Raw genomic sequence first — 71,111 nt, 5'->3', positions numbered from 1 at the left:
GGGTATAGGATGTACCCACATCAAAGTCTGCAACAGTCTCCATCCATCTCTGCTGACGGAGGTTCAGATCTGGCTGAGTAAACAGATACTTCAGACTTTGATGGTCAGTGAAGATCTCACAACGATTACCGAGAAGGTAATGTCGCCACTGCTTCAGTGCATGAATGACAGCAGCCAGCTCGAGGTCGTGAACTGGGTAGTTTTCTTCGTGAGGGCGCAGTTGACGAGAGGCATAAGCAATCACTCTGCGCTCCTGCATTAGGACACAGCCTAATCCTTGACGGGAAGCGTCACAGTAAATGACAAAGTCCTTCTTAGTATCAGGTGGTGCAAGCACGGGGGCAGAAGTCAACTTGTCTTTGAGCACCTGGAAACTTTCCTGACACTTGTCTGTCCAGTCAAACTTGACACCCTTATGCAACAGATTAGTCAGGGGCCTGGCAATCTTGGAGAAGTTCTCGACGAATCGACGACAATAGCTGGCGAGACCGAGGAAACTTCGGACTTGCTTCACATTCTTCGGAGGAGTCCAATCAAGAATAGCCTGAACTCGTTCAGGGTTGACGGCAATACCATCTTTGGAGATGACATGCCCAAGATAGGTTACTTCGGGGAGCCAAAATTCACACTTGGAATACTTAGCATACAGCTGATGCTCCCGAAGCTTTTCCAGCACAAGACGAAGATGTTCAGCATGTTCCTCCTTGTTCTTGGAAAATACAAGGATATCATCCAAATAAACCATGACGAACTTGTTGAGGTAATCCATGAATATATAATTCATCAGACGAGAGAAGGTGGCTGGAGCATTCGTTAAGCCGAATGACATGACGGTGTACTCGTATGATCCATACCGAGTCACGAAGGCGGTTTTTGGGATGTCCTCTTCACGAACACGGATCTGGTGGTAACCCAACCTCAAGTCGAGTTTGGAGAACACTGATGAGCCAGCCAGTTGATCATAAAGATCATTGATCCGAGGAAGAGGGTATTTATTCTGAATGGTAGCTTGGTTTATAGGACGGTAGTCTTGGACCAATCGGTTTGTCCCATCCTTCTTCCTAACAAAGAGAGAAGGTGCTCCCCAAGGAGAGCAATTTGGGCGAATGAAACCTTTGACAAGAGATTTGTCGATTTCCTCCTTAAGCTCAATGAGCTCATGCGGCGGCATCTTGTAGGGTCGTTTAGCTATAGGGGTGGTGCCGGGTTTCAAGTCGATGATGAATTCGACAGCTCTAGCAGGGGGAATCCCTGGAAGCTCTTCTGGGAAGACATCTTGGAATTCACAAATGACGGGAATGTTTTCAATGCCCTCGAGTGGTGCAACGTTCAACGCATTCAAGGCATAAAGCCGTGCCTCGGCGTTTTGCACCAGATGAGCTTGGTAAGTAACTATTTCGTCTGAAGGGTGTAGCAGATGGACGGTCTTAGTGGCGCAAACTATAGAAGCAGTATGCGCTTTTAACCAATTCATTTCCAGAATGAGATCAATGCTACAGGACTTCAGTACGATGGGAGAGACAAGGAATTCCAGTCCTTCGATTTCTATAGGGACGTCGTTGCAAATCATGGAGGTTCGACATTGGCCCGCAGGGGTGTGTACTAATAGTGAAGCATTCATGTCCTCACATTTAATGTCGTGCAAGCATGCAAAACCTTCTGACATGAATGAATGCGATGCACCTGTATCAAATAAAACGGATGCTGGTACTGAATTTACGAGGAGGGTACCCATCACAGTAGCAGGCTGGTCTTGAGCTTCGCTCAGATCAACGTGGTTGGCATGAACACGACCATAAGACTTGGCATTGTTGCTGCGGGGCTGGTTATTTCCACGGCCAGTTGCTGGAAGGGCCAGTTGATTCTGGTTCTGGTTGCATTCCCTAGAACGATGCCCTGGTTGTCCACACCTGAAGCACAACCCATTATTGGGAGTGGGAACAGGAGCTTGTGGTGGTGGAGCTCGGAGTCTTGGCTGCCTAGTCGGAGGAGCAGGCAGACGAGGTGCAGCATAGGTCTGCCTTGGAGTAGGTGCATCCGGCTGGTACAAGCTATTGGGAATCCATATCTTGCGCTTCTGCGAGGACGGGCCCGAAGATGAGCCCGTGTCATGGTTGCGCCTATGAGAGCTCTGGTATTCCTGCAGACCAGTTTCGACATTGATGGCTTTGTTCACCCGAGTGGCGAAATCAGCAAAGTCATGCACTAGAAGTGCGAGCTTGATGTTAGCTTGAAGGCCATCATGGAACTTCTCCTGTCTGCGTGTATCAGTTGCAATGTCTTCTTCAGCATAGCGGGACAAATCAAGAAACTCCCGCTGGTAAGCTTCCACAGTTTTGTTGCCTTGGGTGAGGTTGCGGAACTCACGCTTCTTCCGGTCCATGACTCCCTGAGGAATGAAGCGAGCACGGAAGGCAGCTTGGAAGTCTGGCCAGGTGATGATTGTTCCAGCTGGCAGAGTACGCCTGTGGCTTTCCCACCATCGAGTTGCGGGTCCCTTCAGGAAGAAGGAAGCAAAGGTGACATAGCTGGCATGGGCTACATCAGCAGACTCCATCTCATAGGTGATGTCACGGAGCCAGTCATCAGCATCCAGAGGCTGAGTTGAGCTGCGGTACACAGTTGGGTTCAGGCGCATGAAATCCTGCAGAGTTACTGGGGTTGGCTGCTGGTTCATATCGGGGCGAGGAAACTGAGCCATCATATTCTCCATGAACTGGCGATTCATCTCAAGCTGTTGGATCATACCAGCCATGTACTCAGGCGGTGGTGGGGCGTTGCCACCACGACCACGACCACCTGGTCTAACCATCCTGCTAATATTTAACAGGGGTAGTTCAGCATTGAGAAATTTGCAAAAAAAAAAACAAAAAACAAGAGTCATTCATGATGGAACATGCACAACGAAAGCAGCACGATAGATACTACATAGTAGTCGGCATATCTTACAAAAGAGATCATGCATAGAGTTCATTACACAGTGTTCAGTACATAGTCTAAGACATCATAGGCGGCACACAGGCTCGCGGCGAATGCATCTAACCCTAATAAGCAAGTCTACGTCAGTCCCATACGGTACTGCGGAGGTAGGTGTAGCCCGACAGCTGGTAGTGACGCGAAGGGAAGACCTCCACGCGAGTAGCCTGGGGTCCGCGGATACTCTGGTGCGGAACCCGATGCACAGGTGGTAGGAGAGGACCCAATGCAGGAGAGTAGCCTCCCACATCTGGCCAGCCGACGCCCTGGGGCATCACGGTCCGGGCAGGGTAGATCGCAGAACGCGACAGATCACCAGAGCGGACAGAGGGGTGCAACAGCGTCAGAGCATGATACAGGTGCTGATGGGTGGTGTACAACTCGTGGCGAAGAGCTCGGTTAGCTCTATCCAGCCCATCAGCATGCAGAACCAGGTTCTGATGGTAGAAGGGCTCTCAGGTGACAGTGGAGTAGGCAGCAGTGTAGTATCCCTCCGCACCAACATCGGATGCGATAGCAATGTGCCTGAAGGGGGAGGTATCCAACTCCTGACACTCTCCACGGAGACGTGTCAGAGCAGCATAAGCAGCATCGTGGACCGCCATATCGATAGTCACTCCAACACCATGAGCAGTGTGCAGCACGGTAGTGGAGTCATACTCCCGAGAGTAGAGGTGGACGATGGCACGGTACTGCTCCTGGTTGAAGTCCTGATACTCCTCATAGACGGTGTACTCAGGGTGCCAGCGATAACCCAGATAGGTCATCATCTCAACCAACACAGCAGGTGATCCTGAGGCACCAATGGCCGTCGTGTGGCGCACGACCTGCCTCGTGGGTTCCATCTGAAAACAAAGATGTTTTCACAGGAGTCAAATGACCATGTGGATAATGTTCAAGTACTACTCTAAAGAATAACTAGGGCTTATCCAACTTTGGGGTGAACGTGGTCACGGGATCCTAGTGTTAGAGTTAGTAAAATCGTTTAACCCGAGTAGGAGAGAGTTCAGAGTCCCAGAGTAAGGATCGAGGAGTAAAAGATCCTAATACCACCCAGATGGCGATGTGGGCCCATAAGGCACACAATCATGTTAGTAAAAGTTTTTATAATGTCTAGACTCAACTTCGGCCAAGGAGTGTGGAAGGGGGATTCCTACAGGCAGTCGGCTCTAATACCAACTTGTGACGCCCCCGATTTGACCGTACACTAATCATACACGCAAATGTGTACGACCAAGATCAAGGACTCACGGGAAGATATCACAACACAACTCTAGACACAAATTAAAATAATACAAGCTTTATATTACAAGCCAGGGGCCTTGAAGGCTCGAATACAATGCTCGAAGGCACAAGAGTCAGCGAAAGCAACAATATCTGAGTACAGACATAAGTTAAACAAGTTTGCCTTAAGAAGGCTAGCACAAACTGGGATACAGATCGAAAGAGGCGCAGGCCTCCTGCCTGGGATCCTCCTAACTACTCCTGGTCGTCGTCAGCGGGCATCACGTAGTAGTAGGCACCTCCGGTGTAGTAGCAGTCGTCGTCGAAGGTGGCGTCTGGCTCCTGGGCTCTAACATCTGGTTGCGACAACCAGAAAGAAAGGAAAGGGGGAAAAAGGGGGAGAAAGCAACCGTGTGTACTCATCCATGTTGGGGAACGTAGCAGAAAACAAAATTTTTCCTACGGTTTCACCAAGATCCATCTTAGGAGTTCATCTAGCAACGAGTGATTAGATGCATCTACGTACCATGTAGATCGCGAGCGGAAGCGTTCAAAGAACGGGGATGAGGTAGTCGAACACGACGTGATCCAAATCACCGGAGATCCTAGCACCGAACGGAAGACACCTCCGCGTTCAACACACGTACGGTCAGCGTAACGTCTCCTTCTTCTTGATCCAGCAAGAGGGAAGGAGAGGTTGAGGAAGATGGCTCCTGCAGCAGCACGACGGCGTGGTGATGGTGAAGCTGCAATACTCCGTCAGGGCTTCGCCAAGCACTATGGAGGAGGAGGAGGTGTTGGAGAGGGAGAAGGAGGCAACCAAAGGCATGGATGAAGAGCCCTCCTTCCCCCACTATATATAGGAGGGCCAAGGGGGGGGCACCGGCCCTAGGAGATCCAATCTTCTAGGGGGGTGCGGCCAAGGGGGAGGAATCCTTCCTCCCCAAGGCACCTAGGAGGTGCCTTCCCCTCCTAGGACTCTTCCTCCTTGAAACCCTAGGCGCATGGGCCTCTTGGGGCTGGTGCCCTTGGCCCATGTAGGCCAAGGCGCACCCCCTACAGCCCATGTGGCCCCCCGGGACAGGTGGCCCCACCCGGTGGACCCCCGGGACCCTTCCGGTGGTCCCGGTACAATACCGATGACCCCGAAACTTGTCCCGATAGCCGAAACAGGACTTCCCATATATAAATCTTTACCTCCGGACCATTCCGGAACTCCTCGTGACGTCCGGGATGTCATCCGAGACTCCGAACAACATTCGGGTTACTGCATATACATATCCCTACAACCCTAGCGTCACCGAACCTTAAGTGTGTAGACCCTACGGGTTCGGGAGACATGTAGACCTGACCGAGATCGCTCTCCGGTCAATAACCAACAGCGGGATCTGGATACCCATGTTGGCTCCCACATGCTCCTCGATGATCTCATCGGATGAACCACGATGTCGAGGATTCAAGCAACCCCGTATACAATTCCCTTTGTCAATCGATATGTTACTTGCCCGAGATTCGATCGTCGGTATCCCAATACCTCGTTCAATCTCGTTACCGGCAAGTCACTTTACTCGTACCGTAATGCATGATCCTGTGACCAGACACTTGGTCACTTTGAGCTCATTATGATGATGCATTACCGAGTGGGCCCAGTGATACCTCTCCGTCATACGGAGTGACAAATCCCAGTCTTGATCCATGTCAACCCAACAGACACTTTCGGAGATACCCGTAGTATACCTTTATAGTCACCCAGTTACGTTGTGACGTTTGGCACACCCAAAGCACTCCTACGGTATCCGGGAGTTACACGATCTCATGGTCTAAGGAAAAGATACTTTGACATTGGAAAACTCTAGCAAACGAACTATACGATCTTGTGCTATGTTTAGGATTGGGTCTTGTCCATCACATCATTCTCCTAATGATGTGATCTCGTTATCAATGACATCCAATGTCCATAGTCAGGAAATCATGACTATCTGTTGATCAACGAGCTAGTCAACTAGAGGCTTACTAGGGACATGTTGGTGTCTATTATTCACACATGTATTACGATTTCCGGATAACACAATTATAGCATGAATAAAGACAATTATCATGAACAAGGAAATATAATAATAATGCTTTTATTATTGCCTCTAGGGCATATTTCCAACAGTCTCCCACTTGCACTAGAGTCAATAATCTAGTTACACTGTGATGAATCGAACACCCATGGAATTCTGGTGTTGATCATGTTTTGCTATAGGGAGAGGTTTAGTCAACGGATCCGCTACATTCAGGTCCGTATGTACTTTACAAATCTCTATGTCTCCATCTTGAACATTTTCACGAATGGAGTTGAAGCGACGCTTGATGTGCCTTGTCTTCTTGTGAAACCTGGGCTCCTTGGCAAGTGCAATAGCTCCAGTGTTGTCACAGAAGAGTTTGATTGGCCCCGACGCATTGGGTATGACTCCTAGGTCGGTGATGAACTCCTTCACCCATATTGCTTCATGTGCTGCCTCCGAGGCTGCCATGTACTCCGCTTCACATGTAGATCCCGCCACGACGCTCTGCTTGCAACTGCACCAGCTTACTGCCCCACCATTCAATATATACATGTATCCGGTTTGTGACTTAGAGTCATCCAGATCTGTGTCGAAGCTAGCGTCGACGTAACCCTTTACGACGAGCTCTTCGTCACCTCCATAAACGAGAAACATTTCCTTAGTCCTTTTCAGGTACTTCAGGATATTCTTGACCGCTGTCCAGTGTTCCTTGCCGGGATTACTTTGGTACCTTCCTACCAAACTTACGGCAAGGTTTACATCAGGTCTGGTACACAGCATGGCATACATAATAGAACCTATGGCTGAGGCATAGGGGATGACACTCATCTCTTCTATATCTTCTGCCGTGGTCGGACATTGAGCTGAGCTCAATTTCACACCTTGTAACACAGGCAAGAACCCCTTCTTAGATTGATCCATATTGAACTTCTTCAATATCTTATCAAGGTATGTGCTTTGTGAAAGACCTATGAGGCGTCTTGATCTATCTCTATAGATCTTGATGCCTAATATATAAGCAGCTTCTCCAAGGTCCTTCATTGAAAAACTCTTATTCAAATAGGCCTTGATGTTGTCCAAGAGTTCTATATCATTTCCCATCAAAAGTATGTCATCTACATATAGTATGAGAAATGCTACAGAGCTCCCACTCACTTTCTTGTAAACGCAGGCTTCTCCATAAGTCTGCATAAACCCAAACGCTTTGATCATCTCATCAAAGCGAATGTTCCAACTCCGAGATGCTTGCACCAGCCCATAAATCGAGCGTTGGAGCTTGCACACCTTGTCAGCATTCTTAGGATCGACAAAACCTTCCGGCTGCATCATATACAATTCTTCCTCAAGGAAACCATTAAGGAATGCCGTTTTGACGTCCATTTGCCATATTTCATAATCGTAGAATGCGGCAATTGCTAACATGATTCGGACGGACTTCAGCTTCGCTACCGGTGAGAAAGTCTCATCGTAGTCAACCCCTTGAACTTGTCGATAACCCTTAGCGACAAGCCGAGCTTTATAGATGGTCACATTACCATCCGCGTCTGTCTTCCTCTTAAAGATCCATTTATTTTCTATGGCTCGCCGCTCAATGGGCAAGTCAGTCAAAGTCCATACTTCGTTTTCATACATGGATCCTATCTCGGATTTCATGGCTTCTAGCCATTTGTCGGAATCCGGGCCCGTCATCGCTTCTTCATAGTTCGAAGGTTCACCGTTGTCTAACAACATGATTTCCAAGACAGGGTTGCCATACCACTCTGGTGCGGAACGTGTCCTTGTGGACCTTCGAATTTCAGTAGGAGCTTGATCAGAAGTATCTTGATCATCATCAATAACTTCCTCTCTAGTAGGTGCAGGCACCTCAGGAACATTTTCTTGAGTTGTGCCATTTTCCGGTTCAAGAGGTAACACTTCATCAAGTTCTACTTTCCTCCCACTTACTTCTTTTGAGAGAAACTCTTTCTCTAGAAAGAATCCATTCTTGGCAACAAAGATCTTGCCTTCGGATCTGAGGTAGAAGGTATACCCAACAGTTTCTTTAGGGTATCCTATGAAGACGCATTTTTCCGACTTGGGTTCGAGCTTTTCAGGTTGAAGTTTCTTGACATAAGCATCGCATCCCCAAACTTTCAGAAACGACAGCTTAGGTTTCTTCCCAAACCATAATTCAAACGGTGTCATCTCAACGGATTTCGACGGAGCCCTATTTAAAGTGAATGTGGCAGTCTCTAAAGCATAGCCCCAAAAAGATAGCGGTAAATCGGTAAGAGACATCATAGATCGCACCATATCTAATAGAGTGCGATTACGACGTTCGGACACACCATTACGCTGAGGTGTTCCAGGCGGCGTGAGTTGTGAAACTATTCCACATTTTCTTAAGTGTGTGCCAAATTCGTGACTCAAGTATTCTCCTTCACGATCTGATCGTAGAAACTTGATTTTCCTGTCACGTTGATTCTCAACCTCACTCTGAAATTCCTTGAACTTTTCAAAGGTTTCAGACTTGTGTTTCATTAGGTAGATATACCCATATCTACTCAAATCATCAGTGAGGGTGAGAACATAACGATAGCCACCGCGAGCCTCAACACTCATTGGACCGCACACATCAGTATGTATGATTTCCAATAAGTTGGTTTCTCGCTCCATTGTTCCTGAGAACGGAGTCTTGGTCATCTTACCCATGAGGCATGGTTCGCACGTGTCAAATGATTCATAATCAAGAGACTCTAAAATTCCATCTGCATGGAGCTTCTTCATGCGTTTGACACCTATGTGACCAAGGCGGCAGTGCCACAAGTATGTGGGACTATCATTATCAACTTTACATCTTTTGGTACTCACACTATGAATATGTGTAGCATTACGCTCGAGATTCATTAAGAATAAACCATTCACCATAGGAGCATGACCATAAAACATATCTCTCATATAAATAGAACAACCATTATTCTCGGACTTAAATGAGTAGCCATCTCAAATTAAACGAGATCCCGATACAATGTTCATGCTGAAAGCTGGCATTAAATAACAATTATTAAGGTTTAAAACTAATCCCGAAGGTAAATATAGAGGTAGCGTGCCGACGGCGATCACATTGACCTTGGAACCATTCCCGATGCGCATCGTCACCTCGTCCTTTGCCAGCCTCCGCTTATTCCGCAGCCCCTGCTTTGAGTTACAAATGTGAGCAACTGCACCGGTATCAAATACCCAGGAGCTACTACGGGTACTAGTAAGGTACACATCAATTACATGTATATCATATATACCTTTTGTTTTGCCGGCCTTCTTGTCCGCTAAGTATTTGGGGCAGTTCCGCTTCCACTGACCACTTCCCTTGCAATAAAAACACTCGGTCTCGGGCTTGGGTCCATTCTTTGGCTTCTTCCCGGCAGCTTGCTTGCCGGGCGCGGCAACTCCCTTGCCGTCCTTCTTGAAGTTCTTTTTACCCTTGCCCTTCTTGAACTTAGTGGTTTTATTGACCATCAACACTTGATGTTCCTTCTTGACTTCTACCTCTGCTGATTTCAGCATTGCAAATACCTCAGGAATGGTCTTTTCCATCCCCTGCATATTGAAGTTCATCACAAAGCTCTTGTAGCTCGGTGGAAGCGACTGGAGGATTCTGTCAATGACCGCATCATCCGGGAGATTAACTCCCAGCTGAGTCAAGCGGTTATGTAACCCAGACATAGTGAGTATGTGCTCACTGACAGAACTATTTTCCTCCATCTTACAGCTGAAGAATTTTCGGAGACTTCATATCTCTCGACCCGGGCATGAGCTTGGAAAACCATTTTCAGCTCTTCGAACATCTCATATGCTCCATGTCTCTCAAAACTCTTTTGGAGCCCCGGCTCTAGGCTGTAAAGCATGCCGCACTGAACGAGGGAGTAGTCATCGGTACGTGCCTGCCTAGCGTTCATAACGTCTTGTTCTGCAGGGAGAACAGGTGCGTCACCCAGGGTGCTTGTAGGACATAATCTTTCTTGGCAGCTATGAGGATGATCCTCAGGTTCCGGACCCAGTCCGTATAGTTGCTGCCATCGTCTTTCAGCTTGGTTTTCTCTAGGAACGCGTTAAAGTTGAGGACTACGTTGGCCATTTGATCTACAAGACATATTGTAAAGATTTTAGACTAAGTTCATGATAATTAAGTTCATCTAATCAAATTATTTAATGAACTCCCACTTAGATAGACATCCCTCTTCTAGTCATCTAAGTATAACATGATCCGAGTCAACTAGGCCGTGTCCGATCATCACGTGAGACGGACTAGTCAACGTCGGTGAACATCTTCATGTTGATCGTATCTTCTATACGACTCATGCTCGACCTTTCGTTCTTCTGTGTTCCGAGGCCATGTCTATACACATGCTAGGCTCATCAAGTCAACCTAAGTGTTTGCATGTGTAAATCTGTCTTACACCCGTTGTATGTGAACGTTTTGAATCAAACACCCGATCATCACGTGGTGCATTGAAACAAGGAACTGTCGCAACGGTGCACAGTTAGGGGGAACACTTTCTTGAAATTATTATGAGGGATCATCTTATTTACTACCGTCATTCTAAGTAAACAAGATGCAAAACATGATAAACATCAAATGCAATCAAATAATAATAGTGACATGATATGGCCAATATCACATAGCTCCTTTGATCTCCATCTTGGGGCTCCATGATCATCTTGTCACCGGCTTGACACCATGATCTCCATCATCATGATCCCCATCATCGTGTCTCCATGAAGTTGCTCGCCAACTATTACTTCTACTACTATGGCTAACGCGTTTAGCAATAAAGTAAAGTAATTTACATGGCGTTTCTCAATGACACGCAGGTCATACAAAAAATAAAGACAACTCCTATGGCTCCTGCCGGTTGTCATACTCATCGACATGCAAGTCGTGATTCCTATTACAATAGCATGAACATCTCATACATCACATATAGATCATTCATCATTCATCACAACTTTGGCCATATCATATCACAAAGCACTTGCTGCAAAAACAAGTTAGACGTCCTCTAATTGTTGTTGCATGTTTTACGTGGCTGAAGTAGGGTTCTAGCAAGAACGTTTTCTTACCTACGTGAAACCACAACGTGATTTTTCAACTTCTATTTACCCTTCATAAGGACCCTTTTCATCGAATCCGCTCCAACTAAAGTAGGAGAGACAGACACCCGCCAGCCACCTTATGCAACTAGTGCATGTTAGTCGGTGGAACCGGTCTCACGTAAGCGTACGTGTAAGGTTGGTCCGGGCCGTTTCATCCCACAATACCGTTGAAGCAAGATAAGACTAGTAGCGACAAGAAAGTTGACAACATCTACGCCCACAACAAATTGTGTTCTACTCGCGCAAGAAGAACTACACATAGACCTAGCTCATGATGCCACTGTTGGGGAACGTAGCAGAAAACAAAAACTTTTCCTACGGTTTCACCAAGATCCATCTTAGGAGTTCATCTAGCAACGAGTGATTAGATGCATCTACGTACCATGTAGATCGCGAGCGGAAGCGTTCAAAGAACGGGGATGAGGTAGTCGAACACGACGTGATCCAAATCACCGGAGATCCTAGCACCGAACGGACGGCACCTCCGCGTTCAACACACGTACGGTCAGCGTAATGTCTCCGTCTTCTTGATCCAGCAAGAGGGAAGGAGAGGTTGAGGAAGATGGCTCCTGCAGCAGCACGACGGCGTGGTGATGGTGAAGCTGCAGTACTCCGTCAGGGCTTCGCCAAGCACTATGGAGGAGGAGGAGGTGTTGGAGAGGGAGAAGGAGGCAACCAAAGGCATGGATGAAGAGCCCTCCTTCCCCCACTATATATAGGCCAAGGGGGGGCGCCAGCCCTAGGAGATCCAATCTCCTAGGGGGGTGCGGCCAAGGGGGAGGAATCCTTGCTCCCCAAGGCACCTAGGAGGTGCCTTCCCCTCCTAGGACTCTTCCTCCTTGAAACCCTAGGCGCATGGGCCTCTTGGGGCTGGTGCCCTTGGCCCATGTAGGCCAAGGCGCACCCCCTACAGCCCATGTGGCCCCCCCCGGGACAGGTGGCCCCACCCGGTGGACCCCCGGGACCCTTCCGGTGGTCCCGGTACAATTCCGATGACCCCGAAACTTGTCCCGATAGCCGAAACAGGACTTCCCATATATAAATCTTTACCTCCGGACCATTCCGAAACTCCTCGTGACGTCTGGGATGTCATCCGGGACTCCTAACAACATTCGGGTTACTGCATATACATATCCCTACAACCCTAGCGTCACCGAACCTTAAGTGTGTAGACCCTACGGGTTCGGGAGACATGTAGACATGACCGAGATCGCTCTCCGGTCAATAACCAACAGCGGGATCTGGATACCCATGTTGGCTCCCACATGCTCCTCGATGATCTCATCGGATGAACCACGATGTCGAGGATTCAAGCAACCCCGTATACAATTCCCTTTGTCAATCGATATGTTACTTGCCCGAGATTCGATCGTCGGTATCCCAATACCTCGTTCAATCTCGTTACCGGCAAGTCACTTTACTCGTACCGTAATGCATGATCCCGTGGCCAGACACTTGGTCACTTTGAGCTCAGTATGATGATGCATTACCGAGTGGGCCCAGTGATACCTCTCCGTCATACGGAGTGACAAATCCCAGTCTTGATCCATGTCAACCCAACAGCACTTTCGGAGATACCCGTAGTATACCTTTATAGTCACCCAGTTACGTTGTGACGTTTGGCACACCCAAAGCACTCCTACGGTATCCGGGAGTTACACGATCTCATGGTCTAAGGAAAAGATACTTTGACATTGGAAAACTGTAGCAAACGAACTATACGATCTTGTGCTATGTTTAGGATTGGGTCTTGTCCATCACATCATTCTCCTAATGATGTGATCTCGTTATCAATGACATCCAATGTCCATAGTCAGGAAATCATGACTATCTGTTGATCAACGAGCTAGTCAACTAGAGGCTTACTAGGGACATGTTGGTGTCTATTATTCACACATGTATTACGATTTCCGGATAACACAATTATAGCATGAATAAAGACAATTATCATGAACAAGGAAATATAATAATAATGATTTTATTATTGCCTCTAGGGCATATTTCCAACAATCCAAAGTACTCGCAAGCAAGGAACTACACTACATATGCATGGGTATCAAATGGAATAAGGGTATCATATGTGGACTGAACTGCAGAATGCCAGAATAAGAGGGGGGTAGCTAGTCCTTTCGAAGACTACGCTTCTGGCAACCTCCATCTTGCAGCATGTAGAAGAGAGTAGACGGAAGTCCTCCAAGTAGCATCGTATAGCATAAACCTAACCGATGATCCTCCCCTCGTCGCCCTATGAGAGAGTGATCACCGGTTGTATCTGGCACTTGGAAGGGTGTGTTTTATTAAGTATCCGGTTCTAGTTGTCATAAGGTCAAGGTACAACTCCAAGTCGTCCTGTTACCGAAGATCACGGCTATTCGAATAGATTAACTTCCCTGCAGGGGTGCACCACATAACCCAACACGCTCGATCCCATTTGGCCGGACACACTTTTCTGGGTCATGCCCGGCCTCGGAAGATCAACACGTCGCAGCCCCACCTAGACCAACAGAGAGGTCAGCACGCCGGTCTAAACCTAAGCGCCCAGGGGTCTGGACCCATCGCCCTTAGCACACCTGCACGTTGCGTGGGCGGCCGGAAGCAGACCTAGCCTAGTAGGCGTTCCAGTCCAATCCAGCGCGCGCCGCTCCGTTGCTGACGTCACGAAGGCTTCGGCTGATACCACAACGTCGAGTGCCCATAACTGTCCCCGCGTAGATGGTTAGTGCGTATAGGCCAGTAGCCAGACTCAGATCAAATACCAAGATCTCGTTAAACGTGTTAAGTATCTGCGAACGCCGACCAGGGCCAGGCCCACCTCTCTCCTAGGTGGTCTCAACCTGCCATGTCGCTCCGCCTCAAGTAACAGTCGGGGGCCGTCGGGAACCCAGGCCCACCTCTACCGGGATGGAGCCACCTGCCCCTTCAGCCCCCATCTCCGAACAGTACCACAGGTAATGAAACTGTGTAAAGTATATAGCATATGCCCGTGATCACCTCCCGAAGTGATCACGGCCCAGTAGTATAGCATGGCAGACGAACAAGAGTGTAGGGCCACTGATGGAACACTAGCATCCTATACTAAGCAGTAGGATAGCAGGTAATGGTAACAACAGTAGTAGCAAGGACAGGCTATGCATCAGGATAGGAATAACGAAAGCAGTAACATGCTACACTACTCTAATGCAAGCAGTATAGAGGAGAGTAGGCGATATCTGGTGATCAAGGGGGGGGGGCTTGCCTGGTTGCTCTGGCAAGAGAGAGGGGTCGTCAACTCCGTAGTCGTACTGGGTAGCAGCGGCGTCGGTCTCAGTGTCTATCGAGAGAAGAGGGGGGAGAAACAATAAATATATAAGCAAGCATATGCATAGTGATGCATGACATGACAAGTAAAGACGTTAGAGGTGCCCTAACGCGGTAGTAGGTGATACCGGTGAAGGGGGGTAACATCCGGGAAAGTATCCTCGGTGTTTCGTGTTTTCGGGCAGAGGAGCCGGAGGGGGAAAGTTGCGAGTTTGACATGTTAGGGGTGCGTGGCGGATGAACGGGCTGCGTATCCGGGTTCGTCTCATCATTCTGAGCAACTTTCATGTAGAAAGTATTTTCATCCGAGTTACGGATTAAAAGATATGATTTTCTAAAGATTTAAATCATTTTCTGATATTTAATTTAATTCAAAAATGGATATATGACATCAGCATGATGTCATGCTGACGTCAGCAGTCAACAGGGGTTGACTGGTCAACCTGACGTGTGGGGTCAGTGGGGCGACGGGGTGGTTAGGGTTTCGGGGATGAGTGGATAAGGGGGAGTGGGGGGAGGCCGGTTGGGCCTGCGGCCGAATGGGCCGGCCTGCTGGGCCGAAGCCCAGTGGGGGGCCTTCTCTTCCTTTTCTTTTTTTGTTTGTTTTTCCCCTTTGTATTTTCTTTTACTATTTCTTTTCTGTTTTAATTCATTTAAAAGCAGTTAGGCATTTTATAAAAATGTGTTTACTTCACCATAATTACCGATGCAATAATAGACATAGCCCGAATATTTTATTTTTAATATTTGAAAATTTTCATTGTCAACTTTAAATTTAAGCTTGAATTTGACACGGCTTCGAATTATCCCGAGATTAGTAACAGTAATCGCAGATGTCATGGCATCATTAGGAGGGTTTTACTGTACCCAAATTATCCGGGCATTACAGGTTGCAAGTCAACCATCGGCTCACAACTGGGTTTGACCCTTTTCTTATACCAGTTCCAAGTCAACCATCGACATGCAAGCGTGACCTTTGATTCTTTTGTCGTAGTTGCAAGTCAACCATCGACTCACAACTAGGCCAGACCATTTTTTAACCAGTTGCAAGTTCCCCATTGACACGCAACACACCCTAGATTATGTTTCTTCCCGAGTTGCAATTCCATCCTTGACTCGCAACAGACCAAGATTTTTATGACACAATTGCAAGTCCATCATCGACTAACTACTGAGCTTGACATTCTTTTACCCGAGTTGCAAATCCACAACCGACTCACAACTGGGTCGAAACTTTTTTGTCCTAGTTGCAAGTTCACCATTAACATGCAATTTTATTTATTTAATTATTTTTTCTTTTCTGTTATCAGAAAGTCAAATTTTGAAAAATGTCAATGTATTTTTTAAAAATTGTTCGTTTAGAAATTCAGATTTCAATAATTGTTCACGTTTTCTAAATAATGTTCAGAATTAAAACTTTCAAAAAGATTAAAAATAATAATAAATGATCTCGTTTTTTTAAATGGAATCAAAATTGTGTTCAAGATTCAAAATATGTTCGCAAAATGTCCACAACTTCCAAAAAATATTCGTATTTTAAATTTGCTCCCTTTTACAGAAAAATATTCAAAGTTCCCTGCCGTTCGCTCGTATGTGCAAAGCTAGCTCAAACCAAGCACACAAGCAAGCACTTTGATTGATCTACAGTAGCGTGCATGTGTAGCGGCCACGGCCGAACTTTTTTGAGCGCGTGTAGCTATACGTGAATCGTGATAGCTTTCTTGTGTATATATTGTTAAAAAATATGAAAAAAAAACAAGTGAAAGGGGCCACAAAACAGATGATGAAATCAACTTAGATGTGAGATAATATCTCACATCTAGATGTAACATAGTTGGACCCAAAAAAAATATGCGGTTGGATCTGTTATGTATGGAATTTTTGGAGGAGAGACTTGATTCGGATGAACTACGTTTCAGAATCGGACGGTGGATATCGAATCAAATCCATCGCGGCAACGTGAAGAAAAAAGAGAGGGGCTTTGGCCCCGACTCCAACTCCTCCCTCTTCATCAGAAGAATCCTCCTCTCCGCAAGCAGAAGCAAAGCATCCGAAGCTCCGAACTTCCGAGCCGAGGCAGATTGGTCCGCGGGACGGCGGTGGAGGAGGCATCGCCGGCGGCGATCTCGGCTGAGTCTACCGCGCGCGCGCGGGACCGGTCCGTCGTCCTCCGCCGGCGCGAGCAATGTCGGCGCCGCCGCGGGACGCGTGGTCGGAGGAGGCGGCGGGGTGGCACTGGATTGGCGCCGTGCCGCTCCAGGTCCACCTCCACGACGCCGACGTCGCCGCGCTCCCACCGCCCCCGCCCTTCCATGTAAGAAGCCACTCCCCATCCACTGTGCTCGCCATCCGAAATCCCAAATCTCGGCGCCGCGCGATTCGAGTTCTGGATGCTAGGATCACGGTTGCTGATAGGTTTTAGTCCAGCCTGCCCGTGAGCTCCAAAAGCCTAAAATTTTTAAAGGCAAACCCTCTGACAAATTTTGTTACTCCCTCCAATCTATATTAATTGTCGCTGTTTTAGTACAACTTTGTGGGACTAGTATATTCTTGCATATGAGCATGGAGGTGATTCTGCTTGTGGTTCTTCACAAGCAATGAAGTTATCAGTTAGCTTGCATGATCTTTTCAAGTATGTTTTGTATCCTGTTTATGTAAGAGGCTAAGTTTGCTGCTGGCATGCTCTGCATATGTTTGATATGCTGAAGATAAATATACATTTTGTTGAGTAAATAGGCAATTTCTTGATTAAATTAATCCGCGAGTAAATCACTAGCACGATATTGACAAAAATAAACACATACTGATATTCAGTTAAGCCAGCACTACGCTAATTGCAGAAAGATCTACGTATAACGCTAGCATGGCTAAAACAGAAAACAGTAGGAGCGGGATAAACGAGTTATACCCTCCAGTAGGTCATGCAGAGGCCGCGGCTTTGGTGGTGGCAGCGGCGTCCTCGGCGGCCTTCTTGTCGGCTTCAGCTTTCTCGGCGGCGGCACGTTCGGTGTCGGTGGACATGGTGATGATGAAGGCGACACGGACATAGAGGAAGTAGACGATCGGAAACGAGCAGTCGCGTAATCGCTGCCCAAAAACCTATTCGCCCCTCACCCCGTACAGGAACCAGAAGGGCGTGGTTTCGGAGACCTGCTCTCCCGTCGACCGTGTACGCGGCGGACGGGATGGAGTCACCGGCGGCAGCAGCAGCAAAGGAACGACGGTGGACATGCGCGTGGAGCAGATGTGATCTGTTCGTGGCGGCTAGGGTTAGGAGACACCGCACACTTATATAGACGCAGCCGCGTGGAGAGACGTGGGCTCGACCCACGTCCGAGTCCGTGACAGCCCACGATCCGACGTCTCAGATCGTGGCCCAGCTGTCGGACGGGATGGAGTCACCGGCGGCAGCAGCAGCAAAGGAACGACGGTGGACATGCGCGTGGAGCAGATGTGATCTGTTCGTGGCGGCTAGGGTTAGGAGACACCACACACTTATATAGACGCAGCCGCGTGGAGAGACGTGGGCTCGACCCACGTCCGAGTCCGTGACAGCCCACGATCCGACGTCTCAGATCGTGGCCCAGCTGTCAGAGAACTCTCCGTTAGTGACTGGCAAAAATAAGCGCGTAGGTGTGAGCTCGGCTCGGCTCAATCCCGCGGCGCGGCGCGTCGTGCCGAGGCGGGCGGCGGAGGAGTGCGCGAGGGCCTCTTCTCTTCTCAAGCTCCAATAGCATGTAGAAGAGAAACCCTTATAAACCACTCCAACTCTCCTTCCACTAGCGGGGTGGGACTAAACTTCCCACTACACCTAGTGCCATATAACCCACATGGGCCCTTAGAGATTTTTCAGAAATTGCTATATGGGCCTAGAGCCCATCTCAAATTTCAGCACATTTGCTGTATCCACAAAATATACTCCTGTATTCCTCTTTCACATTGCAATCTATTTTAGCTTAAAGCCTGAGCTGATAGTGGTATGCTAGATAATTGCTGCTCGCCTTTTATTGGCATCTGTTGTTGCATAGAGTTTCCACATGATTGCCACTGTTTATTTTCTTCTTATCCGCAAGCGTAACAAAATAAGATGATACCCCTGTGTGTGGCATGTACGCTACACTACTTCTATTTTCACTCCTGCCAAAGCATTCATCTTCCTTCCCATAGGAGTGTTTGTTTCATTCATTGATCTTTATTTTGTCTACAACAGCTTTTTGGGCCAAGAATTGGGTATTTCCCACTCTTGGTCTCGATCATAAAGGCTCATTTCAGCAGTTCACTCCCACCAGGCGTCGATACTGTTTGGTTTGAGTATAAAGGGCTGCCACTAAAATGGTAACATATGTTATCTCCTACTAATATTAACGATGGTCTATCGCCTTATTAAATCTTCAGAACCCATGTTATTGCTGTCGCTTTTATTTGCTGACAGCACTTTATATCTTCGCATTGTTAGGTATATGCCCATTGGTGTTCTTTTCGACCTTCTTTGTGCTGAACCAGAAAGGCCATGGAATCTAACGGTAAGACTATGAGTCCTCTAGGACTTTTGTTTATACATATTTTCTTTTATGTTTTGTTTAATTTGCAAGGTGTTTTTCTTGGTGTTGAAGGTTCATTTATGCCATAATGTGATACTGGATTAGGAGAAACCTTTTGATAAAAAAATGTTTACTCTCTCTTAATGTTTAAGTTTGCTGGAAATACTGTTAGAGATTTATGCCATAATGCCTCAGGATCTAGTTAGTTACTTACTTAGCAATTAAGTCCAATAAATTACCAATTAGAGTGTAAAAATATTTATATGCATGCCACACATTTTGTAATCCTTGCTTATTTGCAATCAGCCATCCATCAGTGTACGAATATTAGAAACCAAGTTTATAACCATCTATCCCTATAGGGTACATTTTCTTATTGAGATGTTAGTCTTTCTGAAAACACAAGTCATTTGCATGAATCTGCTATTCCGTTTCTATGTGGTATCCCCTGTTACTTGCTCCAGTTGTTCGCCATATGCACACAACTTACGCATCAAATTTATAGGTTCATTTTAGGGGGTATCCTGCAGATATATTATCACCATGCGAAGGTGAAGATAGTGTAAAGTGGAACTACAACAATTCCCTGAAAGAGGTTCGTTTTGAGAACTAGGTGTTACCCGGCAACTCTTTCTTCCGATCTCAAACAATAACGTAATAATTTCTCTTTTTCAGGCTGCCTTCATCATAACTGGAAACAGTAAGAATGTGATGAAAATGTCCCAGGCTGATCAACTTGCTATGTGGGAATCAGTGAGGAGAAGTATGCTCGCCAGAAACTACCTTTCTGTACGAAGTATACCTAGTTTCTACCATTTGTGGAAGATCCATTCTCTCAATGCTTGTGACCTTCATTCATGCTTTGATTACAGACGTGTTATTTTGTTTATTATAGGAGATGCGGATAGTTATATGAATATCTCTACCAAGCTTAAGCTTGGACCGTTTGAAGAGTACTTCTGGACTTCCTCGTTAGAGCCTCGACAAGGTTCTGATGAGCCTGAATCTGTCAAACCATGTATGCTCTTCTGTCACTGAGTTGTCTACTCTTGTATTACCTGAATGTTTCATACCATTTTTTTTTGTCTGGGCATTTTTTATATTAGTTAATTGTTGCATGCTTTTCACATTTTTAAAACTTCATATACATTTTCAAGTTATACAATGATGGACCTATACGTTATTGTATTCATATGACATTAAAATACGGCTATGATAAAAATGGATTTGTGCCACATTAAGAAATCATTGCTCTGATAGATCTATTCAATTAATACCTGGTTAGGCAGGGTACCTGTTCGATTATACGTGCGCAGAGTTCAAGAAGACCTTGAGTATTTAGAAGATGCAATTCCTGTCAGTGACTGGGAAAGTGTATCCTATATAAATCGGCCATTCGAGATCCGAAAGGAGGGAGGTATGTAGCTCTGCTGCCAACATTTATGTTATCATTTGAATGCCAGTATGGATTGAGGAAGGATTTTGCTTGTCGTAATCACCAACCATGTAGTAGTGCTTTTCAGAAAAATATTAAGTAGGAGTATTTTGTATTACCGCCATCTGGAGGTTATCCCCAAACTGGGAAGCATGCACATGTATATTTCTTCCATTGAGAAACTGGTGCAGCTTCTGTTATTTTAAGTGGATATTTATCAATCTATTGTAAAGACCCTGCTACTATTTAACCTTCTGCTTTGCGACCCCTTTTGAGCAAGCCAGGGCAAAGGGCTGTAAACTAATGGGTCTAACATTTTATTATCTTTAACGAGGAAACAAGTGTGACTGAGTATAATCACCCCCTGAAACTGTCCAAACTACATGTTACGAACTGCCTTCCGCTCACATTCTTTGCTTCATGATGGTTGTTGTGGAGCTGCGATAACAGTGAGATTTCCTTCACATATACACATCGTGCTGTTTTGCAGGTAGAAGGATAACTACCCTGGAACATGCCTTGGAGACGTTGCTGCCAGAGTTCTTTGGCTCGAAGCCCACAGCTAGAGCTGCTGGTCCAGACTCGGCACCTGGCGATTCAGATACCACTCCAGGGACTCCTCGCGACAGAGAACCAGCTTCGGCAAGTCCACAGGAGATGGATGTGGCCAAGAAGGCCAGAGTGAAGCTGGTGAGGATACAAGGCATGGAGCTCGGCCTGGATACGCCGTTTCTCTGGGTGGCCAACAACCTGAGGAACCCTGAATGCTTCCTCCATGTCTGTGTATACATCGGCGCATGAATGTAACGGTGATAGAAGAACAGTAGACAAAAGGTTAGATGCCATAGGACCAGGAACGGCCTGCTGGTCTTGTTCTTTTGTTTGTACATACATATTTTTTTTTTGAGGGTAGTTTGTACATACATATAGATGGTAAAATCCTGGTCGTTTAGGTGTGTTAAGATCTGCAGCCCCCGGTGCGGTGCGGTGCGGGTTTGAATACGATTGATGAATGGAACGATTCCTGTTTCGCGGTTCACGATGCTGGTTTATGGTGGTATGAAATTGTTGCTGGAAGTTGGGAAGGAAGAATATTCATATGCCATCTCTGTCGAATTCGAGTCAAGTCATTTAATTGCTTTCAACTTAACTTCATTTTAGAAAAACAACAGTTAAATCTGTTTTCAAGCAACGCCTGGTATCACGCCACTTCGTGCAATGATTCACCTTCTTTTCCATTAGACATACATCTTGAGCAAACGTGCTGCCGCAATGTGTGGGTATCACATTCAGTTGTGCCCTATGATTTTCCTACTTTGTTAACAAACAGTCTGACTGACCACTGATTTGCTTGGACTGACAAATTCATTCATGTTGCACTTCTTTTTTCACGATGCCTGCAAGTATGTTTCCACGTCCGCTTATCCGCGTGCAACTATACTTCTTGCACCCCTGATTGTGCACAACTGCATGTCCACGGATCACGAACAACTAAAGTTGCACCCCCGATCTAACATGAGTAAATAAGTAAAAGTGAAAGAAGAAAAAGAAAATAACATTTTTATGTTGATGTTATTTAGATGAGATTTAGTTAAATCTCACAGATAACCGATGGGCAATTTTAGTGAATCATTTTCTAAGATATGCAACATAGAAATCCTAGCCACCACCCGACATTTTCCCCTCTCATCGTCGGGCTAAGCCTGTGCGGCGCCAACTACATAGGGGAGGTCTAGATCAAGGCCTGCTATCGAAGTGTTGGAGGGTTATTGTGGGACGGCGAAAGAGATATGTGCTATAGCGGCGGTCTTCGTCAGGTGGTGCGCGACGGTGGCGTTGGTGAAGCCGGAGGGATCCAACGTGTAGATCTTCATCGGCGGGCCGGTCTGGCTGGATCGTCGAAGAAGAGGGCATCGGTGCTGGTGGGGTGACTGATACGTCTCCAACGTATCTATAATTTTTTATTGTTCCATGTTATTATATTATCAACCTTGGATGTTTTATATGCATTTATATGCTATTTTATATGATTTTTGGGACTAACCTATTAACCTAGAGCCCAATGCCAGCTTCTGTTTTTTCCTTGTTTTAGAGTATCACAGAAAAGGAAAATCAAACGGAGTCCAATTGACCTGAAACTTCACGGAACTTATTTTTGGATCAGAAGAAGCCCGGGAGACTTGGAGTCCACGTAAGGGAAGCTTCGAGGAGGCCACGAGGTAGGGGGGCGCGCCCACCCCCTGGGCTCGCCCTCCACCCTCGTGGGCCCCTCGTGCCCCCCTGACGTACTTCTTCCGCCTATATATCTCCATATACCCTAAAAACGTCCGGGGACACAATAGATCGGGAGTTCCGCCGCCAGAAGCCTCCGTAGCCACCGAAAACCAATCTAGACCCGTTCTGGCACCCTGCCGGAGGGGGCAATCCCTCTCCGGTGGCCATCTTCATCATCCCGGTGCTCTCCATGACGAGGAGGGAGTAGTTCTCCCTCGGGGCTGAGGGTATGTATTAGTAGCTATGTGTTTGATCTCTCTCTCTCTCTCTCTCTCGTGTTCTTGAGGTGATACGATCTTGATGTATCGCGAGCTTTGCTATTATATTTGGATCCTATGATGTTTTCTCCCCCCTCTACTCTCTTGTAATGAATTGAGTTTCCCCTTTGAAGTTATCTTCTCGGATTGAGTCTTTAAAGATTTGAGAACACTTGATGTATGTCTTGCCGTGCGTATCTGTGGTGACAATGGGATACCACATGATTCACTTGATGTATGTTTTGGTGATCAACTTGCGGGTTCTGCCCATGAACCTATGCATAGGGGTTGGCACACGTTTTCGTCGTGATTCTCCGGTAGGAACTTTGGGGCACTCTTTGAGGTTCTATCTGTTGGTTGAATAGATGAATCTGAGATTGTGTGATGCATATCGTATAATCATACCCACGGATACTTGAGGTGACATTGGAGTATCTAGGTGACATTAGGGTTTTGGTTGATTTGTGTCTTAAGGTGTTATTCTAGTATGAACTCTAGGGCTGTTTGTGACACTTATAGGAACAGCTCAACGGATTGATTGGAAAGAATAACTTTGAGATGGTTTCGTACCCTACCATAATCTCTTCGTTTGTTCTCCGCTATTAGTGACTTTGGAGTGACTCTTTGTTGCATGTTGAGGGATAGTTATGTGATCCAATTATGTTATTATTGTTGAGAGGACTTGCACTAGTGAAAGTATGAACCCTAGGCCTTGTTTCGTAGCATTGCAATACCGTTTGTGCTCACTTTTATCATTAGTTACCTTGCTGTTTTTATATTTGCAGATTACAAAAACTATTATCTACTATCCATATTGCACTTGTATCACCATCTCTTCGCCGAACTAGTGCACCTATACAATTTACCATTGTATTGGGTGTGTTGGGGACACAAGAGACTCTTTGTTATTTGGTTGCAGGGTTGCTTGAGAGAGACCATCTTCATCCTATGCCTTCCACGGATTGATAAACCTTAGGTCATCCACTTGAGGGAAATTTGCTACTGTCCTACAAACCTCTGCACTTGGAGGCCCAACAACGTCTACAAGAAGAAGGTTGTGTAGTAGACATCAAGCTCTTTTCTGGCGCCGTTGCCGGGGAGGTTAGCGCTTGAAGGTATATCTTTAGATCTTGCAGTCGAATCTTTCAGTTTCTTGTTTTATCACTAGTTTATTTTATAAAAGAAAACTATAAAAAAAAGAATTGAGTTTACCTCATACGCTTCATCTTTTTAATATCTTTCGTGATTATGATGGAAAGGAAAATTGTGCTCAAATACTAGAAGAAGAATTACATAGAATGCTTGGCATAAAATATGTGAATGATGAGCATGATTGCAATGTTGTTAGTACGAATTCTTTGAATATCCATGATACTAATGATGATTGCACTAGTTATGATGAAAACGTCTCCTATAAACATGACAATTTTTGTGGAGTACATTGGGTTTGTAAGTACACACCAAATAGGGAAGATAGATATTGCAAGAGGCATAAGTACTTAGAAACTAAATTGTTGCAAGAAAGGCTAGATGAATGTGTTGAAAATTTAAATTATCTTGGCCATACTTGTGAGCTTTGCAATGAACATGATCATTTCAGTACCCAATGCAAATTGTTTCATAATCGTATCATGTCCAAAAATTGTGATGACTTGATTTCCCTTGCACATCATAATGAACTTAGTTTGCTTATGGGTTACGAAGAAATGAAACATGTAACTGGGGATCTTACAGAATTTGCCCATTATAAACTGCTTGGCTTTGATCTAGAGGAATTTTATATGTATTATGCAGTGAATTGCATTGAAAATCCTTATATTGCCAATTACATAAAGAAAAGAAAACAAATAGAAGATGAAGAGAATACTAATTAAAGGGAAGAGACTTCCCAATATCCTCCTATTATTTCTTATGATGAATCAGGTAACGAGGAGGAGCCTCCTATTCAACCAATCTCATTAATAAGGAGCTCCAAAAAGAGGATTGAACCCACACATGATGTGGTGAAGAAGAAGAAAAAAAAGGAAGAGAGGTAAAAAGATATCTCCCCCAAATAGTGTTGCTCCTATTACTATTGTGCCTCATGAAAATATAATTGTGGAAGATAATGATACTTCTTATGATCTTGAAAATATTTTTGGCACTTGCTTGAAAGAATATGATAATTACTATACCATTGGTGCTATCCATACTATTAATGATGAGAGTGATTATGATTATGGTATGAAAAGGCCCAAGCTTGGGGATGCTATGTTTGATGAAGATGATGTTTTTGAGAATATATTTGCTGCAATTAATGTTTGTCCCGAGCTTGGGGAAGCTATGATTAATGAAGATGATATTTTTAGTCTCCCAAGTTTTGATATGCAAATTTATAATGATGATAGCATGCCTCCTACTTATGATGATTATTGTGATGATACATATGCTATAAAAAGTAGTGATGATTATATTTATAAAACTTGTCATGATTATGATTTCCCTTTTTCTGAATATTACTCTTTTAATATGGAAACAATTTATAGTATTCGAGTTTCTTATGATACTCCCACTATTCCGAATGAGAATAATTTTGCTTATGTGGAGAGTAATAAAAATTATATGCTTGTAGATCATGAAAATAATGCTTTAGGTGCTGGTTATATTGTTGAATTCATTCATGATGCTACTGAAAATTATTATGAGGAAGTAATATATGCTTGTAGGAATTGTAATAATATCAAGTTTTCTCTCTATGTGCTTAAAATTTTGAAATTATGCTTGCTTTGCCTTCCTATGCTAGTTGATTATTGTTCCCATAAGTTGTTTGCTCACAAAATCCCTATGCATAGGAAGTGGGTTAGACTTAAAAGTGCTAGTCATATTATTCATGATGCTCTCTTTATGTTTCAATTCTTATCTTTTATGTGAGTATCATTGAAATCATCATGCCTAGCTCGGGGTGTTAAATGATAGCACTTGTTGGGAGGCAACCCAACTTTATATTTGTTCCTTGCTTTTTGCTCCTGTTTAGTAATAAATAATTTATCTATCCTCTGTTATGATTGAATTTTTATGTTTTAATTAGTGTTTGTGCCAAGTAGAACCGTTGGGAAGACTTGGGGAAAGTCTTGTTGATCATGCTGTCAAAAACAGAAACTTTAGCGCTCACGAGATTTTCTGCAATTTTTTATTGGAGAGTGCTATTTAGTTAATTCTTTTTGCAGATGATTAATAGATAAATTCCTCAGGTCCGGCAATTTATTTTAGATTTTTTGGGGTTCCATAAGTATACGTTTGATCCAGATTACTACAGACTTTTCTGTTTTTGATAGATTCTGTTTTCGATGTGTTGTTTGCTTATTTTGATGAATCTATGAGTAGTATCGGAGGGTATGAACCATAGATAAGTTGGAATACAGTAGGTTTAACACCAATATAAATTAAGAATGAGTTCATTACAGTACCTTGAAGTGGTGATTTATTTTCTTATACTAACGGAGCTCACAAGTTTTCTACTTTAAGTTTTGTGTTGTGAAGTTTCAAGTTTCGGGTAAAGATTCGATGGACTATGGAATAAGGAGTGGAAAGAGCCTAAGCTTGGGGATGCCAAGGCACCCCAAGGTAATATTCAAGAACAACCAAGAGCCTAAGCTTGGGGATGCCCCGGAAGGCATCCCCTCTTTCGTCTTCATTCATCGGTAACTTTACTTGGAGCTATATTTTTATTTACCACATGATATGTGTTTTTCTTGGAGCGTAAATTTATTTTGTTAGTTTTTCTTGCTGTTTGAATAAAATACCAAGATCTGAAATTCTTAAATGTTGGAGAGTCTTCATATAGTTGCATAATTATTCGACTACTCATTGATTTTCACTTATATCTTTTGGAGTAGTTTGTCATTTGCTCCAGTGCTTCACTTATATCTTTTTAAAGCACGGTGGTGGTTTTATTTTATAGAAATAGATAGATGAACTCTCATGCTTCACTTGTATTATTTTGAGAGTCCTAAACAGCATGGGAACTTGCTTTGGTTATGAATTTAGTCCTAATATGATGGGCATCCAAGAGGGATATAATAAAAACTTTCATATGAAGTGTATTGAATACTAAGAGAAGTTTGATACTTGATAATTGTTTTGAGATATGGGGATGGTGATATTAGAGTCATTATAGTTGAGTAGTTGTGAATTTGAGAAATACTTGTGTTGAAGTTTGTGATTCCCTTAGCATGCACGTATGGTGAACCGTCATGTGACGAAGTCGGAGCATGATGTATTTATTGATTGTCCTCCTTATGAGTGGCGGTCGGGGACGAGCGATGGTCTTTTCCTACCAATCTATCCCCCTAGGAGCATGCGCGTAGTACTTTGTTTCGATAACTAATAGATTTTTGCAGTAAGTATATGAGTTATTTATAACTAATGTTGAGTCTATGGATTATACGCACTCTCATCCTTCCACCATTTCTAGCCTCTCTAGTACCACGCAACTTTTGCCGGTACCATAAACCCACCATACATCTTCCTCAAAACAGCCACTATACCTACCTATTATGGCATTTCCATAGCCATTCCGAGATATATTGACATGCAACTTTTCACCGTTCCGTTTATTATGACACGCTTCATCATTGTCATATTGCTTAGCATGATCATGTAGTTGACATTGTATTTGTGGAAAAGCCACCGTTCATAATTCTTTCATACATGTCACTCATGCATCATTGCACATCCCGGTACACCGCCGGAGGCATTCATATAGAGTCATATCTTGTTCTAAGTATCGAGATGTAATTCTTGAGTTGTAAGTAAATAAACGTGTGATGATCATCATTATTAGAGTATTGTCCCAGTGAGGAAAGGATGATGGAGACTATGATTCCCCCATAAGTCAGGATGAGATTTCGGACGAAAATAAATAAATAAAAGAGGCCAAAGAAGCCCAAATAAAAAAAAGAAAAGAGGCTATAAAAAAAGAAGGCCCAAATAAAAAATAAAAAAATAAAAAAATGAGAGAAAAAGAGAGAAGGGGCAATGCTACTATCGTTTTACCACACTTGTGCTTCAAAGTAGCACCATGTTCTTCATGATAGAGAGTCTTCTATATTGTCACTTTCATATACTTGTGGGAATCCTTCATTATAGAACTTGGCTTGTATATTCCAATGATGGGCTTCCTCAAAATGCCCTAGGTCTTCGTGAGTAAGCAAGTTGGATGCACACCCATTTAGTTTCTTTTTGAGCTTTCATACACTTATAGCTCTAGTGCATCCGTTGCATGGCAATCCCTACTCACTCACATTGATATCTATTGATGGACATCTCCATAGTCCGTTGATACGCCTAGTCGATGTGAGACTATCTTCTCCCTTTTTGTCTTCTCCACAATCACCATTCTATTCCACCTATAGTGATATGTCCATGGCTCATGCTTATGTATTGCGTGAAGATTGAAAAAGTTTGAGAACATCAAAAGTATGAAACAATTGCTTGGCTTGTCATCGGGGTTATGCATGATTTAAATATTTTGTGTGGTGAAGATGGAGCATAGCCAGACTATATGATTTTGTAGGGATAGCTTTCTTTGGCCATGTTATTTTGAGAAGACATGATTGCTTAGTTAGTATGCTTGAAGTATTATTATTTTTATGTCAATATTAAACATTTGTCTTGAATCTTATGGATCTGAACATTCATGCCACAATAAAGAGAATTACTTAGAGAAATATGTTAGGTAGCATTCCACATCAAAAATTCTGTTTTTATCATTTACCTACTCGAGGACGAGCAGGAATTAAGCTTGGGGATGCTGATACGTCTCCAACGTATCTATAATTTTTGATTGTTCCATGCTATTATATTATCAACCTTGGATGTTATATGCATTTATATGCTATTTTATATGATTTTTGGGACTAACCTATTAACCTAGAGCCCAGTGCCAGTTTCTGTTTTTTCCTTGTTTTAGAGTATCGCAGAAAAGGAAAATCAAACGGAGTCCAATTGACCTGAAACTTTACGGAACTTATTTTTGGATCAGAAGAAGCCCGGGAGACTTGGAGTCCACATAAGCGAAGCTTCGAGGAGGCCACGAGGTAGGGGGGCGCCCCCCCTGGGCGCACCCTCCACCCTCGTGGGCCCCTCGTGGCCCCCCTGACGTACTTCTTCCGCCTATATATCTCCATATACTCTAAAAACGTCTGGGGACACAATACATCGGGAGTTCCGCTGCCAGAAGCCTCCGTAGCCACCGAAAACCAATCTAGACCCGTTCCGGCACCCTGTCGGAGGGGGCAACCCCTCTCCGGTGGCCATCTTCATCATCCCAGTGCTCTCCATGATGAGGAGGAAGTAGTTCTTCCTCGGGGCTGAGGGTATGTACCAGTAGCTATGTGTTTGATCTCTCTCTCGTGTTCTTGAGGTGATACGATCTTAATGTATCGCGAGCTTTGCTATTATATTTGGATCCTATGATGTTTTCTCCCCTCTACTCTCTTATAATGAATTGAGTTTTCCCTTTGAAGTTATCTTATCGGGTTGAGTCTTTAAAAATGTGAGAACACTTGATGTATGTCTTGCCGTGCATATCTGTGGTGACAATGGGATACCACGTGATTCACTTGATGTATGTTTTGGTGATCAACTTGCGGGTTCCGTCCATGAACCTATGCATAAGGGTTGGCACACGTTTTCGTCGTGATTCTCCGGTAGGAACTTTGGGGCACTCTTTGAGGTTCTATCTGTTGGTTGAATAGATGAATCTGAGATTGTGTGATGCATATCTTATAATCATACCCACGGATACTTGAGGTGACATTGGAGTATCTAGGTGACATTAGAGTTTTGGTTGATTTGTGTCTTAAGGTGTTATTTTAGTACGAATTCTAGGGCTGTTTGTGACACTTATAGGAACAGCCCAACGGATTGATTGGAAAGAATAACTTTGAGGTGGTTTCGTACCCTACCATAATCTCTTCGTTTGTTCTCCGCTATTAGTGACTTTGGAGTGACTCTTTGTTGCATGTTGAGGGATAGTTATGTGATCCAATTATGTTATTATTGTTGAGAGGACTTGCATTAGTGAAAGTATGAACCATAGGCCTTGTTTCCTAGCGTTGCAATACCGTTTGTGCTTACTTTTATCATTAGTTACCTTGCTGTTTTTATATTTGCAGATTACAAAAACTATTATCTACTATCCATATTGCACTTGTATCACCCTCTCTTCGTCGAACTAATGCACCTATACAATTTACCATTGTATTGGGTGTGTTGGGGACACAAGAGCGATGAATTAATCAGTGGCCGATCGACATCAAACTCGAACCTGTCGTAAACGGCATGGTGATCTTTTTGTCAAATTTTCTTTAGGGAGTCATTGTGTTTGTTGTGGGGCGGCGAATAGGCGGCATTGCCCCAATTTAGGAATAATGTTCTCCTCACGCTATTTACTTTATGTTGGTGTGCTTTTCACCGGCAGATGGCGGGTGGAGCTGTGTCTCAGGACTTCCAAGACTCTTTGGGCTTTCGGTGGATCTGTCTGGATTCAGCCCACTTTCGTGGTATTTGGAGTTCCTATAAGCCATTATCGATGTTTTTTTTCTCCAGGGCGACGATTTACTTGGCAGATTGTGTCTGTTGGCATCGACGACTTCTCATCCACTAATTCTACAAACTCCCGTGTTTCAAAAAGTTTGCTCCGTTAAGGTGGAGACCCAGAGGCGGCCGCTATGCTCACGACACGCCGTCGGTGGATGCAAGAGAAAAGGTACCGAGGCACCCTATGATTTTAAATGTATTTCTATTTTTTGTAAGGGTGTTTTTGTGAGGTATTGTGATACTTAATATAGGGCCGGCCTTTTTCAAATAAAGAATAGATGATAGCTGGTGGGACCTACTATTTTTTCAATTTAGTTTTTGGCACTATTAATTTTTAGCTGTCAAGATTTTTGTTGAATGGCAAAGCTTGTTAACGGTCCGCCCGTTAACTTCGCGCGCGTCCCCTCCTTTGGCGTCCCTGTTTCCCTTGTATAAATAGCCAGCGCCATCTCCTTCTCCTACCTCCGACCGTCCTCGATCCTCCTCTTCTCACGCACATCTCTCCGCGCACACGCGCCAAGCTCTCTCTCTCTCGCAACGACAATGGCGGACGAGAAGCTCGCCAAGCTGCGCGAGGCCGTCGCCGGCCTCGGCCAGATCAGGTCGGTCGCTCGCTCCCTGTCAATCGGACGCCAGCCGGCGCCATTGCCGCATGTCTTTACCTGTATGCATGTCTTGTCCGATGGACCGCTTGCTTAATTTCTTTCTCTGTGCCGCGTTGCGTGCAGCGACAAGGAGAAGTCCGGGTTCATCAGCCTCGTCTCCCGCTACCTCAGGTAATATATCTCTCTTTCTTCGTGTTGCATCACCGATGGTTCTGCTCCCGTTTTGAGTTCTGACCATGGTTGGTTTTCTTTGGCGGCGAGAAGCGGCAATGAGGAACAGATCGAGTGGGGCAAGATCCACACGCCGACCGACGAGGTGGTGGTGCCGTACGACACCCTAGCGGCCCCGCCGGAAGGTGCGCGCCGATGAGACGGCCATCTTCTCCTTCCCCTTCTCCTTCTCCTTCGTCGTCTTTGGCACGAAACTGAATTTTGTGCTGACCTGTCTCCTGAATTTTTTTTTTGCAGACCTGGCGGCGACCAAGGCGCTGCTCGACAAGCTCGCCGTGCTCAAGCTCAACGGCGGCCTGGGGACCACCATGGGGTGCACAGGCCCAAAGTAAGCTGCCACATTCATCTTATCCACATACATGGTGCTGACAGTTAGTACATTGATCTCTCGACGAACATTATAGGTCGGTCATCGAGGTGCGAAACGGGTTCACCTTCCTCGACCTGATCGTGGTCCAGATCGAGGTAGGGGGCCGGGGTCGAGCATCATGCATGCATGATCATCCATTGTCCTTTTTTTTCTTGGAGATCCAAAGCAAATGCTGTTGCTCTACCTGTTTTCGTAAGGCTGCATTCACTGACACTGTTTCTTTTTACAGTCCCTGAACAAGAAGTATGGCAGCAACGTGCCGCTGCTCCTGATGAACTCCTTCAACACCCATGATGACACCTCGAAGGTAGATCAATCACCATCACCCGAATCTCTCCTGACATTCGCGGTTAGAATCCTGTTTGAAAAACATTTTCCCCTCATCGTGCTGATTAGTACATTTTGCGCCGCAGATTGTCGAGAAATACGCCAATTCAAACATTCAAATCCATACGTTCAACCAGGTATGTCAAGACAGATTCTGTTTTGGTGCTTCAGTCAGGTATGTATGCTCATGACATTTACCAATTCTGTTCTGATATGCAGAGCCAGTATCCTCGTGTCGTGGCCGACGAGTTCTTGCCGTGGCCTTCCAAGGGGAAGACTGACAAGGATGGCTGGTAAGACATTCATTCATAGCCTGATCAGCAAATTCTTGTCTAACAACAATCACAGATTAATCTTAACTACCTCTTCTTTGTTACACAAATATGAAGGTACCCTCCTGGCCATGGTGACATCTTCCCATCCCTGATGAACAGCGGCAAGCTCGATTTACTACTCTCGCAGGTTTGCAATCATCTGGGGAAAAGTTTTCATCACAAGTTTCCACGCATGTAACATTATTGTTATTTTGACAATTGCAGGGAAAAGAATACGTTTTCATCGCAAACTCAGACAACTTGGGCGCTATAGTCGACATGAGTATCCTTATGTATATTCAATATTTACTTTGACAAAAAATTAGGTCTCAGAAAAAAGATACCCTGATTATTTACTTAACTATTGAATAGAGATACTGAACCACTTGGTCCACAAGCAGAATGAATACTGCATGGAGGTATGTAATTTCATAAATATACATTGAAGATATATTAAATTTGGTTTGTTGGTAAAGAAGTTTAACAGCCTTCCTTCAGGTTACCCCGAAAACCTTGGCTGATGTGAAAGGTGGCACACTGATCTCATATGAAGGAAGGGTTCAGGTTAGCTTATATTTCGTTCCTTGTTGCAGCATAAGCTTGCAAACCAATTTTATGAATGATAGTGGAGAATCGCGTCTGGAAACATGCTCTTTTAGGACTAGGCATTTCTCATTTCTCCTAGCTTTCCCTAAATATAACGACAACAAGTTTCCATTTTATTTTTCCAGCTTCTGGAGATTGCACAAGTTCCTGATGCACATGTAAGTAATAAGCTAGTAATTGCAATGATATAATATAAATGATCAGAAACAGATAGAAGTTACTGTAGATAATTTATGAGATTACTTCCACATTTATCTGAATGTAGGTGGATGAATTCAAATCGATCGAGAAATTCAAGATCTTCAACACTAACAACTTGTAAGTGAATTCATAGTTCTCATTTCAGTTTTTAAAAGATCATTTGATTGTTATATAACACAGCTACCTGGATTGATAGATGGGTGAGCTTGAAGGCTATCAAGCGCCTTGTTGAGGCTGATGCCCTCAAGATGGAGATCATTCCAAACCCGAAGGTAATAATGCATTTTAGAGAACTACTTTTACACAAGGATTGCTTCATGAGCTTTGTTAGTTTTACCTATGATTTGTGAATAATTTAACATGAATTTTGATGGACAATAAAATCATTTCAGGAAGTTGAGGGCGTGAAAGTCCTTCAGTTGGAAACTGCAGCTGGTGCCGCAATCAGGGTACTAACAAACTACTACTAACCTATATACCCATAATCATAGCCTTATGCTAGATATAAATATGACAAATCATATTTTTTTTTGAATCAGTTCTTTGACCACGCAATCGGCATGAATGTTCCGAGGTCCCGGTTCCTACCAGTGAAGGCAACATCAGATTTGCAGCTAGTACAGGTTTGTGCTATATGCTGAACAAATTCTTTAAGTTAACACTCCTAATTCTAACTCAAATTACTTTTACCCTGCAGTCTGATCTGTATACCCTGGTTGATGGCTTCGTTACACGCAATTCAGCTAGAACAAATCCATCAAATCCCTCAATTGAACTTGGCCCTGAGTTCAAGAAGGTCAGGCTCCAACACTAACTCCTCGCCAGAACGAAAGAGTTTTACCATTGACTTTTGCACTCCAAATGTAAATAATCCGATCTTCTTTATACAAACACTGGCAGGTTGGGTGCTTCCTTGGCCGCTTCAAGTCGATTCCTAGCATTGTTGAGCTCGACAGCTTGAAGGTTTCCGGTGATGTTTGGTTTGGTTCTGGCATCGTGCTGAAGGTATTCAGACAAAGTTGTTGAATTATTACAATCTTTACTGTCGTTGCAGTTCTTAGACAACATGTTCAGACTATTTATGACCTGCTATTTTCAATGCATGCATTACCTGGATAATGTGTAGCTTCGCTTCTCATATGATTGCTGTTCTGACTTATGGCTATTTATGAAGATATACATCTCAAAAGTATTTAAACCTTGGAGTAAAGATGTATGTTTTTTAAACTTTTGTAGGGCAAGGTGACCATCACAGCAAAACCTGGTGTTAAGCTGGAAATCCCAGATGGAAAAGTGATTGAGAACAAGGTATCTTCCCCAAGATGCACGTTCTCATTGGTGTTTCACGAATTCAGCAGTTTAAAAGCAACAGAGATCTTAGTTCTTGTCTGTTTACTTGTTTATCATCAAAGGAATAAGTTTCAAATTAAACAAAAGAATTACTGGCATCATTAAAATAATCAGAAGTCTTACATAATTGACTAATTTTCATCATTTAGTTTCTGGGTAACAAACTAAAACCTTATTTGAGATGTCCATTCATATGTCCCAATCAAAAATTAAGCTGCTAGCACCATCCATCTTTTGCTATAACAAAAAATATTTTTCTTTTATTTCAGGATATCAACGGCCCTGAGGACCTTTAAATGAGCATCAGAACATGCTGACATCACAATGGCAGATCAATTTTACTATATAGAATCTGCTATGAGTCATACATGCACCATGACATTGTGGTGAATATCTGTGATACAGTTTGCTTCAACATAAATACATTGAAGTGAACATTTCTACCTACTTAGGGCTCATTTGGTTTGGAGGAAATCAAAACGTAGGAATTAGGAGTAGTATAGGAATATGATAGGATGGCACTTGCCATCCTAAGGAATTGACTTGCCTCGTTCCTACGCGTAAAATGAGCTTTGAGTGGATGTGTAGTTTCCTCCAAAAACACGGAAAATGAGTAGTATTCCTACGAAATTCCTGCACGCATTTCCTACAAACCGAATGCATACATAGGAAATTTTCCTCTGGAATCCTTATTCCTATGTTTTTCCTACGAAAATCCTCCAAACCGAATGAGGCCTTAAGTGTTGCTTCTAATCTTAGATTTTACTCCCTCTGTCCCATGATGTTACGATGTTTTTTGACTCTAGTGTAGTGTCAAAAAACGTCTTACATTATGGGACGGAGGGAGTACTTATTAGAAACAAGTCCTTTCAGGGCAAACAAACAAAATCGACAAAACGCAAAAGCTTTGCGTCCCAACGTTTCGATATATGTCCAGCCAAAATATAATATTAACATATTCTCAGTTACAGCTCTCTTTGATAAGAACGAAAAAAGTATATAAAATAAATACATCCCTCTAAATTTTGTGAAGCTTCACAGGCACCTCATCAGTATTTTCCAAGTGTAAGCAAAAATGGTCAACTATCTGCAGGAGGGATCACTTCCAAAAGCTCTATATCCAGTTCAAAACTAGCATCAGCCTGCAAAGCAGGATGGAATTAAATAACTCATCAATAGCTGAATGCACTCAGATGCTCAAACATCAAACTAGAAGAAACTGAGGTTTTACCGGTATCTCGCCCTGCCCCTTTTTCCCATAACCCAGGTCTGGAGGGACAATCACCCTCCTCTGCAAAACCAACATACAAACAGAGCAGAAGATCAGGCTAGTGGCATCGTAAAGACAAAAAGACCACCCGATTATTTGGCTTCGCTTGTGCAACTTCTCCTTCTCAATACCTTCCCCCCAACTTTCATCCCCTCGGTTATCATGTACATCGCCCGCGGAGGCTTGGGCGAAGCCTGCGCGGAGAACAGCCCGTTGGCGGTGTCCGCAAAATCCCGCTTCCGCTCTTTTCCAGGCAGCGATCCGACGGTGAACACATAGGGCTACTAGAGGAAGACAGACAGAAATCTTAGTTCCTACCGCGCTAAACCAGCAGCACTACCGTATACGGTGCCAGGAGTATTTTGACACATAACCTGTGCGATGCTCCGGTTCCCCGCCAGGAGCTTGGCCTCGCGGCTCGACACCACGGTGATGCTACGGTATATGCAGTCGAAATGAACCTTCAGAAAAACAGCAGTGCCAATCAGTTTCAGTTGGAGACTGGAGAGCAGTTTGAGTACAAGAATTAAGAGCAGGGTTGAACTGATTACCTGGACAGTTGATCCCTTCTCGGCAGTTGGGCCCTTCCCTTCAATGAGATCGTAGTACTTCAGGCCATCAGCTGCCCCCAATGGTTCACACATCAGATTACACGAACGCGGAGCTTAATTTAACCAATGTAATAAGTAGTGATGATTCATGGAACGGGGAGACTGTAACTTTGATTGTAAACATAATTTGCAATCCTTAATATCACATGGATCAATTGACAGCAAAAAAAGAAAAGAAATACTGTATGAGGCTAATCAGCTTCAGAATTCAGTCGGAAAGGGCCAAGCTTTTGGGCGGAAATCTGAGCAGGAACCAAGGGCGCGGGGCGAGGAGGCTCGGTGACGTACGTGTGGACGCGTAGTCCTCCGGCGCTATGGTCCGGCGGCCCCTCCTGGCGGCGAGCGCCGGCGGGGAGGACGAGACGGCGGTCAGGAGGCCGGCCGAGAGGAGGAGCTGCGCGGCCGCCCTCCGCCGGGAGACGCAGCATGGGACGGTCGAGGGAGGAGGAGGAGGGGGTGCTGGGGAGGGAAGAGGGTGGCGGCGGTGGAAGGTTCTGGAAGGCAGGGCGGAGGGCGCCATGGACGACGGAGGAGGAGGCATGGGGAAGGGATGATGGTGGGTCGGAATGGCGCGCGCTCGGCCGCCTGCCGCCACCACATCAGCATATCCATAAACGGTAGGGATCAGAAAAATCAGAATATTCCATTTTCCCCATTTTATACTTCATCATTTATTACATTATATTTTTTTAGTGTTTCCCCATAATTTATTTCTCCTCCTGGCTTCCTATTTAGTACTCTATTTTATTAATAGTGTTTTCACAAGCAGTGAAGGTGGTGTCTTTTATTTTATTTTACAGAATGTATCCTTGTAACTAATTGTATTCCAACCAAGAACATCAAATAAAAATCTGGGATGTAGAAGTTCAAATCTGTGCAATTTCACAAGAATAAAATTAAATGATAGACCTGCCTTCTCACATCCATTCAGTGCCAAGGCAGGCAACTGCAGAAACTCTGAAGAGAAAAAAGCACTCAGACAAACACATTCCTTCATTTCACCACAACACCATCAAGGACAACAGCTTATATACAAGTTCCCAGTTGCCAGGAACCTACAGAATAATTTCCCCTACACAGCCTCTGAAAGTCTGAATCTATTTCCCCCTCCATTACATCGGGTAAGCTGACCCGAAGATTAGCGTACCTCGGGTCGAAAACGTGTATATATATATATATAATGTCTTAGATTTGTACACAAGAACTAGCCTTCTATATCAATAACGCTGCCGTTCCTGACCGGTCTGGCCGGCCTCTCTACGTCGAGGGCCGCCATCGGAGCGGTGGCCATTGAGCTCGCAGGCAGGCTCATGGACCGCTTCTTCCGGTTCTTCGGCGGCTCCTTGTCGTCGATGAACGAGATGAACCTCCGGAGGCTCTTCTTCGGCTCGTGTCTCATGTACTTGCGCAGCATGATGCCGAAGTAGATGAGCAGCGAGATGACGCACGCCACGGCACAGATTATGAACAGGCCCCAGAAGCTCTCGAGGCGGAGCTGGTTCGAGTTGATCATCTCGCTTTCGTCGGCTGCGCACTCGCCTGTCTTGAGCCACTTGTCGTGGATCCGCTGCAGCTCCCCGTTCTCTGACAGTGACAGGATCGCGGTGGACAGGTCCACTTGCAGAGGGGAATCCCGTGGAAATGCCTGGCAGAATGAACTTTGTAAGGTGCTATGTCTTGGCTCATGAAATAAAGCGGGTGTAGATTTTAGATTTCACCCGCAAATAAGTGCAAGAAAGGTTACATAATACTCCCTCTGTAAACTAATGTAAGACGTTTTTACAGTTCAAATTGAACTGCAAAAACATCTTATATTAGTGTACAGAGGTTGTACTAGACAGCACACACAACTATTGGAAGTTAAAACTGTTATTGCAGGATTTTAACACCAAAATGTTGTATCGTTATAATTTTTTAAGCTATATTAAATAACTTGGTTTAAATGTACTTACAAAGCCCCATCCTCTGCTGGTGAAATCTGAGCCAGCTACCGCAATCTTGCAGTAAGTTGACAAAAACAGTTCAACATAGGGGCGCTCGTCAACGATGGCCATAACACCTCCTTTCTTAGGGCCAAGCTCGAGGGCTTTAGCATATTCTTTTGGGGAACCGAGAGCTCTTAGCCTTGACCGTGAGATGTTCAGTTCATTAACCATGTAGTCTTGTGCAAAAGAACCAACTTGGAAACCAACAGGAGCATCGCTATTTTTCAGGTCATCGATTCCTTTTATAGAAGTATCAAGTTGTTGCACGGTCAGGATGGAAGTAAGACTCGCGGTATAGCTGGATTGAATGATCAAAACAACAAATAGCCATATGAGTAACACACCGCGCCCTAAGGTGCTCATGGTATTTTCTCCTGGACGAAAATCACGAGCCATGTGTCAGAACAAAATTACTTTATATATATAGCCAAAAAAACACAAGAGAGGTTCATTTACTCACTGTGTGCAAAGAACAAAGTCGAAAAGCTGAACCTGCAGATAATAGAAGATTGAGATTATAATCACAGTTTTGAGAGCAAGGAATGACTCTGTCATAAGAGCATTTTGCAAGAGTATGTGAAAAAAGAAGACAATAAAACCAATGCATCATATATATAATAGTTAATTGATAATCAGTAGATGCTTCATTTGGGTGCATTAACTGGCAGTTGTTCTAGTGAGGATACAAAACATGCAGCTAAGCTCCTTACCAGAAAATAGTTATCATTTGTTGTCGTGGCGAGCCGCGGAACTCATCATTGATTCGATGTTCAAGAACCCAAACAACCACACCCACAACAAGAAAGAACAACCCTGTAACACACCACATCTCCAAAGTAAATGGCTGCAAGAATGCCCAGGATGTTGTTATATGCCTTTTAACCGGAGCCAAGATAACCAATCCTGTTTCAATGAAAGGCTGGGTGAAATCAGCAATTACTGTGCGCTTCATTGTAACTGCGATATCCCCTACAGCTCCATCAAGCTCCTGCAGAATAAGATAACCCTGGTCAGTATGGTCTGATGGAATGTGTAGAAAAAGGAAAAAAAACATACATACTTACATTTGATTCAACCATCTGTATGAGTTTGTCATAATGAGGATTTTCAGTACCACTCCCAAAAGGTACAAACTTGTAGGTAACAGGATAAGGAAGCAAAGCCAATGCCTGAGTAAAGACATCAATGCAATAACCCTTCATTGACCCGGTAACATTGTCTTTCGTGACAAACTCCCTGAAACTGAATCTGTTGGGAATACCAATTTTTAACTCCTTGGCATTAGAAGGAAAAACCCATCCTCGAGGCCTCTGTGCAGTCTGCCCAGGCCAAATAACATCATAGAGTTGCTGATTGGCTAGAGAAGTATTTGGGGACTTTGAATATAGAGCCTCTGGAGGGACAGTTGATAACAAGCCAGAATAGTTTGACCAAAAACCAATGGTCCGCATGCCATTTCCGATGACATTTATGATCTCATATGCAGGATGAATGAGGTCACCTGAAGCATCGAATTGCACTTTCCCAGATGGCCCAGTGAAGTTTACCTTTCTAATCTTGTCCAATAATTTCTTTCCCTTGTCAAAAATACTCATTGCTTCAAGGTGAAGAGTTCCCCCAGCTGCATCACGCAACCGCGAGTCATTTGAGAAGGAAATGCTACCACCATCATCAAAGAAGGCATCAAGAGCCCGAGCTACTGCCCATACACTATCATAAACATAAAAACCATAAGTATTTACACGAAGATCACTATGGTTGTACTTCTGACTTTGCCTGCTCCACTTGGAGATCAAATTACCCTTCATTTCTGAGCTGGGGATATGTGGCCGTAAAGTAAGAACACCTTGCATACCAGATATAGTCTCAGCAGGAACTGATGAATTAGCATCAAGATATGCAGAAAGCCAGTCAGTTGCAATCCATACATAGCCATTGCCCATCATGTTTAGTCGGTTTGCCATAGAGAAAAGCTTGAGTCCAGGTTCAGCACCAGTATGGAGGATGATAACACGAGACTCCATATAACTGACACTAACCAACAAATTAATAAGCTCACTCTTTTTAGCATTTGCAGGAAATCCAATCTTGTAGGAAATTTTGCAGCGCTTCGCAGTGAGTGCATCATCCAAAGCAGCAATGCCATTTCGACCAAAATCATCATCAATGTATATGGCAGTCACTATCTTCCAGTGGTTGTAGTCCACAACTGCTGCCACAGCCGCCATTTGATAGAGATCACTGGGAGCAGTCCTGACAAAGAACGGGAACTGTATCGATGAAAGAGTAGCATCAGACGCAAAGGACATCAAGGGGACCCGGAGCTCATTTGCTACATATGAAATGATATGAGCAATTGTGGAGCACTGGGGGCCAACGATTGCAATAACATCAGTCTCCATGAACTGTAAAGCTGATACAAGGAATACGGTATCATTGTCACAACTCCAGAACAGAAGCAACTATTTTAACAATACAAAATGAATGAGTGACGTTAAAGCTAGTCTACCTTGAACCATGCCAAGGAAACCATCAAAGCAATTTGTATCCTTGGTTTCAACCTTTAATGTTGTTCCATTTAGAACTGTTGGATCAGAGTTGATATCCTCCAAGGCTGCATTGATGGCAATCGCCGCAACACCTCCAGTGGTGGAGTTCAATTGAAGAATAGACCCAATATTCACAACTGGAGGCCTTGCAGCTAAGCTCTTGGAGATGCCATTAGGGTACAGGAGCAGAGAGAGAACCAACAAAATGGGAAAAGCTGTCCCCATTGTCCCTCAAACAGTGCAAAGGCTACTGGATGCTTATTCGCATCTTAGCAGATTATTAATGAGTTGGGATCCCCCTGTAAGAAAAAATCACAGAGCAGGACTGAATATTGCAAAAAAATAAGCAACTGAACTGAGCAACAACAGATGTTTCGACCAAACACGTTAAGAATGAAAATAATCCATTTGTAGTAAGCAACACAACATTTAGGTTTGTGCCATTGATGTTATCCGCTTATACTGCTCCTAGGAAGAAGATAGAGATCGTAGGTTGGGCCGTTAAGCATCCAGCATTTTTGTTCACATATACTCATCCAACAAAACCACAAATCATCGTGGTCCTTGAATTAAAGCCGAACGTATGGTATGGACAAACTGCTCTCAACAGATTTCAGTTTGCACACACTATTGCTATGCAGGGAACAAACTTTGGATTATGTAACGTATAAGGTATTTATTCTAATCCTTAATCCCTTGTGTCAATCATCAGACAGCAAACAAACAAACAAACAAACATATTATACCAGGATACTATGCTTAAGGGTGCTTCCTGCAAAAAGGAAACACTGCCTAAGATGCCAGCTGAGCAAAGTACCAAACCAGCTAAGCACAGATTCCAGCATTTCATTCATTTAGCAACTGACGATAAACGGACTGAAGAACTCAAAAGACACCAGGCCAGCGGATACCGTAAGAAGCAATCAGCCGAACACCGACCCAGTGGTAACACCATCACAACAACCAGGGCCGCCATTAGCGGGAGATCAATCCACAGCCAGTAGGGGGTCAATCCAAATGTTGAAAGAAAAACAGTAACAAAGAGGCAAGTGCCAATCTGAAGGAAGCAATTAAAAAACCTACGAACTGAATGTCGCAAAGAAAAGCAAGTTAAAAGAACAACAACAGATGATTCAACCAAACTCACTCGTTAACAAGAATGTGAAAAACACCCATTTCTAGTAAGCAACACAACATTTGGTTTGTGCCATTTATGTCATCCACTCATACTGCTCCCAGGAAGAAGATACAGATCCTAGGCCGGGCCGGCATTTTTGTTCACACCTACTCATCCAAGAAAAGCAAGAAGCGATGTGGCCGCCCTCGATTGCCAGCCAAAACATGTGACCCAGCAGATTCCGCACACACTATTGGTACGGCGAGAGGGAGAACAAAAGCCTGCAGGTGCCGAACTTTAGATTACGCAGCAAGGCATCTATTCTATTCCTTGCTTCACCCCTTTTCTCTTGTCAATCAGACGGACAGCAAGCGAACAAAGGAACGCCAGCAGATTATACCGGCCAGGATACTACCAGTGACGCTCAAGGTTGCTTCCTGCAAAAAGGGAAACATCTGCCTGCAAAAATGGAAGCATTTGCGTGCACAGATTTGGGCCAAACCAACCGACACAAATTTCAGCATTTCGTCAGTTGAGCAGCTGACCATAAACGGAGTGAAACCCCAGGGCCAGCTCGACCGACACGGTACGGTACGGTACGGCATGGCACGGCGGCAACCGGTCGAACACCGCGAGGACCGGCGGGAGTAGGCCCGGCGGCGACGGCCGCCATTGCCGGGGGGTCAGTCCACGGCCAGTAGGGGAGGGCAAGAACGCAGCTTGGCCTCGGATTCCTGGACCCGAGGGCCCAAGAAACGGGGGAATGGCGGGCATTGGTTCCGGAGAAGGGGATTGCAGAGCAAGAACAGAGAGAAACGCACGGAGATTCGGACTTACGGGGCTGGATGCGGCGCGCTCGGAGGAGGAAATCTCGGCCTCCCACCCACACGGATGCTGCGGCGGCGGCGGCGCTGGACGGAGAGGTCGGGGGAGGAGCAGGGGGGGGGGGGGGGGGGGGGGGAGCAGGCGGAGCAGGAGGACCCCACGACGGCGACCGGGAGCTGCTTCCGTCGAGCTCGTCATATTATTTTTAGGTGAAGGTATTATAGCGGAGGGGGGACAGGGGAGGAAGAGGGAGATGGAGATGGTACCCGACGCACTGACAGGCGGGACCCACCCCGAGGGGAATGCGAATGCGAGCACATGGTCTGCCATGTCGGCCATGGACCTATTATTACATGATTTTTTTAGAGCTATTATTACATGATTTATATGGCAAAGCATATTTTGTGATCTAGTATGTGTTGAGTTTCTCTATCTATGTAAACTAAATAAGGAAAGAAAAATAGTTTCAACATCGGATTGGTTTGACGATGCTATGTCTTTCTATATGAAAATTGTCTATTTACTATGTCCGGTGATCCCTATTAAGCATCCATGGCTGAATAGTTAAAGCGTCCAACTCATAATTGGTAAATTTGCGGGTTCAATCCCTGCTGGATGCACATGAACGGAAACATTTCATAAGTCTATTGGAACAGGCTCTTTATCCATGGAATCTCATCCATCATCCATACATAACAAATTGGTAGCGCGGCTGTCTGCCTGAATCTCGGGGCGATCCCCTCGCCGATATGCTTGGCGTGATTGCCAGTCTCCATCGTGCGTGGTAGTTTACTGTTGCGGCGACATGTCCCTCTAATGCCTTTGCAAGTATTTCGGTGGCTGGATTTCTTCATGTTGTCCATTATATTGTCGGTATGATCTACGGTGGTGCAACGACGATAGGTTCACCCGCATCTTCATTTTGGAAACAACACCTATGTGCCTCTAGGTACAGTTTCCCCCGTCGTATCTGATTGTGTCGTATCTGATTGTGTCTGGTGTTTTGTTGATATCATATAAACCAACTTTCATTTTGGAAAAGAACATTAGTTCGTCTTGAGCTCTCGGATATGCATGGGTGTTGTCTAAATTCCCTTTAGCATTTCAAAGAAGAGTTGCTTTGGTGATTTCGTCGGGAGATTGAACATGAGGACCATTTTTCGTTTGTCTTGTGAGAATTCAACATTCCGCTTGTAACTTACAAAGCAAAATGCGCCGTTGTTCTTAAGTATAAGCCATGTTTATCTTTGTCTCAAGTCAAACTTAGTTAAGCTTGAGCAATTTCATAAAACAAGGAAAATCCGCATTCACGCAAAAAATAAAATATCGACAAAAGGGGCCACATGGACCCATTTTCAATATGAAAATGGAGCCTGGGATAAAAAAAACAACAACACCTGAGGAAGCAGCGTTTTGGCTCCTTGACTCAGATGAGCCCGGGAGTGAATAGTAAAGTCATTTAAAATACTAAAAACATTCAAGAAATTCCCATTTTATTTGTGGTGAAAGATGCTTGAGTGTGTGATGTCCGTGCCAAATTTGATGATGTTTGAACATTCGAGGAGCTCGTGACAAAAGAAAAACAAATTCGGGTCTGAGAGAAACATCTGAAAAACAACATTGTTCATGCTTGGATTTCTCTTTTTTTGCCGCACGCTCCTGAAATGTTCAAACATCAGCAAATTTTGCACGAACATCACATATATGCACATCTTGCTTGAAAAAAAATCATTTTTTATTTTTGTTTTCTACTTTTAATCACGTTACTATTCACCGGGCTCATTCTGAGCCCGGGCACCGAATTGGATATTGGAACACCCGAATACTACTACTATTAAAATGGATGCACCGCCGCACAATTATGAATTCACGCAATCAACATCATCGAGTGCATCATGAAATGTTCTTCTTTTCCCAGTGTATTTTATCCGCCACTCTAGATGTGGCAAAGAAAATCATACGTACTACCATAAACTTTGTCAAGCTTAAACAAGTTTTGAGGGTAGCGTGATGCACGTGGAAGACCGGATCGAGCCGAGGCCATCCCTTGCATGGGGCCACGTGTCGATATGTCACCGGTGAAGACGCATGCATCCGGCCGGCCGGCCGGTCCAGCCGACGCCGTTTCTCCTTGTCCCGGTCGTCCGTTGCGTACGGTACATGACATTGTACGGTGGTCCAGGACTTTGTACTTAGCCGCTGCGTGTGCATGCAACCTTGCTAAAAAGAAGAACCCTGGCTAGAGTGCGTGGCCGGGCAAAGGAAGGCATCTTGCGAGCTGCCCATTTCTTTTACAAAAATATACCTGAAGAATAGAAAAGAAAACATGTGTGCGATTGTTTCCTGGTCACGTCACAACGATTGGACCCTCGCGTGCTCGATTAGATTGGACTATGGTGAAATATGGATTAGCATCCATGTACGTAAGTTGGTTGTCGCTCTCTTGCCTCATCAGTCGTTGCTTGATTGATTCCTTTGAGAATATTGAAGCCTTGGTTTGAAACTTGGACTATGTTGCGTACGCATGTCACACATGTAATTAAGAAATTCTTGTAGGAATGACAGGGACTTCGGATGACCAGGAGGGAGACATGATGGGGATGACTTGGGCAGATAGATGCAGCAGCCCTAGCTTCCAAGCATTTTCAGCCGTAATCAATATGGTTATATCCTAACTACTACTAAGTGAACACCTCAGCTGTTATATTTAGCTTAGCATGAGAGAATATGAAAACCAAACGTGTACCAGAAGCTCGACATGAAGCTGTCTCGCGACTGTATCTCTTGATCTTGTATCAACCTCCATGCCTTTAATTATGAGAAATTGCTTTCTGTAAATATATATACTATCATTGTTTAGGTCATGACCGAGACAAGGATATGTAATTTGTGTTCTTACTGAGATTTCCGTTAACATGATTTGTGATTTCCTCACAAAAAAAACATTTGCCATTGACACGATTTGTAATGTACATTTTTTTTTTCAGGAACACAGACAGCGTTCTTGCTTACTCTTTGCTTTCCATAAATGATGCTTGTGACAATTATTAAAAGTGTAATGACATTTTGATGGAATATCTGTAGGCATCCTAGCTGGAGTGTGTGACAAGGCAAAGGATGGTATTGATTTGATTTTCCAAGACTAATAGAAACTTGACCAGTGAAAACTGACATACAGTACGCGTGTTTTTCCTGGTCATGTCACAATGATTGGATTCTCGTATGCTTGACTAATTAGATTATGGCAAGATACGATGGACCATTGGCATGGTGCAAGTTGTTGGTTCATGCCCTCTTGTCTGATTTGCTTAGGCTCTGTTTGTTTCATAAATCCTAGGACTTTTTTAAATCCTAATTTATAAGTCTCAAGTCTTTAAAAAATCCCTACCTGTTTGGTTCCTAGGACTTAACGTGGACTAAAAGGCCATATTACAACTATAAGTCCCTATAAGTCCTTACTTGTGAGTCTTATTTCATAAGTTTCAAATGCCCACTTTAAGTCTCTATTCCCTCCTGTTTGGTTTAGATGAGACTTATAGGGACTTTTTAAAGTCACTAAACCAATAAGTCCCTGGAAATAAACACCCTCTTAGTTGCTAGTATGTAGGAGAAAAGCCTTTTTCTGAGCCCGGGCTCATTTGCACCTCTGTTGAATAAAAAAAATCAAAATAAATACTAGAAAAATTAAAAAAAAATCAATTTTTTTGGATGGTAGACAATTTGATGCGTGAGACCCGCTCCAATTTTCAAATCCTTTGGACAAATGAGCAACTCTCGGCAAAAAGTCAAATTCGGGGTCTGTAAAACAATTTACTGTTCATGTAATGTTTTGACCCAATTTGTCTTTTTTTTCTGAGTGCTACTCAGATGTTCAAATGAGCTAGAATTTGGAGCGGACCTCACACAATAAATTGTATACCATGGGAAAAAAAATAGATTTTTCTTGAATTTTTCTAGTATTTTTTTTGATTTTTTTCTGGCCGCGTGCAGACGAGCCTGGACACCGAATCGCTGCACTTATTAAGAGTATTATTTCTTTGAGAATATGGAAAGCTTGGGTTGAAAAACCTGGAACTAAATGATGCACAAATGGAAGAGCATAGTCACGTGTCATGAGGAAATTACTAATAGTAGTACTATTTTGGAACGAGAGGGACTTCGACCTGATCAGCCCGGAGGTCGACTACATGATGTGGACACGCGCGTGCAGACGGAGATACAGCAGCCCTAGCCTTGAAATCATTTTCAGCAGTAACCTCAGTTGTTGTACAGTATCAAACGTGTAGCAGAAGGTCGGCAGGAAAGACGAAACGTCACCCTCTCACATACTCGCTCCATTCCATAATATAGTGCTTCCTATATCCCCGTGCTTCAACTTTAACTGTAAATTTAACTACCAAAATCGATTGCAGCGAGAGCGAAAATTATATCAGTGAATTCGTATTCGAAAGAAGTTTTCAATTATATAATTTTTTCTCCTGCCGCAGTTGGTCTCATTGGTTAAATTTATGATCAAAGTTGGACCTCGGAAAGCGCGGGCGCACTATATTTTGAAATGGAGGGAGTATCTATCTGTTGGTCCTGTATCTGCTATGTTTAGGAGCGGCCTGTGCCTGTCTTTAATTTTTTTTGCGATGGTGTGCCTGTCTTTAATTAGCTAGGTGGAATAATTTGTGATCTAAGACGTCTTATAAAAGTTTACAGAGAGAGTACACCATTCTCCTATGACATAAGAAGGATTGGAACTGGTAAGTAATTGATCTCGCGACCTAAGATTTACATGCGATGTCGCCGATCTAGGTACAACTCTCTTCCTTTACGTACCCTACTGGCTGATCATATCTTCCTAAAATTCATTTTATTTTTATTTTTAGAAAAGAAGGATGACCCCCGGCCTCTGCATCTGGTAGATGCATACGGCCACTTTATTGATTATTCTTGAGGACCTTACAAAGTATTACAACAATATGCATGAATCCGCCATCTTGGCAACATATGCCACTGCTCCTATCCATATGATGAAGGGTGCTACCTGGGCCACATACCCGATCTACTCACCTAAGCCTATCATCAAAAGTCAGAAGCCCCAGCCGAGCCATATACCGGGTCTGGGGCATAAACTGGTCTGACGCACTCACATGTGTCGTCGCCGCCATCTTCCACATGTCCGTCTTTAGAGCAGATATTGAGGCTTCTACCTTGTCAGGCCACTCCGCCATCGACGCCACCTTGACGCCAGACAACTACCTCCACCTGCGCGAGTCCATCACCGCGCATCGGGCGCCGAGTCTCCACTGCACCACGCCGCCGAGATCCGCCGTCATCAATGTGAAGGATGAAGTACCGCTTCAACAAAAAAGGTGCCCGCTGGTCCCTCGATCCCATGTACGCCTCCAAGAATGACGCCCCCAAGGAGGAAACGACACCAACGCGTCGCCGTCATCCGATCAACTAATCTAGGGTTTCCCCCGGAGGTAGCGGATAGAGGTCTAGAGCTTCTCCATGGCGATGCCTTCAAGAAGGTAATGACACCTCATGGTGCCACCAACGCCGGTCTTGGCATCAAGCCGAGCACAAGGTTTTCACCCGGATCCGCTCGAAGAACCTCCATCACGTATTGTGTGCACGGGTCGCCGCCGATCTGAGCCGCCGCACCGGCCAGATTAGATCTGTCCGGAGGGCACAACCCGCATGGTGCCGACCCAACCACCAGGCCCTCCATGCCGCCACCGCCGATCCAAGGTCAGATGATGTGTCGCCGCAGACCCGGCCGCCGCCACCGAACGCAGCCACGCAGCCCGAGGCAGGGCCGGCTGCCGCACCCCACCATCGCCGCCCTTGGCCGAGGCAGCCGCCGCGCCGCCGTCGGAAGACAGGCCCGCCGCGCCGCCAGGCCAGATCGGCCGAGCCACCCACGCCGCGGGGCTCCGCACCGCCCGCACGGCGCAGGCAAGAGGGAAGACCCCCGCCACCGCCATCAGCCCCGGGCTATAGCCGGCGGCGTCCTTCGGCGGCGGCGGAGGGAGGGGAGGACGGACGGGGACCCCCAGCGGCTAGGGTTTTAGATTCCGCCCGAGTCGCCCGAGCGGGGGCGACGCGGGGGGCGCTTCCTAAAATTCATTTGAGATGCAGTTTCATGCATGAAGGTGTTTCCTTTTCATAAAATCTACCAGGCGAGAACTCAGATATTTTAAATTATATGAATATGATGGAGGGAATGGTTGACCATACTCGAGCTTGTGATGCACCGAGCAAGATTGCAACTAGGGCGAAGTTTACATTATGTGCTGATTGCAGCCAGTTTCTGTAGGAATTTGGCTGCTTATTCTCATGTGCATGCATGCATGCATGCAGCGTCCTTGATGCTTCGTCGGCCTTACAAGGCACGCATTGCATCTAGCCCTGCAGTAACTACCAGGTGATATACAATCAGTAGCTGCTAGAGTCATGTGATTGGTTCCGTACGTACGTCGTGATAATCCAGCTTTGCTTCACATGTAAACTCTAACACAGAAAAAGGGCGCATTTCTGAAAAGGTGAAAAAAGGGATAGAACGAACGAACGCACGCAGTACCCAGTGAGGCTGACATCTCCATCACATGCCAGAGGCATCTGATGCCGCCTGGGAAAGCTCTCTGGGCTTGGCTTTACGTTCATATAATTCCTTTTGAAACGTACGTTTTGTTTTTTGAAAATGCCTGCATGGATCTTTCGGCTGTGTGGCTTTCGGCTGCCAAAATGGTGCGATCGTGCGTTGCACCGAACAGATAATATGCTCGACTGTTGATGTTTCGCACATCAGCAAGGAAAGCACCGTGGAAAAGTGATGGCATGTTTGGTTTGATCGATCCCGGCTACATTGTCATCTCAGACCATTCACACACACTAACCAATTGTCCGAATGATTCTCTGGCTACTAGAATTGGTTACTCCACTAGAAACCTTTTTTTAGGCCAGATTGTTGTACGGTTTTTTCCACTGTATTTAATATTTAAAAAAATCTCAGCCAATAAACTAACAAACTCCTGTTTTTTCAAAACCAAACATGGTCAACCAATAAGAGAGATCTGAAATTGTGACAAACTCATGATAGATGATTTTGCTTCAGGTGCTTCAAACTATGCAAATGTACAATGGCGACGACTGCGTCTCCATAGCGCTGGTCCTTAGGGGCATGTGCATGAAGCTTTCCCGGCTGTCATCGACAAGGTCAAGCTGGCTCGGGAAAGGGAGCGGCAACTGCGGTGTGTAGGCGGCTCGTTCTGGTGGAAGTAGGGGTCATTTGGTGGTCTTAGAATCTCGATGTAAATTTTTATTATGTTTGAGATGCTTCGTACTTTTGATGAACTTTTGTAATAGATCTGATCATTTTTGTAAAAAAAAAAATCCAGCTTTGAAGACAACCGTCATTCTTTCTTTTCACCCTATGCTTCGGTAATCTTGCTTCAAAAGATGCTTCAGAGATATGAGAGCAGGGGCTCCCCTTTTCAAGATCTTGCCATCTCTTTGAGACCATATGTTCCAACATCCCAAAATAATCACTACCGGATCGCGGACTATGCCTACGGCCCAGGGCCGTCGGCATAGGTCCTATGCCGTCGGCATAGATCTATGCCTACGGCTGCCGTCGGCATAGACCCGTCGGCGTAAATCACGTCAGCGTAGTCTTGTCAGATTGTCGGCGTAGTATAGCCGTTGGCATAGGGGCCTATGCTGACGGCCCGGCATCAGCCGTCGGCATATTATAGCAGTCGGCACTGTTTTCCGTCTGACGGCAACGGACGGCGCCGTCAAAAGCGCGGGCGAATCGTGGAATGGCACGTGGCAGAGGTATGCTGACGGCTTGGCCGTCGGCATATCAGTGCCACGTGGCACCCCGTGGTGCCTTCTGGTGGCAGGTCTATGCCTACGACAAAGCCATAGGCATAGACGGAATCTATGCCGACGGCTTTGCTGTAGGTATAGTTCTGCCACGTGTCGGCCCCTGGTTTCTCCTAGCGGCAGAGATATGCCTATGGCAAAGCCGTCGGCATAGACCGAAAACTATGCCGACAGCTTTGCCGTCGGCATATCTCTGCCACGTGGCGCATCCTGGTATCTCCTGGGCTTATATATGTTGGAAATATGCCCTAGAGGCAATAATAAATTAGTCATTACTATATTTCCTTGTTCATGATAATCGTTTATTATCCATGCTATAATTGTATTGATAGGAAACTCAGATACATGTGTGGATACATAGACAACACCATGTCCCTAGTAAGCCTCTAGTTGACTAGCTCGTTGATCAATAGATGGTTACGGTTTCCTGACCATGGACATTGGATGTCGTTGATAACGGGATTACATCATTAGGAAAATGATGTGATGGACAAGACCCAATCCTAAGCCTAGCACAAGATCATGTAGTTCGTATGCTAAAGCTTTTCCAATGTCAAGTATCATTTCCTTAGACCATGAGATTGTGCAACTCCCGGATACCGTAGGAGTACTTTGGGTGTGCCAAACGTCACAACGTAACTGGGTGGCTATAAAGGTACACTACTAGTATCTCCGAAAGTGTCTGTTGGGTTGGCACGAATCGAGACTGGGATTTGTCACTCCGTGTAAACGGAGAGGTATCTCTGGGCCCACTCGGTAGGACATCATCATAATGTGCACAATGTGATCAAGGAGTTGATCACGGGATGATGTGTTACGGAACGAGTAAAGAGACTTGCCGGTAACGAGATTGAACAGGGTATCGGGATACCGACGATCGAATCTCGGGCAAGTATCGTACCGATAGACAAAGGGAATTGTATACGGGATTGATTAAGTCCTTGACATCGTGGTTCATCCGATGAGATCATCGTGGAACATGTGGGAGCCAACATGGGTATCCAGATCCCGCTGTTGGTTATTGACCAGAGAACGTCTCGGTCATGTCTGCATGTCTCCCGAACCCGTAGGGTCTACACACTTAAGGTTCGATGACGCTAGGGTTATAAAGGAAGTTTGTATGTGGTTACCGAATGTTGTTCGGAGTCCCGGATGAGATCCCGGACGTCACGAGGAGTTCCGGAATGGTCCGGAGGTAAAGATTTATATATGGGAAGTCCTGTTTTGGTCACCGGAAGAGTTTCGGGGTTTATCGGTAATGTACCGGGACCACCGGGAGGGTCCCGGGGGTCCACCAAGTGGGGCCACTTGCCCCGGGGGGCCACATGGGCTGTAGGGAGTGTTCCTTGGCCTACATGGGCCAAGGGCACCAGCCCCACTAAAGCCCATGCGCCTAGAAGGGGAGAGGGGGCAAACCCTAAGGGCAGATGGGCCCTAAGGCCCATATACCCTGCGCCTCCCTCTCCTCCCCCTTGTGGCCGCCACCCCTTGGCCATCTAGGGCTGCCGCCCCCCCTAGGGGTGGGAACCCTAGAGGGGGCGCAGCCCCTCCCCTTCCCCATATAAATAGAGGCCTAGGGCTGCCCCAAAACACACGTGATTTGATCCCTTGTTGGTGTAGCCCTGCATCTCTCTCTCCCTCCTCTTCTGTGGTGCTTGGCGAAGCCCTGCAGGATTGCCACGCTCCTCCATCACCACCACGCCGTTGTGCTGCTGCTGGATGGAGTCTTCCTCAACCTCTCCCTCTCTCCTTGCTGGATCAAGGCATGGGAGACGTCACCGGGCTGTACGTGTGTTGAACGCGGAGGTGCCGTGCGTTCGGCACTTGGTCATCGGTGATTTGAATCACGACGAGTACGACTCCATCAACCCCGTTCACTTGAACGCTTCCGCTTAGAGATCTACAAGGGTATGTAGATGCACTCTCCTTCCCCTCGTTGCTGGTCTCTCCATAGATAGATCTTGATGACACGTAGGAAAATTTTGAATTTCTGCTACGTTCCCCAACAATATATGCCGACGGCTTTTCCGTAGGCATAGTTTTTTTTATTTTCTCTGTTTTCTCTTTTTCACTTCATTTGGCAGCATTTCAAAGCAGAATAATATAGAATTATGCAGAAATATGACAGTTTATCATCTAAACATACTCAAGTTAATCATCATCATCTAAAAATACTCAAGTCCATCATCATCATCTAAAGATCATCACCGACGAAAGTTCATGAACATAAAACTAGTGCAAGACATGGAACATAATAAAAGTAGCAACATGAAAGGCATGGCACGACGGCCACATGCACGGAATCATCATGACATCAAACAAGACCACCTCCGCCAAAACCACCACCACCAAGACCACCTCCGCCAAAAGCACCACCACCAAGACCACCTCCGCCAAAAGCACCACCGCTAAGACCATCTCCGCCAAAACTGCCACCGCGACCACCATCACTCTGGAAGATCGGAGTGACTGGGGTCGACGGAGCAGGAGTCGAGCCACCGGTCCCCTACATGTTTGAGAGAAGATTCTAACGGTAAATATGATATGATAGTGTTGAATGAACGAGAACTAGTTTGTCAGTAGTTAGGCAAATGTACTAACCGGACTATCACTGCCTAGTGCCACCCATTCATCGAACGTGGGCACGTGTGGGGGTTCTCCCGCAGGTGGTGGTGGGGGTCCCATTTGTGGTGGATCCGTGCGGTTACTCCAAGACGCCAACATAGCCTGGATGTTAGTTAAACAAGCAAACTAGAAGGTCAGAAGGAATGAAAGTGCAAAAATTTAGCTTGGTTTTAAGAGGGCAAAACTAACCGCCATCATCTGACGGTTGTAATCATCATTTGCCTTCACTCGTTGCAAGTACTCTCGCACCTCGAGATTTCTATGCTCGACAAAGGCCTTATATGCCTACATAATTTAGGTTGTTTCTAAGTGAGCAATGCTGAAAATGAACTGAGAATGCTAGAGAGAAAAAGATAAAGGGGAAGTACTTACAACATGCTGGCGGGCTAAGGGAGTATGTGAACGCCCCGTACTCTCTAACTGGCTCAGGTTGGTAGACCGAAGCCGTGTGTACGAGATCGAAGGAGTTATCAAGCCATCGAAACACGGATACCGGCCATGTGACTTCCCCTGGATGGCCACCACCACCGTGTCGTCGATCTGAGACTGGGCGACCTCAGGAACAGGAACATCCGGATGCAACTTCTGGTAGTGCTGAGTGTAAGACTCCAGGTGCTCCTCGGTCTTGCCGTAGTACTGGCTCTCGCCCTCCTTGGGATGACTCTGCTCGCGGGCCAGCTTCCACGACTCAATGTCTGAGAGCGGCCTCTTCAACTTGTCCTCCTGCAACGTCAAATAGAAGTTAGCCATACATAAGAACATGACGGTAAAGAAGAACAAAAATGCATCATGCATATAGATATACCTTCATGGCCTTGAAGCCCCAGTGGTTCCTGTTTCCTTGGCCGTGTGTCCCGTCTTTTCCACGGTTAGCCCAGGCCTTGATGCTCTTGGCAGCAAACTCTGCATCGTCGCCGAGCCACCTATCCACCAAACTCGCCCATCCGTCATGCCTTCCATAGCACCAACGAGGAACAACCTATGCAAATTTTGGAAGCATGACATGTGAGCACGAAACATATAGTTGACTGCTTGAAACAATGATAAGTTAGTAATAGTTACCATCATGAACTGCTCCCTGTTCAAGGTAAGTCGTTGCCTCTACGCTTGAGTTTTGGTCATCTTTTGTTGTAGGTAGATGTGGTAGTACTGCGAGACGACAACCCAACGCACCTCGTACTACAACTGACGAGCTTTCTTCTTCGCAGCCGCAAGCAAGACTACGTCGGCTCTGGCCTTGTGCTCGTCAAGAACTCTATAGAGTTGCTGCAATCATGCATAAACCAGAAGCAAACAAGGCATGAGTTGAGTGATTCAATGATAAACTATGAACGAAACTGAAGACAAGTGATTCAGAAGAGAACTTACCCAAAATTTGGTGATCACGGCCTTAGCGGCCGTCCCGTACTCCGCGTTGCTGCAAGCCTCATAGTGGGCCCAGCTCGTGGCCAAAACCCGCAGCTGCGGGTCCCTGTCTGGCCGCGGGCAGAATAGGCCAGGCCAAAACTCCTTCAACAGGACAGTGATAAGGCCGTTTGGTTTACGGCCCTTTCCGCGAAGGATCCAGTTTCTGCAAAAGAATCAAAGGATTGCCATGTGTACAATAAGAAAATGTTGTCATGTGTTGAAAATATGATTGAGAGGCACTTACTCTGTCCCCGCAGGTTCAATGAGCCACTTGTGCGCCTCGATAGAAGGTGGTGTAGGTAGTCCGGCATTACCATGCAGCCACCCCTGCGGAGCACCAGGTGGCAAGTCACCCCACAACTCGGGATCAACCTCCCCTCCACCACCCTCCTCGCCCTCCTCCTCACCCTCCTCCTTGACCTCCTCCTCCTCGCCCTCCTCCTCCTCCTCCTCACCATCAGGAACATACTCCTCCTCCTCAGACTCAGAAGGTGCCTCTGTATAGGAGGGCATCGAAGAAGACCCTCCTATTTCGGACACAGCCTGGAGTTTTTTGCTCCGGCTGCCTCTCCCCCCACCGCCTCCTCCTCTAGGGGCTCTCCTGAAGGAAATATGCCCTAGATGTTGGGGAACGTAGTAATTTCAAAAAATTTCCTACGCACACGCAAGATCATGTGATGCAAAGCAACAAGAGGGGGGAGTGTGATCTACATACCTAGTAGATCGACAACGGAAGCGTTTGGTTGATGTAGTCGTACGTCTTCACGATCCGACCGAACAAGCACCGAAACTACGGCACCTCCGAGTTCTAGCACACGTTCAGCTCGATGACGATCCCCGGACTCCGATCCAGCAAAGTGTCGGGGAAGAGTTCCGTCAGCACGATGGCGTGGTGACGATCTTGATGCACTACTGCTGCAGGGCTTCGCCTAAGCACCGCTACAATATTATCGAGGACTATGGTGGCAGGGGGCGCCGCACACGGCTAAGGAATAGATCACGTGGATCAACTTGTGTGTCTCTAGGGTGCCTCTGCCTCAGTATATAAAGGACCAAAAGGGGGGAGGCTGGCCGGCCACATAGGGCGCGCCAGGAGAGTCCTACTCCCTCTGGGAGTAGGATCCCCCCCCCAATCCTAGTTGGAATAGGACTTGTGGAGGGGGGAAAAGATAGAGAGGGGCTGGCCCCCTCTCCTTGTCCAATTCGGACCAAGGGAGGGGAGGGGCGCGCGGCCCATGTAGGGCTGCCTCTTCAATTTTCCACTAAGGCCCATCATGGCCCATTTAGCTCCCGGGGGGTTCCGGTAACCTCCCGGTACTCTGGTAAAATCCCGATTTCACCCGGAACACTTCCGATATCCAAACATAGGCTTCCAATATATCAATCTTTATGTCTCAACCATTTCGAGACTCCTCGTCATGTCCGTGATCACATCCGGGACTCCGAAAAACCTTCGGTACATCAAAATGCATAAACTCATAATAAAACTGTCATCGTAACCTTAAGCGTGCGGACCCTACGGGTTCGAGAACAATGTAGACATGACCGAGACACGTCTCCGGTCAATAACCAATAGCGGGACCTGGATGCCCATATTGGCTCCTACATATTCTACGAAGATCTTTATCGGTCAGACCGCATAACAACATACGTTGTTCCTTTTGTCATTGGTATGTTACTTGCCCGAGATTCGATCGTCGGTATCCAATACCTAGTTCAATCTCGTTACCGGCAAGTCTCTTTACTTGTTCTGTAATACATCATCCCGCAACTAACTCATTAGTTGCAATGCTTGCAAGGCTTAAGTGATGTGCATTACCGAGAGGGCCCAGAGATACCTCTTCGACAATCGGAGTGACAAATCCTAATCTCGAAATACGCCAACCCAACATGTACCTTTGGTGACACCTGTAGAGCTCCTTTATAATCACCCAGTTACGTTGTGACGTTTGGTAGCACACAAAGTGTTCCTCCGGCAAACAGGAGTTGCATAATCTCATAGTCATAGGAACATGTATAAGTCATGAAGAAAGCAATAGCAACATACTAAACGATCGGGTGCTAAGCTAATGGAATGGGTCATGTCAATCACATCATTCACCTAAAGATGTGATCCCGTTAATCAAATAACAACTCTTTTGTTTATGGTTAGGAAACATAACCATCTTCGATTAACGAGCTAGTCAAGTAGAGGCATACTAGTGACACTTTGTTTGTCTATGTATTCACACAAGCATTATGTTTCCGGTTAATACAATTCTAGCATGAATAATAAACATTTATCATGATATAAGGAAATAAATAATAACTTTATTATTGCCTCTAGGGCATATTTCCTTCAGTCTCCCACTTGCACTAGAGTCAATAATCTAGTTCACATCGCCATGTGATTTAACAGCAATAGTTCATATCACCATGTGATTAACACCCATAGTTCACATCGATATGTGATCAACACCCAGAGGGTTTACTAGAGTCAGTAATCTAGTTCACATCGCTATGTGATTAACACCCAAAGAGTACTAAGGTGTGATCATGTTTTGCTTGTGAGATAATTTTAGTCAACGGGTCTGTCACATTCAGATCCGTAAGTATTTTGTGAATTTCTATGTCGACAATGCTCTGCACGGAGCTACTCTAGCTTATTGCTCCCACTTTCAATATGTATCTAGATCGAGACTTAGAGTCATCCAGATCTGTGTCAAAACTTGCATCGACGTAACTTTTTACGACGAACCTTTTTGTCACCTCCATAATTGAGAAATATTTCCTTATTCCACTAAGGATAATTTTGATCGCTGTCTAGTGATCTACTCTTAGATCACTATTGTACTCCCTTACTTAACACAGTGTAGGGTATACAATAGATCTGGTACACAGCATGGCATACTTTATAGAACCTATGACCGAGGCATAGGGAATGACTTTCATTCTCTTTCTATCTTCTGCCGTGGTCGGGCTTTGAGTCTTACTCAACTTCACACCTTGTAACACAGGCAAGAAACTTTTTCTTTGACTGTTCCATTTTGAACTACTTCACCATTTTGAACTACTTCAAAATCTTGTCAAGGTATGTACTCATTGAAAAACTTATCAAGCGTCTTGATCTATCTCTATAGATCTTGATACTCAATATGTAAGCAACTTTACCGAGGTCTTTCTTTGAAAAACTCCTTTCAAACACTCCTTTATGCTTTGCAGAATAATTCCACATTATTTCCGATCAACAATATGTCATACACATATACTTATCAGAAATGATGTAGTGCTCCCACTCACTTTCTTGTAAATACAGGCTTCACCGCAAGTCTGTATAAAACTATATGCTTTGATCAACTTATCAAAGCGTATATTCCAACTCCGAGATTTTTGCACCAGTCCATAGAAGGATTGCTGGAGCTTGCATATTTTGTTAGCACCTTATAGGATTGACAAAACCTTCTGGTTGTATCATATACAACTCTTCTTCAATAAATCTATTAAGGAATGCAGTTTTGTTTATCCATTTGCCAGATTTCATAAAATGCGGTAATTGCTAACATGATTCGGACAGACTTAAGCATAGATACGAGTGAGAAAATCTCATCGTAGTCAACACCTTGAACTTGTCGAAAACCTTTTGCGACAATTCTAGCTTTGTAGATAGTAACACTACTATCAGCGTCCGTCTTCCTCTTGAAGATCCATTTATTTTCTATGGCTTGCCGATCATCGGGCAAATCCATCAAAGTCCATACTTTGTTCTCATACATGAATCATATCTCAGATTTCATGGCCTCAAACCATTTCGCGGAATCTGGGCTCATCATCGCTTCCTCATAGTTCGCAAGTTCGTCATGGTCTAGTAACATGACTTCCAGAACAGGATTACCGTACCACTCTGGTGCGGATCTCACTCTGGTTTACCTACGAGATTTGGTAGTAACTTGATCTGAAGTTACATGATCATCATCATTAGCTTCCTCACTAATTGGTGTAGTAGTCATAGGAACAGATTTCTGTGATGAACTACTTTCCAATAAGGGAGCAGGTACAGTTACCTCATCAAGTTCTACTTTCCTCCCACTCACTTCTTTCGAGAGAAACTCCTTCTCTAGAAAAAACTCCGAATTTAGTAACAAAAGTCTTGCCTTCGGATTTGTGATAGAAGGTGTACCCAACAGTCTTCTTTGGGTATCCTATGAAGACATATTTCTCCGATTTGGGTTCGAGCTTATCATGTTGAAACTTTTTCACATAAGCATCGTAGTCCCAAAATTTAAGAAACGACAACTTTGGTTTCTTGCCAAACCATAGTTCAAATTGTGTCGTCTCAACGGACTTAGATAGTGCCCTATTTAACGTGAATGCGGTTGTCTCTAATGCATAACCACAAAACGATAGTGGTAGATCGGTAAGAGACATCATAGATCGCACCATATCTAATAAAGTACGGTTATGACATTCGGACACACCATTATGCTGTGGTGTCCCAGGTGGCATGAGTTTGTGAAACTATTCCACATTGTTTTAATTGAAGACCAAACTCGTAACTCAAATATTTTACTTCTGCGATCATATCGTAGAAACTTTCATTTTTGTTACGATGATTCTCCACTTCACTCTGAAATTCTTTGAACTTTTCAAATGTTTCAGACCTTTGTTTCATCAAGTAGATATACTCATATCTGCTCAAATCATCTGTGAAGATCAGAAAATAATGATACCTATCGCGAGCCTCAATATTCATCGGACCACATACATCAGTATGTATGATTTCCATCAAATCTGTTGCTCGCTCCATTGTTCCGAAGAACAGAGTTTTAGTCATCTTGCCCATGAGGCATGGTTCGCAAGCATCAATTGATTCATAATCAAGTGATTCCAAAAGCCCATCAGCATGGAGTTTCTTCATGCGCTTTACACCAATATGACCTAAACGGCAGTGCTACAAATAAGTTGCACTATCATTATTAACTTTGCATCTTTTGGTTTCAATATTATGATTATGTGTATCACTATGATCGAGATCCAACGAACTATTTTCATTGGGTGTGTAACCATATAAGGTTTTATTCATGTAAACAGAACAACAATTTATTCTCTTACTTAAATGAATAACCGTATTACAACAAACATGATCAAATCATATTCATGCTTAACGCAAACACCAAATAACACTTATTCAGGTTCAACACTAATCCCGAAAGTATAGGGAGTGTGCGATGATGATCATATCAATCTTGGAACCACTTCCAACGCACATCGTCACTTTACCCTTAACTAGTCTCTGTTTATTCTGCAACTCCCGTTTCTAGTTACTAATCTTAGCAACTGAACTAGTATCAAATACTGAGGGGTTGCTATAAACACTAGTAAAGTACACATCAATAACATGTATATCAAATATACTTATGTTCACTTTGCCATCCTTCTTATCTGCCAATCACTTGGGGTAGTTCCGCTTCCAGTGACCAGTCCCTTTGCAGCAGAAACACTTAGTCTCAGGCTTAGGACCAGACTTGGGCTTCTTCACTTGAGAAGCAACTTGCTTGCTGTTCTTTTTGAAGTTCCCCTTCTTCCCTCTGCCCTTTTCTTGAAACTAGTGGTCTTGTCTACCATCAATACTTGATGTTTTTCTCGATTTCTACCTTCGTCAATTTCCGCATTACGAAGAGCTTGGGAATCGTTTCCGTTATCCCTTGTATATCATAGTTCATCACGAAGTTCTACTAACTTGGTGATGGTGACAAGAGAATTCTGTCAATCACTATCTTATCTGGAAGATTAACTCCCACTTGATTCAAGCGATTGTAGTACTCAGACAATCTAGGCACATGCTCACTAGTTGAGCGATTCTCCTACATCTTTTAGCTATAGAACTTGTTGGAGACTTCATATCTCTCAACTCGGGTATTTTCTTGAAATATCAACTTCAACTCTTGGAACATCTCATATGCACCATGACGTTCAAAACGTCTTTGAAGTCCCGATTCTAAGCCATTAAGCATGGTGCACTAAACTATCAAGTAGTCATCATATTGAGCTAGCCAAACGTTCATAACGTCTGCATCTGCTCCTGCAATAGGTCTGTCACCTAGCGGTGCATCAAGGACATAATTCTTCTGTGCAGCAATGAGGATAAACCTCAGATCACGGATCCAATCCGCATCATTGCTACTAACATCTTTCAACACAATTTTCTCTAGGAACATATCAAAATAAACACAGGGAAGCAACAACGCGAGCTATTGATCTACAACATAATTTGCAAAATACTACCAGGACTAAGTTCATGATAAATTTAAGTTCAATTTAATCATATTACTTAAGAACTCCCACTTAGATAGACATCCCTCTAATCCTCTAAGTGATCACGTGATCCAAATCAACTAAACCATGTCCGATCATCACGTGAGATGGAGTAGTTTCATTGGTGAACATCACTATGTTGATCATATCTACTATATGATTCACGCTCGACCTTTCGGTCTCCATGTTCCGAGGCCATATCTGTATATGCTTGGCTCGTCAAGTATAACCTGAGTATTCCGCGTGTGCAACTGTTTTGCACCCGTTGTATTTGAACGTAGAACCTATCACACCCGATCATCACGTGGTGTCTCAGCACGAAGAACTTTCGCAATGGTGCATACTCAGGGAGAACACTTCTTGATAATTAGTGAGAGATCATCTTATAATGCTACCGTCAATCAAAGCAAGATAAGATGCATAAAAGATAAACATCACATGCAATCAATATAAGTGATATGATATGTCCATCATCATCTTGTGCTTGTGATCTCCATCTTCGAAGCACCGTCATGATCACCATCGTCACCGGCGCGACACCTTGATCTCCATCGTAGCATCGTTGTCGTCTCGCCAATCTTATGCTTCCACGACTATCACTACCGCTTAGTAATAAAGTAAGGCATTACATCACGATTGCATTGCATACAATAAAGCGACAACCATATGGCTCCTGCCAGTTGCCGATAACTCGGTTACAAAACATGATCATCTCATACAATAAAATTCAGCATCATGTCTTGACCATATCACATCACAACATGCCCTGCAAAAACAAGTTAGACGTCCTCTACTTTGTTGTTGCAAGTTTTACGTGGCTGCTACGGGCTTAAGTAAGAACCAATCTCACCTACGCATCAAAACCACAACGATAGTTTGTCAATTTGACTCCATTTTAACCTTCGCAAGGACCGGGCGTAGCCACACTTGGTTCAACTAAAGTTGGAGAAGCTGTCACCCACAAGCCACCTCTGTGCAAAGCACATCGGGAGAACCGGTCTCGCGTAAGCGTACGCGTAATGTTGGTCTGGGCCGCTTCATCCAACAATACCACCGAACCAAAGTATGACATGCTGGTAGGCAGTATGACTTATATCGCCCACAACTCACTTGTGTTCTACTCATGCATATAACATCAACATATAAAACCAGGCTCTGATACCACTGATGGGGAACGTAGTAATTTCAAAAAATTTCCTACGCACACGCAAGATCATGTGATGCATAGCAACGAGAGGGGGGAGTGTGATCTACATATCTAGTAGATCGACAACGGAAGCGTTTGGTTGATGTAGTCGTACGTCTTCACGATCCGACCGAACAAGCACCGAAACTACGACACCTCCGAGTTCTAGCACACGTTCAGCTCGATGACGATCCCCGGACTCCGATCCAGCAAAGTGTCGGGGAAGAGTTCCGTCAGCACGACGGCGTGGTGACGATCTTGATGCACTACTGCTGCAGGGCTTCGCCTAAGCACCGCTACAATATTATCGAGGACTATGGTGGCAGGGGGCGCCGCACACGGCTAAGGAATAGATCACGTGGATCAACTTGTGTGTCTCTAGGGTGCCTCTGCCTCAGTATATAAAGGACCAAAAGGGGGGAGGCTGGCCGGCCACATAGCGCGCGCCAGGAGAGTCCTACTCCCTCTGGGAGTAGGATTCCCCCCAATCCTAGTTGGAATAGGACTTGTGGAGGGGGGAAAAGATAGAGGGGCCGGCCCCCTCTCCTTGTCCAATTCGGACCAAGGGAGGGGAGGGGCGCGCGGCCCATGTAGGGCTGCCTCTTTCAATTTTCCACTAAGGCCCATCATGGCCCATTTAGCTCCCGGGGGGTTCCGGTAACCTCCCGGTACTCCGGTAAAATCCCGATTTCACCCGGAACACTTCCGATATCCAAACATAGGCTTCCAATATATCAATCTTTATGTCTCGACCATTTTGAGACTCCTTGTCATGTCCGTGATCACATCCGGGACTCCGAACAACCTTCGGTACATCAAAATGCATAAACTCATAATAAAACTGTCATCGTAACCTTAAGCGTGCGGACCCTACGGGTTCGAGAACAATGTAGACATGACCGAGACACGTCTCCGGTCAATAACCAATAGCGGGACCTGGATGCCCATATTGGCTCCTACATATTCTACGAAGATCTTTATCGGTCAGACCGCATAACAACATACGTTGTTCCTTTTGTCATTGGTATGTTACTTGCCCGAGATTCGATCGTCGGTATCCAATACCTAGTTCAATCTCGTTACCAGCAAGTCTCTTTACTCGTTCTGTAATACATGATCCCGCAACTAACTCATTAGTTGCAATGCTTGCAAGGCTTAAGTGATGTGCATTACCGAGAGGGCCCAGAGATACCTCTTCGACAATCGGAGTGACAAATCCTAATCTCGAAATACGCCAACCCAACATGTACCTTTGGTGACACCTGTAGAGCTCCTTTATAATCACCCAGTTACGTTGTGACGTTTGGTAGCACACAAAGTGTTCCTCCGGCAAACGGGAGTTGCATAATCTCATAGTCATAGGAACATGTGTAAGTCATGAAGAAAGCAATAGCAACATACTAAACGATCGGGTGCTAAGCTAATGGAATGGGTCATGTCAATCACATCATTCACCTAAAGATGTGATCCCATTAATCAAATAACAACTCTTTTGTTTATGGTTAGGAAACATAACCATCTTCGATTAACGAGCTAGTCAAGTAGAGGCATACTAGTGACACTTTGTTTGTCTATGTATTCACACAAGTATTATGTTTCCGGTTAATAAAATTCTAGCATGAATAATAAACATTTATCATGATATAAGGAAATAAATAATAACTTTATTATTGCCTCTAGGGCATATTTCCTTCACTAGAGGCAATAATAGTGTTATTATTATATTTCCTTATATCATGATGAATGTTTATTATTCATGCTAGAATTGTATTATCCGGAAACATAATACTTGTGTGAATACATAGACAAACTAAAAGTCACTAGTATGCCTCTACTTGACTAGCTCGTTAATCAAAGATGGTTATGTTTCCTAACCATAGACATGTGTTGTTATTTGATTAACGGGATCACATCATTAGGAGAATGATACGATTGACATGACCCATTCCATTAGCTTAGCACCCGATCATTTAGTATGTTGCTATTGCTTTCTTCATGACTTATACATGTTTCTATGACTATGAGATTATGCAACTCCTGTTTGCCGGAGGAACACTTTGTGTGCTACCAAACGTCACAACGTAACTGGGTGATTATAAAGGTGCTCTACAGGTGTCTCCAAAGGTACATGTTGGGTTGGCGTATTTCGAGATTAGGATTTGTCACTCCGATTGTCGGAGAGGTATCTCTGGGTCCTCTCGTTAATGCACATCACATAAGCCTTTCAAGCATTACAACTAATGAGTTAGTTGCGAGATGATGTATTATGAAACGAGTAAAGAGACTTGCCAGTAACGATATTGAACTAGGTATTGAGATATCGACGATAATCTCGGGCAAGTAACATACCGATGACAAAGGGAACAACGTATGTTGTTATGCGGTCTGACCGATAAAGATCTTCGTAGAATATGTAGGAGCCAATATGAGCATCCAGGTTCCGCTATTGGTTATTGACCGGAGAGACATGTCTTGGTCATGTCTACATTGTTCTCGAACCCGTAGGGTCCACACGCTTAAGGTTTCGATGACAGTTATATTATGAGTTTATGAGTTTTGATGTACCGAAGTTAGTTCGGAGTCCCGGATGTGATCAGGACATAACAAGGAGTCTCGAAATGGTCGAGATATAAAGATTGATATATTGGACGACTGTATTCGGACACCGGAAGTGTTCCGGATGATTTCGGAGAAAACCGGAGTACCGGAGGGTTACCGGAACCTCCCCGGGAGAAGTAATGGGCCATATGGGCCTTAGTGGAGAGAGAGAAGGGCAGCCAGGGTGGGCCGCACGCCTCCTCCCCCTGGTCCGAATTGGACTAGGAGAGGGGGGCAGCGCCCCCTTTCCTTCTCCCTCCCCACTTCCTTCCCCCTCCTAGTAGGAGTCCTACTCCTAGTAGGAGTCTACTCCTACTAGGAGGAGGACTCCTCCTTGGCACGCCATAGGGCCGGCCGGCCTCCTCCCCTTGCTCCTTTATATACGGGGGCAGGGGGCACCCCTAGACACACAAGTTGATCCACGTGATCGTTTTCTTAGCCGTGTGCGGTGCCCCCTTCCACCATAATCCTCGATAATATTGTAGCGGTGCTTAGGCGAAGCCCTGCGATGGTAGAACATCAAGATCGTCACCACGCCGTCATGCTGACGGAACTCTTCCCCGACACTTTGCTGGATCGGAGTCCGGGGATCGTCATCGGGCTGAACGTGTGCTAAAACTCGGAGGTGCCGTAGTTTCGGTGCTTGATCGGTCGGGCCGTGAAGACGTACGACTACATCAACCGCGTTGTGCTAACGCTTCCGCTGTCGGTCTACAAGGGTACGTAGATCACACTCTCCCCTCTCGTTGCTATGCATCACCATGATCTTGCGTGTGCGTAGGAATTTTTTTGAAATTACTACGTTCCCCTACAGTGGCATCCGAGCCTAGGTTTTATGTGTTGATGTTATATGCACGAGTAGAACACAAGTGAGTTGTGGGCGATATAAGTCATACTGCTTACCAGCATGTCATACTTTGGTTCGACGGTATTGTTGGACGAAGCGGCCCGGACCGACATTACGCGTACGCTTACGCGAGTCCGGTTCTCCCGATGTGCTTTGCACAAAGGTGGCTAGCGGGTGTCAGTTTCTCCAACTTTAGTTGAACCGAGTGTGGCTATGCCCGGTCCTTGCGAAGGTTAAAACAGCACCAACTTGACAAACTATCGTTGTGGTTTTGATGCGTAGGTAAGATTAGTTCTTGCTTAAGCCCATAGCAGCCACGTAAAACTTGCAACAACAAAGTAGAGGACGTCTAACTTGTTTTTGCAGGGCATGTTGTGATGTGATATGGTCAAGACATGATGCTAAATTTTATTGTATGAGATGATCATGTTTTGTAACCAAGTTATTGGCAACTGGCAGGAGCCATATGGTTGTCACTTTATTGTATGCAATGCAATTGCGCTGTAATGCTTTACTTTATCACTAAGCGTTAGCGATAGTCATGGAAGCATAAGATTGGCGAGACGACAATGATGCTACGATGGTGATCAAGGTGTCGCGCCGGTGACGATGGTGATCATGACGATGCTTTGGAGATGGAGATCACAAGCACAAGATGATGATGACCATATCATATCACTTATATTGATTGCATGTGATATTTATCTTTTATGCATCTTATCTTGCTTTGATTGACGGTAGCATTATAAGATGATCTCTCACTAAATTTCAAGATAAAAGTGTTCTCCCTGAGTATGCACCGTTGCCAAAGTTCGTCGTGCCCAGACACCACGTGATGATCGGGTGTGATAAGATCTACGTCCATCTACAACGGGTGCAAGCCAGTTTTGCACACGCAGAATACTCAGGTTAAACTAGACGAGCCTAGCATATGCAGATATGGCCTCGGAACATTGAGACCGAAAGGTCGAGCGTGAATCATATAGTAAATATGATCAACATAGCGATGTTCACCATTGAAAACTACTCCATTTCACGTGATGATCGGTTATGGTTTAGTTGATTTGGATCACGTAATCACTTAGAAGATTAGAGGGATGTCTTTCTAAGTGGGAGTTCTTAAGTAATATGATTAATTGAACTTAAATTTATCATGAACTTAGTACCTAATAGTATCTTGCTTGTTTATGTTTGATTGTAGATAGATGGCCCGTGCTGTTGTTCCATTGAATTTTAATGCGTTCCTTGAGAAAGCAAAGTTGAAAGATGATGGTAGCAATTACACGGACTGGGTCCGTAACTTGAGGATTATCCTCATTGCTGCACAGAAGAATTACGTCCTGGAAGCACCGCTGGGTGCCAGGCCTGCTGCTGGAGCAACACCAGATGTTATGAACGTCTGGCAGAGCAAAGCTGATGACTACTCGATAGTTCAGTGTGCCATGCTTTACGACTTAGAATTGGGACTTCAACGACGTTTTGAACATCATGGAGCATATGAGATGTTCCAGGAGTTGAAGTTAATATTTCAAGCAAATGCCCGGATTGAGAGATATGAAGTCTCCAATAAATTCTATAGCTGCAAGATGGAGGAGAACAGTTCTGTCAGTGAGCATATACTCAAAATGTCTGTGTATAATAATCACTTGATTCAATTGGGAGTTAATATTCCAGATGATTGCGTCATTGACAGAATTCTCCAATCACTGCCACCTAGCTACAAGAGCTTCGTGATGAACTATAATATGCAAGGGATGAATAAGACTATTCCCGAGGTCTTCGCAATGCTAAAAGCTGCAGAGGTAGAAATCAAAAAGGAGCATCAAGTGTTGATGGTCAACAAGACCACTGGTTTCAAGAAGAAGGGCAAAGGGAAGAAGAAGGGGAACTTCAAAAAGAACAGCAAGCAAGTTGCTGCTCAAGAGAAGAAACCCGAATCTGGACCTAAGCCTGAAACTGAGTGCTTCTACTGCAAGCAGACTGGTCACTGGAAGCGGAACTGCCCGAAGTATTTGGCGGATAAGAAGGATGGCAAGGTGAACAAAGGTATATGTGATATACATGTTATTGATGTGTACCTTACTAGAGCTCGCAGTAGCACCTGAGTATTTGATACTGGTTCTGTTGCTAATATTTGCAACTCGAAACAGGGACTACGGATTAAGCGAACACTGGCGAAGGACGAGGTGACGATGCACGTGGGAAATGGTTCCAAAGTCGATGTGATCGCGGTCGGCACGCTACCTCTACATCTACCATCGGGATTAGTATTAGACCTAAATAATTGTTATTTGGTGCCAGCGTTGAGCATGAACATTATATCGGGATCTTGTTTGATGCGAGACGGTTATTCATTTAAATCAGAGAATAATGGTTGTTCTATTTATATGAGTAATATCTTTTATGGTCATGCACCCTTAAAGAGTGGTCTATTTTTGATGAATCTCGATAGTAGTGATACACATATTCATAATGTTGAAGCCAAAAGATGCAGAGTTGATAATGATAGTGCAACTTATTTGTGGCACTGCCGTTTAGGTCATATCGGTGTAAAACGCATGAAGAAACTCCATACTGATGGACTTTTGGAACCACTTGATTATGAATCACTTGGTACTTGCGAACCGTGCCTCATGGGCAAGATGACTAAAACACCGTTCTCTGGTACTATGGAGAGAGCAACAGATTTGTTGGAAATCATACATACAGATGTATGTGGTCCAATGAATGTTGAAGCTTGTGGTGGATATCGTTATTTTCTCACCTTCACAGATGATTTAAGCAGATATGGGTATATCTACTTAATGAAACATAAGTCTGAAACATTTGAAAAGTTCAAAGAATTTCAGAGTGAAGTTGAAAATCATCGTAACAAGAAAATAAAGTTTCTATGATCTGATCGTGGAGGAGAATATTTGAGTTACGAGTTTGGTCTACATTTGAAACAATGCGGAATAGTTTCGCAACTCACACCACCCGGAACACCACAGCATAATGGTGTGTCCGAACGTCGTAATCGTAGTTTACTTGATATGGTGCGATCTATGATGTCTCTTACAGATTTACTGCTATCGTTTTGGGGTTATGCTCTAGAGACAGCCGCATTCACGTTAAATAGGGCACCATCAAAATCCGTTGAGACGACGCCTTATGAATTGTGGTTTGGCAAGAAACCAAAGTTGTCGTTTCTAAAAGTTTGGGGCTGCGATGCTTATGTGAAGAAACTTCAACCTGATAAGCTCGAACCCAAATCGGAGAATTGTGTCTTCATAGGATACCCAAAAGAGACTGTTGGGTACACCTTCTATCACAGATCCGAAGGCAAGACATTTGTCGCTAAGAATGGATCCTTTCTAGAGAAGGAGTTTCTCTCGAAAGAAGTGAGTGGGAGGAAAGTAGAACTTCATGAGGTAACTGTACCTGCTCCCTTATTGGAAAGTAGTACATCGCAGAAACAGGTTTCTGTGACACCTACACCAATTAGTGAGGAAGCTAATGATAATGATCATGAAACTTCAGAACAAGTTACTACTGAACCTCGTAGATCAACCAGAGTAAGATCCGCACCAGAGTGGTACGGTAATCCTGTTCTGGAAGTCATGCTACTAGATCATGATGAACCTGCGAACTATGACGAAGCGATGGTGAGCCCAGATTCCGCAAAATGGCTCGTAGCCATGAAATCTGCGATGGGATCCATGTATGAAAACAAAGTATGGACTTTGGTTGACTTGACCAATGATCGGCAAGCAATCACTAGTAGAAAACGGGCCATTAGTACCGGTTTGTAAGGGCCTTTAGTGCCGGTTATGGAACCGGCACTAACGTTTCGGCACTAAAGGCCCCCCCCCTTTAGTACCGGTTCAGCACGAACCGGTGCTAAAGGGGAACCACGTGGCACGAGCCAGCTCCGGGGGCCGGGAGCCCTTTAGTACCGGTTGGTAACACCAACCGGTACTAAATGGTTGTGGGTTTTTGTTTTATTTTGTATTTTTCAATTAAATTTGTGTTATCAATTTAATTTAGGATTGTTTTACATTATAATGAGTTGTAGTCGTCATCATCATCATCATCATCGCATATTAATAAATAAATAAACTCTAGCTTGCTAAAAATCATCGTAGTCATCTAATTACCACTATTTAATCATCATAGTCATTACCGCGCTAGCTATCTAATCATCATCAACGCTGGCTAGCTTAAAGAGGAAACATTCACTTTGTAACAGAAGCAAAGATATCATCAAGTTCAACATAATCGTCACCAAGATCGAAGTTCAGGACACGGACATGAGACAAGTACTAATTAAGAGCATGAACTAGTAGCTACTGATCCCGCTGCTCCCTCTCAGGTAGAATAGCATAGAACATGTATAGCTCTCCTGATTCATCATACTAGAGCATGCAGATGAATCTGTCTCCTAATCTTGGGTTGCGCTTCACCTTACTGCCCCCTAGTACTTCTCTGCGATCGTTAACAATTTTGCTCCAATCTTTCACTATTAAGCATTCTTCGCTTTCAGAAATCCTGAATGCACTCATGTGCAATGTAGGAAATCTTGGTCGTAAGCTAACCATTGACATGCGACCTTTTGTCTCGATCCACTGAGGCACAACTGTCATCGGAAGTCCCTGTTGAGCAACATCGTATAGTAATTAATATACTAAGCAATGAAAGTTTAGCTTCAAAAATAATGTATGCAAAAGATGCACTAATTAAGGACAAATATTTAAAATCTTACCATCTTTTGATTATTGATGTGACCGTAGTTCAATACGATCACCATTGGTCGCACGTTTTGAGTACTAACATTTCTAAGTTTAGGAAAAAAATTTGTCTTGACAGTATTAAGATCCTCAAGCCATGAAACATAATGACTTATCTCCTCGCAGTTTAGTTGAGCCCCGGGGCAGTAGTAGGTCCTGTCTACCAAGCGCCGGACATGTTTGCTTGAACCGAAATAAGCTGACAATACAAATTAGTTGTCAACTATTTTTGAATAAACTGTATGAAAGACATAAACATATGCATGCATGGTTGAGAAAAACTCACCAAATGGTAGAACTGGAGGCGTTTGCACATCGACCCAGATGTCTATATTACCTTCAATATCATCTTCCGGACGAATATCAAAGGTGATAACCAT

At 44.6% G+C, this 71,111-nt stretch overlaps 5 protein-coding genes across 5 annotated transcripts; 2 read left to right on the top strand and 3 right to left on the bottom strand.

Annotated features, from left to right (window-relative positions):
* The first annotated feature begins 16,744 nt into the window (after positions 1-16,744).
* Positions 16,745-21,595, top strand: LOC125515404 (autophagy protein 5-like). The gene is made up of 8 exons (XM_048680871.2): positions 16,745-16,995; positions 18,892-19,016; positions 19,138-19,204; positions 19,728-19,817; positions 19,898-19,985; positions 20,118-20,240; positions 20,508-20,639; positions 21,148-21,595. The coding sequence occupies exons 1-8, from the start codon at positions 16,867-16,869 to the stop codon at positions 21,456-21,458; spliced, it is 1,065 nt and encodes a 354-aa protein (XP_048536828.1). The 5' UTR covers positions 16,745-16,866; the 3' UTR covers positions 21,459-21,595.
* A 9,629-nt stretch (positions 21,596-31,224) lies between these two features.
* Positions 31,225-35,218, top strand: LOC147963609 (UTP--glucose-1-phosphate uridylyltransferase-like). Its single transcript, XM_087531101.1, has 21 exons — positions 31,225-31,371; positions 31,498-31,545; positions 31,639-31,730; positions 31,843-31,933; positions 32,010-32,070; positions 32,205-32,282; positions 32,389-32,439; positions 32,522-32,595; positions 32,692-32,764; positions 32,842-32,899; positions 32,989-33,035; positions 33,115-33,180; positions 33,348-33,380; positions 33,488-33,540; positions 33,620-33,695; positions 33,816-33,872; positions 33,963-34,046; positions 34,121-34,219; positions 34,324-34,428; positions 34,660-34,731; positions 35,043-35,218. Exons 1-21 carry the CDS (start codon positions 31,313-31,315, stop codon positions 35,067-35,069), a joined length of 1,404 nt encoding a protein of 467 aa, XP_087387227.1. The 5' UTR covers positions 31,225-31,312; the 3' UTR covers positions 35,070-35,218.
* A 443-nt stretch (positions 35,219-35,661) lies between these two features.
* LOC147963608 (FKBP-like peptidyl-prolyl cis-trans isomerase family protein) lies at positions 35,662-37,257 on the bottom strand. Its single transcript, XM_087531102.1, has 6 exons — positions 36,943-37,257; positions 36,595-36,665; positions 36,418-36,504; positions 36,175-36,324; positions 36,005-36,064; positions 35,662-35,915 (listed from the first exon to the last, which is right to left on the bottom strand). Exons 1-6 carry the CDS (start codon positions 37,193-37,195, stop codon positions 35,853-35,855), a joined length of 684 nt encoding a protein of 227 aa, XP_087387228.1. The 5' UTR covers positions 37,196-37,257; the 3' UTR covers positions 35,662-35,852.
* Positions 37,258-37,629: 372 nt separating this feature from the next.
* Positions 37,630-43,300, bottom strand: LOC147963607 (glutamate receptor 3.1-like). The gene is made up of 7 exons (XM_087531100.1): positions 43,143-43,300; positions 41,149-41,487; positions 39,704-41,052; positions 39,350-39,627; positions 39,100-39,131; positions 38,607-39,013; positions 37,630-38,299 (listed from the first exon to the last, which is right to left on the bottom strand). Exons 2-7 carry the CDS (start codon positions 41,411-41,413, stop codon positions 37,859-37,861), a joined length of 2,772 nt encoding a protein of 923 aa, XP_087387226.1. The 5' UTR covers positions 41,414-41,487; positions 43,143-43,300; the 3' UTR covers positions 37,630-37,858.
* A 10,025-nt stretch (positions 43,301-53,325) lies between these two features.
* On the bottom strand, positions 53,326-54,398 carry LOC147963606 (uncharacterized). Its single transcript, XM_087529637.1, has 4 exons — positions 54,009-54,398; positions 53,826-53,921; positions 53,613-53,738; positions 53,326-53,517 (listed from the first exon to the last, which is right to left on the bottom strand). Exons 1-4 carry the CDS (start codon positions 54,396-54,398, stop codon positions 53,326-53,328), a joined length of 804 nt encoding a protein of 267 aa, XP_087385763.1.
* Between the last annotated feature and the right edge of the window lie 16,713 nt (positions 54,399-71,111).

This window comes from Triticum urartu, chromosome 6A (assembly GCF_056163025.1).
Source record: "Triticum urartu cultivar PI428250 chromosome 6A, HENAU_Tu73, whole genome shotgun sequence".
Taxonomy (NCBI): domain Eukaryota; kingdom Viridiplantae; phylum Streptophyta; class Magnoliopsida; order Poales; family Poaceae; genus Triticum; species Triticum urartu.
The sequence above is the reverse complement of the archived record's forward strand: the minus strand, read 5'-3'. Positions and strand labels throughout refer to the sequence as shown.

Excerpts from the sequence above, each read along its gene's own strand:
- LOC125515404 (XM_048680871.2), top strand. The coding sequence starts at position 16,867 with ATGTCGGCGCCGCCGCGGGACGCGTGGTCGGAGGAGGCGGCGGGGTGG. Across the intron at positions 19,818-19,897 it reads ACAACAATTCCCTGAAAGAG|GCTGCCTTCATCATAACTGG; the intron begins GTTCGTTTTGAG and ends TCTCTTTTTCAG. Across the intron at positions 20,241-20,507 it reads GCCTGAATCTGTCAAACCAT|GCAGGGTACCTGTTCGATTA; the intron begins GTATGCTCTTCT and ends ATACCTGGTTAG.
- LOC147963609 (XM_087531101.1), top strand. The coding sequence starts at position 31,313 with ATGGCGGACGAGAAGCTCGCCAAGCTGCGCGAGGCCGTCGCCGGCCTC. Across the intron at positions 31,546-31,638 it reads CTCGTCTCCCGCTACCTCAG|CGGCAATGAGGAACAGATCG; the intron begins GTAATATATCTC and ends GGCGGCGAGAAG. Across the intron at positions 32,440-32,521 it reads AAATCCATACGTTCAACCAG|AGCCAGTATCCTCGTGTCGT; the intron begins GTATGTCAAGAC and ends TCTGATATGCAG.
- LOC147963608 (XM_087531102.1), bottom strand. The coding sequence starts at position 37,195 with ATGCCTCCTCCTCCGTCGTCCATGGCGCCCTCCGCCCTGCCTTCCAGA. Across the intron at positions 36,505-36,594 it reads AGAAGGGATCAACTGTCCAG|GTTCATTTCGACTGCATATA; the intron begins GTAATCAGTTCA and ends GTTTTTCTGAAG. Across the intron at positions 36,065-36,174 it reads GGATGAAAGTTGGGGGGAAG|AGGAGGGTGATTGTCCCTCC; the intron begins GTATTGAGAAGG and ends TTGGTTTTGCAG.
- LOC147963607 (XM_087531100.1), bottom strand. The coding sequence starts at position 41,413 with ATGGGGACAGCTTTTCCCATTTTGTTGGTTCTCTCTCTGCTCCTGTAC. Across the intron at positions 39,014-39,099 it reads GACTTTGTTCTTTGCACACA|GAGAAAATACCATGAGCACC; the intron begins GTGAGTAAATGA and ends ATTTTCGTCCAG. Across the intron at positions 38,300-38,606 it reads CCAGCAGAGGATGGGGCTTT|GCATTTCCACGGGATTCCCC; the intron begins GTAAGTACATTT and ends TCATTCTGCCAG.
- LOC147963606 (XM_087529637.1), bottom strand. The coding sequence starts at position 54,398 with ATGTTCTTATGTATGGCTAACTTCTATTTGACGTTGCAGGAGGACAAG. Across the intron at positions 53,922-54,008 it reads CCTTAGCCCGCCAGCATGTT|GCATATAAGGCCTTTGTCGA; the intron begins GTAAGTACTTCC and ends TAAATTATGTAG. Across the intron at positions 53,518-53,612 it reads CACTAGGCAGTGATAGTCCG|GGGACCGGTGGCTCGACTCC; the intron begins GTTAGTACATTT and ends TCAAACATGTAG.